Source organism: Thalassophryne amazonica, chromosome 20, assembly GCF_902500255.1.
Source record: "Thalassophryne amazonica chromosome 20, fThaAma1.1, whole genome shotgun sequence".
Taxonomy (NCBI): domain Eukaryota; kingdom Metazoa; phylum Chordata; class Actinopteri; order Batrachoidiformes; family Batrachoididae; genus Thalassophryne; species Thalassophryne amazonica.
This window is the reverse complement of record NC_047122.1, coordinates 8,281,725-8,353,813: the sequence shown is the minus strand read 5'-3', so window position 1 is coordinate 8,353,813 and position 72,089 is coordinate 8,281,725. Positions and strand designations below refer to the sequence as shown.

The 72,089-nt window shown below is 40.4% G+C and overlaps 1 protein-coding gene and 1 long non-coding RNA gene across 2 annotated transcripts; one reads left to right on the top strand and one right to left on the bottom strand.

Annotated features, from left to right (window-relative positions):
• Nucleotides 1–28,623: 28,623 nt before the first annotated feature.
• LOC117501961 lies at nt 28,624–34,961 on the bottom strand. Its single transcript, XR_004558142.1, has 2 exons — nt 34,907–34,961; nt 28,624–28,790 (listed from the first exon to the last, which is right to left on the bottom strand). It is a non-coding gene; the product is annotated as an uncharacterized LOC117501961 (long non-coding RNA).
• Nucleotides 34,962–41,842: 6,881 nt separating this feature from the next.
• Nucleotides 41,843–58,801, top strand: tac1 (tachykinin precursor 1). Its single transcript, XM_034161198.1, has 5 exons — nt 41,843–42,060; nt 48,552–48,654; nt 48,747–48,770; nt 58,207–58,263; nt 58,342–58,801. Exons 1-5 carry the CDS (start codon nt 41,944–41,946, stop codon nt 58,386–58,388), a joined length of 348 nt encoding a protein of 115 aa, XP_034017089.1. The 5' UTR covers nt 41,843–41,943; the 3' UTR covers nt 58,389–58,801.
• Nucleotides 58,802–72,089: the final 13,288 nt, after the last annotated feature.

Here is a 72,089-nt window from a genome sequence, read left to right as displayed (position 1 = left end):
GACAACTCCACTTCATATTCAGAACCAGTAACTTATAGAAACCCAAGGGGGACAGATTGGAATCTTTAACATAAGACCCTGGCATCCCTCATGGGGGAGTGGAACTGTCACAAGACTGTGTTGAGGGCCTATGAGATGGCTTGTCCGCAGAAGACCCAGAAGCCTGGTAAGAACCCATCATGTTGGACAACAGAGCTAACAAGACTCCGGCAAGAAGTCAGGGCCAAGTGGTGCAGATATAGAGCTCAAACATCAGGAAAAAATGGGAGCAATATGTTACGACTAGAAATCATTACAAAGTAGCCATTAAGACAGCCAAAAGACTTTCCTGGAGAACCTTCTGTGGAGAGGTGGAGGGACAAAGTGCCTCCTTCAGACTGTACAAAATCTTGGGAAAGGATCCAGTCAATCACCTGCAATTTATTTGTCCAACACAGGGCATTCAGAACACCCAGGTGAATGTCCTAAAGAATCTGCTCCAGGTACACTTCCCGGGGGCTAATGACGCACATCCATTGGATGAGGGTCACCCCTTTGAGTGTTGGTCTGCTTGAGGTTTCTTCCTCAAATCATCAGAGGGAGTTTTTCCTTACCACTGTCCCCTGTGTGCTTGCTCTGGGGGTTGGTAAGGTTAGATCTTACTTGTGTGAAGTGCCTTGAGGCAACTTTGTTGTGATTTAGATTAAAAAGATTAGTGAGAGAAGCCATCAAGACTCCAGACAACTCTGAAGGAGATAAAGGCTTCTTTAGCTGTGATGGAAGAGTGAAGTTTTTGCTTGGTGTAGCACCAATTGCAAAGATTCATGGTGAAGTGGAACAGAGAAGCACTTTCTTAAAAAGGAGCTGTGAAATCTCTTCAGTTTGCCAAAAGGCATATGTGTGACTTGAGCCTAGATTTGGTCTGTTTTCTCATATTAATGTCTTGCTCAGCTCCACTATACCATGAACATGTCCTGGTGCTACGTGTGGCACACTGTCCAGGTTGGCAACGACCTAAAAATACAATCTGTCCAATCCCACCTGCCAGAAACATCCATCTCTGTGTCACCATCTGGTGATACATAGGTGCCCCCTTTGTCTTTTCCAGTCTCTAGGACTCTTAGCACTGAAGGACCCTCACTTTAATCATTTAATCATTAGTGATTCATCTCTGCTCCCCTCCACAGCATGTCTTTTTCCTGGTTCTCTCCCTCAGCCCCAACCAGTCCCAGCAGAAGACTGCCCCTCCCTGAGCCTGGTTCTGCTGGAGGTTTCTTCCTGTTAAAAGGGAGTTTTTCCTTCCCACTGTCGCCAAGTGCTTGCTCACAGGGGGTCGTTTTGACCGTTGGGGTTTTTACGTAATTATTGTATGGCCTTGCCTTACAATATAAAGCGCCTTGGGGCAACTGTTTGTTGTGATTTGGCGCTATATAAATAAAATTGATTGATTGATTGACTTTCCTTCAGTAACTGTTCAGTTGACACAGTGTCAGTCCAGTGATATTCAAAGATCTTCAAAACAGACACATACACACACACACACACACACACATACTATATATATATATATATATATATATATACGAGGTCTCTTAGATAATAAACCGACCCTTTTATTTTTTTTTTTAACTATATGGATTTGAATGACATGCGATTACACCAATCATGCTTGAACCCTCGTGCGCATGCGTGAGTTTTTTCACGCGTGTCGGTGACGTAATTTCCCTGTGGGCAGGCCTTGAGTGAGATGTGGTCCCGCCCTCTCGGCTGAATTCCTTTGTTTCACACGCTGCTCGAGACGGCGTGCGTTGTTTTATCAAAATTTTTTCTGGACCTGTGAGGAATATCCGAGTGGACACTATTCGAGAAATTAAGCTGGTTTTCTGTGAAAAGTTTAACGGCTGATGAGAGATTATGGGGTGTTTCTGTCGCTGTAAGGACTTCCCACGGAGCGGGACGTCCTGCAGCGCTTCCAGGCGCTGTCGTCGGCCTGTTTCGAGCTGAAAACATCCTAATTTAAGGCTTAATTCACCCAGGACATCGTGAGAGAACAGAGAAGATTCAGAAGAGGCCGGCATGAGGAATTTATGCGGACATTCCACTGTTTAAGGACATTTTTTTAATGAAAGACGTGCGCGCAAATTCGCCGAGTCGTTTCCGTGACGACTCGGCAAATCTGTGTGCGCCGCGACAGGAAAAACACCTCCGTGTTGAAAACCATTTGTAGAATTCAGGCGGCTTTTAATGGCTTTCAACAAGTGAGTAACTGAGAAATTGTTTAACAGCTTGGGCATGTTCCAACTTGCCCGTTAAGATTTCCAACGGAGGTGTTTTTCCTGCCACGACCCCCTGCGGTCGGGTCCGGCCCGACATGCGACTCTGCCCGCACGTTCTTTCATTACAAAATGACCGTTAACAATGGAATGTCCGAATAAACTCCTCATGCCGACTTCTTCTGAAAGTTCTCTGTTCTCTGACGACTTACTGCGTCAACAGAGCCTGAAATGTGGAAGTTTTCAACTTGAAACGGCGGGACGCTGCCGCCTCGAAGCGCAGATCGCCGTCAGGCGCCGTGGACCGTCCTTAAAGCGACACTACCAGACCAAAATCTCTCATCAGCCGTTAAAATTTTTACCGAAAACCAGCTGAATTTATTGAATGGTGTCCACTCAGTTGTGCCTTACAGTTTTGAAAAAATTTTTATCAAACAAAGCAACAGTCTCTGAGCCATTCCTAAACAATGAAAAAAATCGACGAGCGGGTAGACGACTCCTCACTCAAAGACTGCCCACAGGCGAATGACGTAACCGACAGGCGTGAAAAAACTCTCGCATGCCCACGAGGGTTCAAGCATGTCTGATGTAATCACACGTGATTCAAATCCATATGGTTTTTGAAAAAATAATAAGGTCGGATACTTTTCTAATAGACCTCGTATATATATATACGAGGTCTATTTCTTTTCAGCACTGTAGCCAGGCTGACAAAGAGTCAGAGCTCTATTGAGCTGAGTATTCCATTAACTTTAACTAGTAATGACTTCATGACTTTCTTTGCTAACAAAATTTTAACTATTAGAGAAAAAATTACTCATAACCATCCCAAGACGTATCGTTATCTTTGGCTGCTTTCAGTGATGCCGGTATTTGGTTAGACTCTTTCTCTCCGATTGTTCTGTCTGAGTTATTTTCATTAGTTACTTCATCCAAACCATCAACATGTTTATTAGACCCCATTCCTACCAGGCTGCTCAAGGAAGCCCTACCATTATTTAATGCTTCGATCTTAAATATGATCAATCTATCTTTGTTAGTTGGCTATGTACCACAGGCTTTTAAGGTGGCAGTAATTAAACCATTACTTAAAAAGCCATCACTTGACCCAGCTATCTTAGCTAATTATAGGCCAATCTCCAAAATTCAAAAATTCTTGAAAGGGTAGTTGTAAAACAGCTAACTGATCATCTGCAGAGGAATGGTCTATTTGAAGAGTTTCAGTCAGGTTTTAGAATTCATCATAGTACAGAAACAGCATTAGTGAAGGTTACAAATGATCTTCTTATGGCCTCGGACAGTGGACTCATCTCTGTGCTTGTTCTGTTAGACCTCAGTGCTGCTTTTGATACTGTTGACCATAAAATTTTATTACAGAGATTAGAGCATGCCATAGGTATTAAAGGCACTGCACTGCGGTGGTTTGAATCATATTTGTCTAATAGATTACAATTTGTTCATGTAAATGGGGAATCTTCTTCACAGACTAAAGTTAATTATGGAGTTCCACAAGGTTCTGTGCTAGGACCAATTTTATTCACTTTATACATGCTTCCCTTAGGCAGTATTATTAGACGGTATCGCTTAAATTTTCATTGTTACGCAGATGATACCCAGCTTTATCTATCCATGAAGCCAGAGGACACACACCAATTAGCTAAACTGCAGGATTGTCTTACAGACATAAAGACATGGATGACCTCTAATTTCTTGCTTTTAAACTCAGATAAAACTGAAGTTATTGTACTTGGCCCCACAAATCTTAGAAACATGGTGTCTAACCAGATCCTTACTCTGGATGGCATTACCCTGACCTCTAGTAATACTGTGAGAAATCTTGGAGTCATTTTTGATCAGGATATGTCATTCAAAGCGCATATTAAACAAATATGTAGGACTGCTTTTTTGCATTTATGCAATATCTCTAAAATCAGAAAGGTCTTGTCTCAGAGTGATGCTGAAAAACTAATTCATGCATTTATTTCCTCTAGGCTGGACTATTGTAATTCATTATTATCAGGTTGTCCTAAAAGTTCCCTAAAAAGCCTTCAGTTAATTCAAAATGCTGCAGCTAGAGTACTGACGGGGACTAGAAGGAGAGAGCATATCTCACCCATATTGGCCTCTCTTCATTGGCTTCCTGTTAATTCTAGAATAGAATTTAAAATTCTTCTTCTTACTTATAAGGTTTTGAATAATCAGGTCCCATCTTATCTTAGGGACCTCGTAGTACCATATCACCCCAATAGAGCGCTTCGCTCTCAGACTGCAGGCTTACTTGTAGTTCCTAGGGTTTGTAAGAGTAGAATGGGAGGCAGAGCCTTCAGCTTTCAGGCTCCTCTCCTGTGGAACCAGCTCCCAATTCAGATCAGGGAGACAGACACCCTCTCTACTTTTAAGATTAGGCTTAAAACTTTCCTTTTTGCTAAAGCTTATAGTTAGGGCTGGATCAGGTGACCCTGAACCATCCCTTAGTTATGCTGCTATAGACGTAGACTGCTGGGGGGTTCCCATGATGCACTGTTTCTTTCTCTTTTTGCTCTGTATGCACCACTCTGCATTTAATCATTAGTGATCGATCTCTGCTCCCCTCCACAGCATGTCTTTTTCCTGGTTCTCTCCCTCAGCCCCAACCAGTCCCAGCAGAAGACTGCCCCTCCCTGAGCCTGGTTCTGCTGGAGGTTTGTTCCTGTTAAAAGGGAGTTTTTCCTTCCCACTGTAGCCAAGTGCTTGCTCACAGGGGGTCGTTTTGACCGTTGGGGTTTTACATAATTATTGTATGGCCTTGCCTTACAATATAAAGCGCCTTGGGGCAACTGTTTGTTGTGATTTGGCGCTATATAAAAAAAATTGATTGATTGATATATATATATATATATATATATATATATATATATATATATATATATATATACCATGGTCAGTGAGAATTCCATGTCTAACTGGTGTGCATTATTTTCGTGTATACGCACATGTAGTTCGGTGAGTTAAGTCACTTGTTATAATCACTCCGCTCAGGTCATCACCATAGCAACGCACAAATCAGTTGGCGCAGATCAGCTGTGTTTTGACAAGTGAACGACAGAAACGTGATAAAACATGGATTTCCAAGTGAATTTTAATATTTTTGGCCAAAATAAAACGTTTGAGGAATGGAAAGAGGAGGAGAGCAGACGAGAAGAACAGCAAAAGCAACGGCGTAATGATTTAACATCAGATCAACTGGACAAGATTGAAGACGGGAAAGAAGAACAGAACGGTTCTATCCTTGCGGGCTCCGCATCAAAACAGCGAGCGTAGTTTCTGGACCTATTGCCAAAGTTTGCCACAGCTCCACACAGCAGAGAGGGGGTCGGTGTGAGTGGCCCGCTGCGGCGCGAGCCCGCAGACTCGGTAAGCGCATCAGAGACAAAACATAAAATAGTCCCAAAAAAAAAAATCACACACTTTTATCAAGTTCTGTTAACTTAAATAAATATTTGTGTGTTAGCTCACTGTGTGAGACCATGGTATAAAGGGATTAAACAACTCAAAGCCGTGCATTATACGGTTTGAATGCACTTCGCGGACTAACACGGAGTGTTTTAGACTCCGCGTCGTGCATTCAAACTGTATAATGCACGGCTTTGAGTTGTTTAATCCTTATATATATATATATATATATATATATATATATATTACATATATATATATATATATATATATATATATATATATATATATATATATACTCAACAAAAATATAAACCGCAACACTTTTGGTTTTGCTCCCATTTTGTATGAGATGAACTCAAGATCTAAAACTTTTTCCACATACACAATATCACCATTTCCGTCAAATATTGTTCACAAACCAGTCTAAATCTGTGATAGTGAGCACTTCTCCTTTGCTGAGATAATCCATCCCACCTCACAGGTGTTCCATATCAAGATGCTGATTAGACACCATGATTAGTCCACAGGTGTGTCTTAGACTGCCCACAATAAAAGGCCACTCTGAAAGGTGCAGTTTTGTTTTATTGGGGGGGGATACCAGTCAGTATCTGGTGTGACCACCATTTGCCTCATGCAGTGCAACACATCTCCTTCGCATAGAGTTGATCAGGTTGTCAATTGTGGCCTGTGGAATGTTGGTCCAATGGCTGTGCAAAGTTGCTGGATATTGGCAGGAACTGGTACACGCTGTCGTATACGCCGGTCCAGAGCATCCCAAACATGCTCAATGGGTGACATGTCCGGTGAGTATGCCGGCCATGCAAGAACTGGGACATTTCAGCTTCCAAGCATTGTGTACAGATCCTTGCAACATGGGGCCGTGCATTATCCTGCTGCAACATGAGGTGATGTTCTTGGATGTATGGCACAACAATGGGCCTCAGGATCTCGTCACGGTATCTCTGTGCATTCAAAATGCCATCAATAAAATGCACCTGTGTTCTTCGTCCATAACAGACGCCTGCCCATACCATAACCCCACCGCCACCATGGGCCACTCGATCCACAACATTGACATCAGAAAACCGCTCACCCACACGACACCACACACGCTGTCTGCCATCTGCCCTGAACAGTGTGAACCGAGATTCATCCGTGAAGAGAACACCTCTCCAACGTGCCAAACGCCAGCAAATGTGAGCATTTGCCCACTCAAGTCAGTTACGACGACGAACTGGAGTCAGGTCGAGACCCCGATGAGGACGACGAGCATGCAGATGAGCTTCCCTGAGACGGTTTCTGACAGTTTGTGCAAAAATTCTTTGGTTATGCAAACCGATTGTTTCAGCAGCTGTCCGAGTGGCTGGTCTCAGACGATCATGGAGGTGAACATGCTGGATGTAGAGGTCCTGGGCTGGTGTGGTTACACGTGGTCTGCGGTTGTGAAGCTGGTTGGATGTACTGCCAAATTCTCTGAAACGCCTTTGGAGACGGCTTATGGTAGAGAAATGAACATTCAATACACGAGCAACAGCTCTAGTTGACATTCCTGCTGTCAGCATGCCAATTGCACGCTCCCTCAAATCTTGCGACACCTGTGGCATTGTGCTGTGTGATAAAACTGCACCTTTCAGAGTGGCCTTTTATTGTGGGCAGTCTAAGGCACACCTGTGCACTAATCATGGTGTCTAATCAGCATCTTGATATGGCACACCTGTGAGGTGGGATGGATTATCTCAGCAAAGGAGAAGTGCTCACTATCACAGATTTAGACTGGTTTGTGAACAATATTTGAGGGAAATGGTGATATTGTGTATGTGGAAAAAGTTTTAGATCTTTGAGTTCATCTCATACAAAATGGGAGCAAAACCAAAAGTGTTGCGTTTATATTTTTGTTGAGTGTATATATATATATATGTGTGTGTGTGTGTGTGTGTGTGTTTTGTTTTGTTTTGTTTTTTTTGCATATATCTCTTAAATTCTGGCTCCACACAGTTTACGGTCATACGTGCCAAATACGGAAGATATCCACACACTCCCATCAACCGCACACCAATAAAACTGAAGTGACTTATAACGAGGCTGCTGAAGCAACAGGTCATAAACCACCTCCCTGCTCTGCTTGAGTCATCATTGCGCCCCCTATGGTTCATGTAGGAGTAGAAGATGACATCATGTGGGTGAGGAAGGCAGTGTTGTGAGAGTCTTTTTTTTTTAAGTCTCCAGTGCTTTCATCATCATTAAACATTCTCTACTGAAGAACAAGACACACATGAATGTGGGCGATCAGCAATAATTGCAGATGTTTTCCACGTTAGTCACACTGTGTTCATCTGCAGAGCTCGAGAGCAAAACGCTAAATGCACTGGGTGGAATTTCGATAGTGAAATGGAGCCAGCTGGAAGAGCAGATGTTATGGTACAAAACAGTTCATTGTTTCACACGTTGTGACACTTTACCAGCTTTTTCGCATCATATGCCTGGTTATCAGATCTCTATATAAAAAGTTGATTGTGTGTGTGTGTGTGTGTGTGTGTGTGTCTTTGTGTGATGCTCAATTCAGTTACAAGCAAGATATCAAATTTAAACTGGTCCAAGAAAAATCCTTTACTTCTTGAAAATTACTACATCAAACGTTTTCACCTGCAATTTCAGGCATGTGCAGAATCGCTTTTGATGTCACACATTCACATAGTAACCAGGTAAAATAGTGATGTACATGGATGGGCATTCGAAAACATTGTGGGGAGTTATGCACCCATAGATATTCATTTAAAAATGATTGTTGTCCATTGTGGTGCCTGTGTGGATGTCATTAGAGTCAAGAGGTGGGCAAAAATCCAGTCATGATGAGTTTGCATGACCAGGCATGTAGGGGGCGCCCCATAATAGCCACAAATGTGCAGCATCTCATGTGGGTGTGATGGCATAATCTTCACAGAATTTTTGGAACACAGCAGCACTGTCAACTCCAACCAATATATGGACACTTGGCAAAACCTACCAACTTAATTGGATTGTGTCAATTGGTAATACCTGAATGAATTAAGTTCTTCGAAATGAAGTTAATAAATTAGATTAATGTGTTATTCTGGTGGATCTAAACTTCTTCCATTTAGGGATGATGGAGAACATTGTGCATCAAGACAATCCTGTCTGAGGTCTACAGACAGTTCCTTTGACTTCATGCTTGGTTTGTGCTCTGACATGCACTGTCAACTGTGGGACCTCATATGTAGACAGGTGTGTGCCTTTCCAAATTATGTCCAATCAGCTGAATTTAGCCCAGGTGGACTCCAATTAAGCTATAGAAACATCTCAAGGATGAGCAGTGGAAACAGGATGCGCCTGAGCTCAATTTTGAGCTTCATCGCAAAGGCTGTGAATACTTATGTAAGGGTGATTTCTTAGATTTAATTTTTAATACATTTACAAAAATCAAAAAAAAAGAAAAGTTTTTCACATTGTCATTATAGGGTATTGTGTGTAGAATTTTGAGTGGAAAAAAATTTATTTTATCCATTTTGGAATAAAGCTGTAACATAACAAAATAGGAAAAAAGTAAAGTGCTGTGAATACTTTCTGGATAACCAATAATTATCAAAAATAATGTTTTCTTTATCGGATTATCTTTTTAATCTTTTTATCTTTTTTTCGGACTAATTATCTTGCGATAAATTTTTGTTGGATAATTTTTAGACCAATAATGTGGTAAACAAAGCTGAACAGCTACAAATATTTATAAAACTTAAAATCAGCTGAGTACCTACCTGTTAAATGTAGTTTTGTAGATGATGTGTAGTTCTACCCTCTGCAAAACAGAAAAGAGCTGCTTTAAGAAGAAACCACTCTATCCTCTGTAGACAAAGAACTGCCCCCCCACCAAAAAAATAAAAACTCATTTCTCTTAAACCCATACTGATACATGGGCAATATCACCCAAGTCATCCAGAGGCATACATTTTTAATTTATGGTTTAACTTTTAACCAAACTAATGTCAGACAAGTTATTTAAATTAATGTCATGTCTGAAGTTTTATAAAGTGAAAATATCAGATATATGTTTTAGTTTTAAAGTAATGTGCTAATTTTTAAGGTTTTAGTGTGGATATATGCTGTGCCCAGCAGTGCATTATGGATATGATAGGGTAATCTCAGTATGTTCACGACATGAGAAATGCATTTGAAACACTCTGATCAGGCTCTACAGACAACAGCATTAAACTCTAGTGCCTAAACTCTCGTGAATATATTCTCTGGGTTTATAGACATTGTTATTGTGTCTGCGTTTATTAAATTTCACACATCTTAAATATAGCAGACACGGATTACCTGGAATTTTGTTTTGGCAAGTTTTAAGGTCTCTACTGCCATCTACTGGCCAGTAGTGTTCATTTGCTCTATTGACGTATCCCATAATCCCTTGCTTGCCAGAGAGTCGCTGCAGTCAACAACATATAAAGAATCAACACGATGACAGTTGTAAATTAATATTATACTACAAAAATGTATTTTTTATGCTTTTCGTCACGTTATAAGAGACTGCAGGCATGATACCCTGAAAACTTGCTAAAACAATTATAACAAATAATCTGTGTCTGTTACGTTTAATCTGCGTGGAATTTAATAAACGCAAACCGAATTTCAGACATATTATATATATTAGTCTCGAACAAAGAGGACAAACAGTGTTGAACAATAATCAAGACATTAAAGAGCAAACTTCACTTCCCCCAAAATGACATGATCAGGAAGCGAATGTAGCTCACAGCAGCTCCCACTGAAAATAATGGAGAGACAGCCTGTGATTCTCACATTTTTACATAAAATAAACACAATAACAACATCTATAAATCCAGAGAATATATTCACGAGAGTTTTAGGCACAATATAAAAATAGTTTTATGTTGCGATGTTAATGGTGTTATCTGTGTGCAGCAGATGGTTAAAGTGCAGCGTGATCAGAGTGTCTCAATGCAGTTCTTAATATTACTGAGATCTTGCAGCACGGCGACCTGTCCGAGGTTTTGTGGGATTTGAAACATCAATAGGGCGAATAGCCAACACTTATGTGTCAAGACAATATTGAGTGCACGTTTTACAATATAATAAAATGTGTGCACAACATCATAAAACATGCGCACAACATCATAAAACGTGAGCACAACATCATAAAATGTGCACAGATTCTCTCCACATGCAAAACATTTTGCGATGACACTTCCAGGGCTCCGTAAAAATGCCTGTTTTTACAAATAAAAAATGGAATATTTTACAAAAGCACATTTATCTGTAAACACCAACACACGACACACGACACACGTCACATTAACGTGTTGGTTTACATAATGAACGACTGAACCAATCAGTGTTTAGCAGAGGCACATTTTACCCAGAATCCTTTGCGATCTGTCTGTCTTTGTTACAAAACCTCAGAATTAGTGCATTATTCAACATTAAAAGATATATGTTATATTTTAACTTTGTACAAATGACAGAATTGACATTAATGGAGTTATTCTATCGGTATTAATGTTATTTATAAATCAAAACCATAAGTCACACTGCTTTATTTTCCAAGACCTCCGCCTGACCGGAGTGCTGTGATTTGATAGAGAGCTAGGCTTTATGGCTGCTTTCAGCTTGCTTCTGTGCTGGAAGCCATGTAGTAAACAAGAGCTTCCAGCAGGGGGCAAAATGTTCAAAGACAGAAGTGTGGGCTCATTGTTTGTGTTTGTTGTCACTTTTGATGCTGCCAGAAGCGATCGTGGTGTTAAAACTCAAATTCAGTTTATTAGTAGTTGCAAATGTACCAGAGACAATACTGGAATTTATCGGTTATCTGTAACTTCCGATACATTTTTGAGTGGTTTATTGTTTCATCATTATCAAAGATAACTTTTCAGTTACTTGATCATCTGTTATCACAGTTAATTTTTTGGGTATCTCTGCCCACCACTGACTGTACCTATATAAAGATAAAAGATAAAGATAAACTTTACTGATCTCACAGAGGAGAAATTCACATGTTACGTCAGTTCTTAAAAAACACATGATGGGTGCAAGTAGAGGAAAATGTTCATACACACATACATATGCATATATAAATGTGATTGGGATTGAAAAAGAGATAGGAGCATCTTCTTTACAATATGTGAAATGGGGTTTAGGTATGATAAGTTGACATTAGTGCAGAGATTTGTAAACGAGTTGTTATTGCACATGATTTGTGGACATATTATTGCATGTGGTTATTTTACAGTGTTATTGTACAGCCTGACAGCAGCAGGGAGGAACGACCTGCGGTATCGTTCCTCCTTGCACTGAGGAAGCCTCAGTCTGTCACTGAAGGAGCTGGTCAGCTCCACTACAGTCCGGTGCAGAGGGTGAGAGGAGTTGATATATATACGAGGTCTATTAGAAAACTAACCGGCAGTTTTATAAAAAAAAAAAAAAACTATATGGATTTGAATCACGTGCGATTATCAATCAATCAATCAACTTTTTTCTTGTATAGCGCCAAATCACAACAAACAGTTGCCCCAAGGCGCTCCACATTGCAAGGCAAGGCCATACAATAATTATGAAACACAGTCTACGTCTAAAGCAACATAACCAAGGGATGGTCCAGGGTCACCCGATCCAGCCCTAACTATAAGCCTTAGCGAAAAGGAAAGTTTTAAGCCTAATCTTAAAAGTAGAGAGGGTATCTGTCTCCCTGATCTGAATTGGGAGCTGGTTCCACAGGAGAGGAGCCTGAAAGCTGAAGGCTCTGCCTTCCATTCTACTCTTACAAACCCTAGGAACTACAAGTAAGCCCGCAGTCTGAGAGCGAAGCGCTCTAATGGGGTAATATGGTACTACGAGGTCCCTAAGATAAGATGGGACCTGATTATTCAAAACCTTATAAGTAAGAAGAAGAATTTTAAATTCTATTCTAGCATTAACAGGAAGCCAATGAAGGGAGGCCAACACGGGTGAGATATGCTCTCTCCTGCTAGTCCCCGTCAGTACTCTAGCTGCAGCATTCTGAACCAACTGAAGGCTTTTTAGGGAACTTTTAGGACAACCTGATAATAATGAATTACAATAGTCCAGCCTAGAGGAAACAAATGCATGAATTAGTTTTTCAGCATCACTCTGAGACAAGACCTTTCTGATTTTAGAGATATTGCGTAAATGCAAAAAGGCAGTCCTACATATTTGTTTAATATGCGCTTTGAATGACATATCCTGATCAAAAATAACTCCAAGATTTCTCACAGTATTACTAGAGATCAGGGAAATGCCATCCAGAGATTGGCCCCCCAAGATTTGTGGGGCCAAGTACAATAACTTCAGTTTTATCTGAGTTTAAAAGCAGGAAATTAGAGGTCATCCATGTCTTTATGTCTGTAAGACAATCCTGCAGTTTAGCTAATTGGTGCGTATCCTCTGGCTTCATGGATAGATAAAGCTGGGTATCATCTGCGTAACAATGAAAATTTAAGCAATACTGTCTAATAATACTGCCCAAGGGAAGCATGTATAAAGTGAATAAAATTGGTCCTAGCACAGAACCTTGTGGAACTCCATAATTAACTTTAGTCTGTGAAGAAGATTCCCCATTTACATGAACAAACTGTAATCTATTAGACAAATATGATTCAAACCACCGCAGCGCAATGCCTTTAATACCTATGACATGCTCTAATCTCTGTAATAAAATTTTATGGTCAACAGTATCAAAAGCAGCACTGAGGTCCAACAGAACAAGCACAGAGATAAGTCCACTGTCCGAAGCCATAAGAAGATCATTTGTAACCTTCACTAATGCTGTTTCTGTACTATGATGAATTCTAAAACCTGACTGAAACTCTTCAAATAGACCATTCCTCTGCAGGTGATCAGTTAGCTGTTTTACAACTACCCTCTCAAGAATCTTTGAGAGAAAAGGAAGGTTGGAGATTGGCCTATAATTAGCTAAGATAGCTGGGTCAAGTGATGGCTTTTTAAGTAATGGTTTAATTACTGCCACCTTAAAGGCCTGTGGTACATAACCAACTAACAAAGATAGATTGATCATATTTAAGATTGAAGCATTAAATAATGGTAGGACTTCCTTGAGCAGCCTGGCAGGAATGGGGTCTAATAAGCATGTTGATGGTTTGGATGAAGTAACTAATGAAAATAACTCAGACAGAACAATCGGAGAGAAAGAGTCTAACCAAATACCGGCATCACTGAAAGCAGCCAAAGATAACGATACATCTTTGGGATGGTTATGAGTAATTTTTTCTCTAATAGTCAAAATTTTGTTAGCAAAGAAAGTCATGAAGTCATTACTAGTTAAAGTTAATGGAATACTCAGCTCAATAGAGCTCTGACTCTTTGTCAGCCTGGCTACAGTGCTGAAAAGAAACATGGGGTTGTTCTTATTTTCTTCAATTAGTGATGAGTAGAAAGATGTCCTAGCTTCACGAAGGGCTTTCTTATAGAGCAACAAACTCTTTTTCCAGGCTAAGTGAAGATCTTCTAAATTAGTGAGACGCCATTTCCTCTCCAACTTACGGGTTATCTGCTTTAAGCTACGAGTTACACCAGACATGCTTGAACCCTCGTGCACATGCGTGAGTTTATTCACGCGTATCGGTGACGTCATTCGCCTGTGGGCAGGCTTTGAGTGAGCACTGGTCCAGCCCTCTCGGCTGAAATCCTTTGTCTGAGACGCTGCTGGAGACGGCGCGCGTTGCTTTATCACAATTTTTTCAGGTGGACACTATTCGAGAAATTCAGCTTGTTTTTGGTGAAAAGTTTAACGGTTGATGAGAGATTGTGGAGTTTCTTTCACTTTAAGGACAGCTCACAAAGCAGATCGGTGCGGCGCGGTCGGAGGTGGCGTCCATCTGGCTGTTTTGAGCTGAAAACATCCTAATTTAAGGCTCTGTTCACCCAGGTCATCATCAGAGAACAGAGAAGTTTCAGAAGTCGCCGAGTCGGTTCTGTGACAACGCCGCCAATCCGTCTGCGCCACGACAGGAAAAACACCTCCGTGTTGAAAACCATTTGTAAAATTCAGGCGGCTTTTGATGGCTTTCAACAAGTGAGTATCTGAGAAATTGTTTAACAGCTGGGCATGTTCCAACTTGTCCGTTAAGGTTTCCAATGGTGGTGTTTTTCCTGTTGCGACCCCCCGCGGTCGGGTCCGGCCCGACATGCGAATCTGCCCGCATGTTCTTTCATTACAAAATCTCCTTTAACAGTGGAATGTCCGCATAAACTCCTCATGCCGGCCTCTTCTGAAACTTCTCTGTTCTCTGACGACGACCTGGGTGAACAGAGCCTGAAATGTGGAAGTTTTCAGCTTGAAACAGCGAGATGCCGCCGCCTCGGAGCACAGATCGCCGTCAGGTGCCGTGGGCCATCCTTAAAGTGACACTAACAGACCAAAATCTCTCATCAGCCGTTAAAACTTTCACCGAAAACCAGCTGAATTTATCGAATGGTGTCCACTCAGTTGTGCCTTACAGATTTTGAAAAAATTTTATCAAACAAAGCAGCAGTCTCTGAGCCATTCCTAAACAATGAAAAAAACGACGAGAGGGTGGGTGACTCCTCACTCAAAGACTGCCCACAGGCGAATGACGTAACCGACAGGCGTGAAAAAACTCTCGCATGCCCACGAGGGTTCAAGCATGTCTGATGTAATGACACGTGATTCAAATCCATATGGTTTTTGAAAAAAAATAATAAGGTCGGATACTTTTCTAACAGACCTCGTATATATATATATATATATATATATATATATATATATATATATATATATATATATATATATATATATATATATTACAATAACATACTGAGCGAACTGTAAGACAACGCCGTCGACAAACTCTGATCTGCTTGGAGTTGGTTCTCCTCTTTTGCTGTGGGTTTTACCGGTACACTGAAGAACTCAGCACTGCAACACTAAAGCTCAACGCTCCTCCACTGTCCCCGTCACTGGTAAACCCCTTGCACAAGAAACTGCTATAATCGTTCCCGTTTCCACAGGCAAACCTGTCTGTAATTCGCCGCCGTGATCCTATGTTTATATGCAATGACCTTTGAACTTACCCAGCATCCACTGCGGTGCTGGCAACTCAAAACTGGCTTATTAAATGGAGGTCCCCGTAAGTGGTCAAATCCCGCGATATCACAGAGGGTTCAAATGAGACTACTGTCTCCCATTAGGAAAATAACTGATGCAACTATTGAAAATCTTAGAACAAATTTCATGCATCAAAACTGGTATGACATTTATATTGAGGACATAGATTAATCATATGAATCAATTATCTTGATTATTTCCAGTTTATATGGCAAACACTGCCTATTTGTGCCTACAGTTGGTAACAAATGACATGTAGATAATTGATGGATCACAAGGGGCTATAGAATGCATGTAAAAAGAAAAATTATTGTATAAGCAATTTAAAAAATTTATAACTAAGGATGCTGAAAGTAAATATATACAAAAACAAATCAACTATTATGAGATCTTGTAAGACGCAGTATTACAGTGATTTATTAGAAAAAAATAAAACCAATATTAAAGGCACTTGTAACCTTTTAAATGAAATCAAAAAGAATAAAGTTGTTAAAGATTATCCAGCTTATTTTTTTCACAACTACAGAAACAATCATTAATGAAAATAAACCTATAGTTGACCACTTCAATTATTATTTTGTTAATGTGGGTAAAAATTTAGCTAATTCAGTTGTATCCCCTAAAATGTGTTCGTTGGATAACAACAAAAGAATCAATACAATTTTGGATTCAATGTTTATTAAAGAAACAGGTGATGTTTTGATGAAGAAGATTATTGACTGTATCATTAAACCATTAACTTATATTAGTAATTTCTAATTAATGACTGGGAAATTTCCTTCTAAAATGAAAATAGCTAAAGTGATTCCACTGTTCAAATCTGGTGACAAACATGTCTTTTCAAACTACAGGCCTCTCACATCTCACTGTTACCACAATTTTCAAAAATTTTGGAAAAGGTATTTGCAAAGAGGCTAAATGATTTTATAGCTAAACATCATATACTCAGTGAACACCAGCATGGATTCAGAAAGAATCAAACTACCTCGTTGGCTTGAACTGACTTTGTTGAACAAATAACAAATGCAACCGAGAGTGATTTACAGAAAGCTTTTGATACCATGGTATGGTATCAGGGGACTGGCTCAAGACTGGATAGGCAGCTACCTACAAAACAGGTATCAGTGTGTCCATATTGCTGGGATAAACTCAGAATTTTTGAAGATTACATGTGGTGTGCCTCAAGGTTCAGTCCTTGATCCATTCCTGATTATTTTATATATTAATGACATATGTTTGATTTCTAAATCCCTGAGTTGTATTTTATTTACTGATGATACGACTGCGCTTTGTAGTGGGGATCATTTGGTACAGCTTTTGGACATGGTGGAGAAGGAAACAAAGTGTATTATATTTGGAAATTAGCCCAGAAATTTAAGTAGAAATTTATTATTACATGATGCTGAAATTGAAATTGTAACTGAAACAAAATTTCCTGGACTAATCATTGATCATAAATTAAGCTGGAAAACACATACATTACACTATGTTAAATCCAAAATGTCAAAGGCCATTGCAATTCTGTATAAAGCCCAAGATTTCCTCCCTCAGTATTCTCTAATCACTTTATATTATTCATTATTACCTCCATATACTGTATGACAGATCGTTTTGAGGTTTGGGGAAACACTTATAAAACAAACACTAATTCAATATTTTTATTGCAAAAGAAAGCCATAAGAATTATTAGTATTAAACCTTACTGAGAGCCAACAAACCCACTATTTATTTCTTTAAATATTCTGAAATTCAAGGACTTAGTTGACTATATTACAATACAAACCATGTATAAAGCAAAAAACAAACTTCTACCTCAACATGTCCAAAATCTGTTTAAAATGAAGGATTCCAGTTATAATTTGAGAGGAACATTATTATTTGATAAATTAAAGACTCGAACTACTGTAAAAAGTCACTGTGTTTCTGTAAAAGGTGTAAACATTTGGAACATCTGGCCTGAACATATTATGCAGTACTCTAGTCAGCTTCAAAAGACTTTATAAAAATAATATAATTTTTCGTTACAGTATGAACAATTAAGTTTATTGATTTGGTATTATTTCTTTTGGATTGTGCATTATTATTTATTTTGTTGTGATGAGAAAATTCCGTTCATTGATTAACCTCAAATGTCTGTGCTTTGTTCCTTTGTATTTGTTGTTATGAGTATGTATTAGGCATGTGTGTGTATGTATATATATTTATGGTAAAAGGCGTGGGTGTACATAAGCTTTTGCTTCTGCCTACACCCTTTCAGTCACATGTGCTACTGTAAAAAATTTTCTTTTTTTGATAGAGTATTGTGCTGAATTTGTGTGCTGAATAAATCATTCATTCATTCATTACGCACTGTCCCAGACCTCCAAACAATGTTGAAGACACATCTCATCAAAGACAGTTCCTCCACACCCAGAGCCTTCAACATTGCTAGATGGATCTTATCAACTCCCGGGACTTCATCACTGCGGCATTGTTTGACTATCTCAGTGACTTCCACCAGGGAAATTGATGATGATGCCCCATCAGCTTCCAGCTCTTCCTTTACTACAGAAGGTACTCCAGTCTGATGCAGGAGTTCCTCAAAGTGTTCCTTCCTGTGCCTGATTACCTTCTCAGTTGAGGTCAACAGAGTCCAATCCTTACTGTAGACAGCTTGGATGGTTCCCCAGTTTCATATCCTGAGGTGCCTCACGGTCCACCAGAAGCACCTTGGTGCTGATAGAAAGTCCTTCTGCATTGTTACTCCGAACTCCTCACACAACCGGTGTTTTGCCTCCCACACAGCAGAGGCTGCTGCCCTTCGGGCCTGTTGGTACTTTACAACTGCCTCCAAAGTCATCCGAGATAACATATCCCAGAAGGACTCCTTCTTCAGTCGGACGGCTTCCCTGACCACCAGTGTCCACCAGAGTGTTTGAGGGTTGCCGCCCCGTGAGGCACCTAAGACCTTTAGGCCACAGCTCGCTGCTGAAACTACAACAATGGAAGCTTTGAACATTGCCCATTCTGGTTGAATGCCCCAACATCCATCTGAATGCCAGAAAAGTTCAGCTAGAGATGGAGTTGAAAGATCTTTCAGACAGTGGCGGCTCCAGATGTTCCCAGTTCACCCACACTATCCATTGGGATTACCAGGTCTGTCCTAAGTCCTCCCCCACCCTCTGATCCAACTCACCACCAGATGGTGATCAGTTGACAACTCTGTTCCTCTCTTCACCCAAGTGTCCAGAACATATATACCTTCCATATATAAAAACCGCACATCTGCTCCCAGTTATTCCTTCAGCCCTTGTACTTCTCTATTTTCTCATGGTCATTCTTTCTGATGTTGCTGTCAGCTGGGATTTCCACATCAATCACAACTGCAGTTTATTTCCCTTGTCACACACCACTATGTCTGGTTGTTGGCCAGCAGCTGCTTGCCTGTCTGGAATTTGAAGTCCCACAGGAACTTTGGCCTGTCATTCTCACCACCTTTGTGACGTCTCCCATCAGGACTTCAAATCTGTATGCGCACAGATGTTCCTGTGCATGATTCCCAAACACTTGGTTGTACCTCTCAATGTGCACTGTCCCAGCTAGCAATCTTCCAATCCTGCTACTATGTGCTTGACTGTCTCTGAGGCACATTTGCCACAGCCGCAAATTGTGTCCTGTTGGCTGTGGTCAACCTCCTGCCTCTATGGATCTGGTGCTTAGCCATAAGCACTGTTCTTGTCGCTGCCATGATCAGAGCCTCTGTGCTGTCCCCTTGAGGTTGGCCATTTCTAGCCACTGTAAGTCGTTATGATGTTAAACCACTTTCTCTATCTGCTGATGATACATCCCATGGAGCGGCTTGGTCTTCCATGATATCTCCTCCTCCTATTCCTTATCACCATCTGTCTTCGCTTCCTGGGCATTCATGTGGCAGCTGATCTCAGGGGGCCATCTTTCTGATGTATTCATGGATGCTCCTCATCTCATCCTGTATTGTGGCTCTGACACTCACTAATCCCTGCCCTCCCTCCTTGTGTTGTTCATAGAGCCTCAAGGTACTGGACTTTGTGCATTGTGAGGAGTTTTCATGTCTTGACATCAATGTCATCGATCTCCTCCTGTAGCCAAGTTATAATCCCAGCTTGGTATCTGATGACTGGTAGGGGTGAAATGTATTTGATGGGTCAGATCTTATCTACCATTGAGCTGGCTCAGCACCTGTCATTGAGCTGGCTCAGCACCTGTCTTACCTTCTGGAGGTATTTGGTTGTGGCTGACCTTCTTGCATCTTCATCATGGTTCCCATTGGCTTGTGGAATTCCGAGGTCACTGTGTCAATGTCTTGCTCACTCTTGACATACAGCTTGATGTAATCCATGTACAGGAGGTAGCTGATGGTTACTCCATTCCTGAATCTATATCCCATAGCCGCTCTTTGTGATGAGGTTTGGCTGAAGGGGTTGAGGCCTATGCAGAACAGTATTTGTAAAGTTGCTTTGTTATGAGTTTTTATTTTTAAATTGTGTGCCGAATAAACTCATTCATTCATTCATTCATACATATTCCACGCTTTGACGGTGAACTTGTGTGGTCGCCTGGAGTTGGCCTCCAGTGATGTCTTCCACAGTCCCACTGAGTTCCTGATGAAGGTTATCAGTGCACTGTTTGCCTTGTATCGTGCCAAGCACTCCAGTATCCATGTGTGAGGCACTGAGTAATAAACCTTCCTATAGTCAAGTCCGGCTGTGCTCAGGTTGGTTTGCCTGGTCTTCGAGGCCTGATTACTGCTCGGTCACCTGGAGCAGATATGGAAGGTAAAGTCCAAAGTGGTCCCAGTGGTAATAGGTGCACTCGGAGCTGTATAACCCCAAATTGGAAGAGGGCTCCAATAGATTCCAGGCACAACATCAGAGGTCTCTGTCCAGAAGAGTGCAATACTAGGAACAGCTAAGATACTGTTACTAAACCCTCAAACTCCTAGGCCTCTGGTAGAGGACCTTTTGCTTGGGTATTACCAAGCTCTTGGGAAACTTTGATGCAGTACCTTTGCTCAACTCATTCTGTCTTGTTGCAGCAACTGAAAATCCGTTCACTTGAAGGACTGACTGCTAGCAATTGATGTACTATGTGGGTGGGAGCAAATTCACCTATGCACAGAAGGTTTAACACCTCCCCACCAACACCCAACCTTAGATATGCAATTTTCCAACTTTAGGGAGTCACTTGGAGCACAGGTAAACACTGCCATGCATATGTGAAGTTGAACAGGTTTTAAATGAGGAAAAAGCATAAGCATAAGCTCCACCCAGTGGAGGCAGGTACCAGAAGTTTCACTGGAAAAGAGACTTGTCCCTATTTGGGGAGCAACAAAATAATGGTTGAGAGCAAGAAACTTAATGAAATCAATGGAAAGGTGAGTGTTTAATTGTCAGTGGATGTGGATGTCCACTGCCAATCAAACAGTGCATCAGACCTTTGTTCTCTTTTGTCCTTGGTGGTCCACATGGAGGTGACCATATGTTTCTTTGGGCTGAGCCCGGCCGAGCTCCATAGCTTGGTAGGCCAAGCACCAGGCACATACCTAAAAGCTCCCCCCAAAGCGTGCCTCCAGGAGGAGGCATCAGTTTCCCTGTTCCAGGCAAGGCGATTGCATATTTAGGGGGACTTCCAATATATAGGTGCTAAAGAGAAGATTTAGACTAATAGTCAGACCTCAGATTCATAGGAGTAATATCGTTTCTTTCCTGGTCATAGAACAGTGGAGCAGCATTTTACCTCTGCGTGTATAGTTTCGAGGGTACTGGGAAGTCTGACCATCTAATCTACAAGTGTGTTGTGGACTTGGAAAAAGGCCTGCGTCCAGGTCCCCTGAGGTGTCCTGTGGATGGTGCTTTGTGAGTATGTGCTACCAGGTTGACTGAAACGCACGATCAGTCTCTATACAAGCAAAGTGAGAGCTGTATCCACAATTCACGTGATTGCATCAGACCTGTTTCTGGAGGGTGTTGGACTCCACCAGGGCTGCCCTCTCACAAATCCTGTGCTAATTCATGGCCAGAATTTCAAGCCACAGTCAGGGATTGGAGAGTATCCGTTTGGTGACCTCAGATGTACATCTCTAGCTTTTTGCATATGATGTGGTTCTGTTGACTTCATCAGACAGAATGTGCACTGGTCAGATTTAAGGCCATGTGTAAAGTGATATGAGGATCAGTATAGCCAAATCTGAGACCATGGTCCGCTGTCGGAAAAGGGTACATAGTCCCTTTTTGGTAAGGGGAGAGTTATTGTCTCAAGGGAAGAGTTCAAGTACTCAGGGGTCTTGTTCATGAGTAGGGTAAGATGGAGCATGAGCTTGAGAGACTGATCAGTGCTGTGTTTGAGGTCTTGCTGACACTGTACCAGACTCCTGTGGTGAAGGGACAGCTAAGTCAGAAGATGAAGATCTAGATTTACCAGTTGATTACTTGCATTCCTATCCTATGGTTATGAGATTTGGAAAGTGACTGAAGGAACAGTCAAGAAGCAACAGAAATGAGGTTTCTCTGTGGGTATTTTTGTTTACACTCTGGGACAGAGTGAGAAGCTGGAATATCTGGATAGACTGGCACCCTGAGTGTACCCAGAGTGTACCCTACCTCACACCCTATGACTGCAAGGACAGGCGCCCTCCCCCTGTGACCCTTAAATGGAGTAGTCATGCCGAGAGAAATGCTCTGCATGTCCAACATATTGTTGCTGATGCTCCCTTACAATGTAAGTGATATGTCTGATCTGGTCATAGGTGAGACAAAGTCACCATCAAGTCACTCTCAAGTCATGAATCAGCAAGTCCCAAATCAATCTCAAATCATAATGACCACAAATTGTTTGCAAGCTGACTTGAGTCTTGACTAGCGACTTGTAGATTGATGACTTGAGAGTGACGTGATGGTGACTTTGTCCCATCTCTGGATCTGGTACTCCCTAAAAAACATTTATATGACACTCATGTGTGTATGGCAGATCCTGACATCAGGAGCTGCCACATTATAATGGCATTAGAACCATTCTGTTAAAAAAAGATGCTGTATAGTACAGTAATTGTTTTGCATTAAAGTGTGATTTCAGTGAAAGAGTGTGTTATTTTAATAAAGCAGCTCCCGCACATTGACATAAAAAGGATCTGTATCTGTCACTGCCATCAGTTCTCATGCTGGCAAATTAAGTGCATGACTTCCTGTTGTGTAATATCTGGTGATATGCCCTCAGAGAGCAAAACATGTGGGAGCTCAATTTAAATTATCATGAAATCTTTAATTTGCAACAAATTAAAACTTTGAACTTCTACTTTCTGTGTGTATTTCTGTTGAGTCACAGTTCAACAAGTTGGTTGACAGCAAATTATTATGTTACATTTTGCTGTGCAATCATTGTAAAATTATATATATACAGTGCACCCATAAAGTATTCACAGCACTTCACTTTTTCAACATTTTGTTTACTTTACTTTGATCAGGATATGTCCTTCAATGCGCATATTAAGCAAATATGTAGGACTGCTTTTTTGCATTTGCGCAATATCTCTAAAATTAGAAAGGTCTTGTCTCAGAGTGATGATGAAAAGCTAATTCATGCATTTATTTCAAATCAAATCAAATCAATTTTATTTATATAGCGCCAAATCACAACAACAGTTGCCCCAAGGCTCTTTATATTGTAAGGCAAAAGCCATACAATAATTACAGAAAAACCCCAACGGTCAAAACGACCCCCTATGAGCAATCACTTGGTGACAGTGGGAAGGAAAAACTCCCTTTTAACAGGAAGAAACCTCCAGCAGAACCAGGCTCAGGGAGGGGCAGTCTTCTGCTGCGACTTGTTGGGGCTGAGGGAGAGAACCAGGAAAAAGACATGCTGTGGAAGAGAGCAGAGATCAATCACTAATGATTAAAAGCAGAGTGGTGCATACAGAGCAAAAAGAGAAAGAAACAGTGCATCATGGGAACCCCCCAGCAGTCTAAGTCTATAGCAGCATAACTAAGGGATGGTTCAGGGTCACCTGATCCAGCCCTAACTATAAGCTTTAGCAAAAAGGAAAGTTTTAAGCCTAATCTTAAAAGTAGAGAGGGTGTCTGTCTCCCTGATCCGAATTGGGAGCTGGTTCCACAGGAGAGGAGCCTGAAAGCTGAAGGCTCTGCCTCCCATTCTACTCTTACAAACCCTAGGAACTACAAGTAAGCCTGCAGTCTGAGAGCGAAGCGCTCTATTGGGGTGATATGGTACTATGAGGTCCCTAAGATAAGATGGGACCTGATTATTCAAAACCTTATAAGTAAGAAGAAGAAATTTAAATTCTATTCTAGAATTAACAGGAAGCCAATGAAGAGAGGCCAATATGGGTGAGATATGCTCTCTCCTTCTAGTCCCTGTTAGCACTCTAGCTGCAGCATTTTGAATTAAATGAAGGCTTTTCAGGGAACTTTTAGGACAACCTGATAATAATGAATTACAATAGTCCAGCCGAGAGGAAATAAATGCATGAATTAGTTTTTCAGCATCACTCTGAGACAAGACCTTTCTAATTTTAGAGATATTGCGCAAATGCAAAAAAGCAGTCTTACATATTTGTTTAATATGCACATTGAATGACATATCCTGATCAAAAATGACTCCAAGATTTCTCACAGTATTACTAGAGGTCAGGGTAATGCCATCCAGAGTAAGGATCTGGTTATACACCATGTTTCTTAGATTTGTGGGGTCAAGTACAATAACTTCAGTTTTATCTGAGTTTAAAAGCAGGAAATTAGAGGTCATCCATGTCTTTATGTCTGTAAGACAATCCTGCAGTTTAGCTAATTGGTGTGTGTCCTCTGGCTTCATGGATAGATAAAGCTGGGTATCATCTGCGTAACAATGAAAATTTAAGCAATGCCGTCTAATAATACTGCCTAAGGAACCTTGTGGAACTCCATAATTAACCTTAGTCTGGGAAGAAGATTCCCCATTTACATGAACAAATTGTAATCTATTAGATAAATATGATTCAAACCACCGCAGCGCAGTGCCTTTAATACCTATGGCATGCTCTAATCTCTGTAATAAAATTTTATGGTCAACAGTATCAAAAGCAGCACTGAGGTCTAACAGAACAAGCACAGAGATGAGTCCACTGTCTGAGGCCGTAAGAAGATCATTTGTAACCTTCACTAATGCTGTTTCTGTACTATGATGAATTCTAAACCTGACTGAAACTCTTCAAATAGACCATTCCTCTGCAGATGATCAGTTAGCTGTTTTACAACTACCCTTTCAAGAATTTTTGAGAGAAAAGGAAGGTTGGAGATTGGCCTATAATTAGCTAAGATAGCTGGGTCAAGTGATGGCTTTTTAAGTAATGGTTTAATTACTGCCACCTTAAAAGCCTGTGGTACATAGCCAACTAATAACATTATCATATTATCATTATTATCACTATCATATTTAAGATCAAAGCATTAATTAATGGTAGGGCTTCCTTGAGCAGCCTGGTAGGAATGGGGTCTAATAGACATGTTGATGGTTTGGAGGAAGTAACTAATGAAAATAACTCAGACAGAACAATCGGAGAGAAAGAGTCTAACCAAATACCGGCATCACTGAAAGCAGCCAAAGATAACGATACGTCTTTGGGATGGTTATGAATAATTTTTTCTCTAATAGTTAAAATTGTATTAGCAAAGAAAGTCATGAAGTCATTACTAGTTAAAGGAATACTCAGCTCAATAGAGCTCTGACTCTTTGTCAGCCTGGCTACAGTGCTGAAAAGAAACCTGGGGTTGATCTTATTTTCTTCAATTAGTGATGAGTAGAAAGATGTCCTAGCTTTACGGAGGGCTTTTTTATAGAGCAACAGACTCTTTTTCCAGGCTAAGTGAAGATCTTCTAAATTAGTGAGACGCCATTTCCTCTCCAACTTACGGGTTATCTCCTTTAAGCTGCGAGTTTGTGAGTTATACCACAAAGTTATACTATCATAGAGGTAGGTCTATAGCACAATATGAATAAAATACATATTGCTAATAGAACATACAAAATTGATAACAGTATGAGGAACAGAAAATATATTTACCAAATTTCAATGTATGAAAGGATTTAATTTTAAACTACTAATGAATTTGAGATAACACTTAAGTGGAAAATGGTAACAGACCATCTAAAAGCAGGTAAATCCACAACAGAACTTATGCTATTTGCAGTAGATGAAAGTAACTAAATACCATTACATCACAATAGTGAATAGATTTTTTTGTGTAATTGTACTTTTGAGAAAACATTTCAGTCTGTACTTGTAATTGAGTAAAAGTTTAGCCTTGTAACTGTACTCTTACTGCAGTTTTAATTGTTCTCTTTCCAATAACAAAAAATAAATAAATTTGTAATTTTACCACTGTGATCCATGGTTCTTATTTAGAGCAAAGAAGGCATTTTCTACATCAGCAAAAGAACCAGCAGTAAATTTGTGTTTTACTTAAAGAATATGACTATTATGAGGACACAACTTTTTCCACATACCACAATATCACCATTTTCCCTCAATATTGTTCACAACCATCTAAATCTGTGTAGTGAGCACTTCTCCTTGCTGAGAGAATCCATCCCACCTCACAGTGTGCCATATCAAGATGCTTATTAGACACCATGATAGTGCACAGGTGTGCCTTAGACTGCCCACATAAAAGGCCACTCTGAAAGTGCAGTTTTGTTTTTATTGGGGGGGGATACCAGTCAGTATCTGGTGTGACCACCATTTGCCTCATGCAGTGCAACATGTTGGTCCACTCCTCTTCAATGGCTGTGCGAAGTTGCTGGATATTGGCAGGAACTGGTACACGCTGTCGTATACGCCGGTCCAGAGCATCCCAAACATGCTCAATGGGTGACATGTCCGGTGAGTATGCCGGCCATGCAAGAACTGGGACATTTTCAGCTTCCAAGAATTGTGTACAGATCCTTGCAACATGGGGCCGTGCATTATCCTGCTGCAACATGAGGTGATGTTCTTGGATGTATGGCACTACAATGGGCCTCAGGATCTCGTCACGATATCTCTGTGCATTCAAAATGCCATCAATAAAATGCACCTGTGTTCTTCATCCATAACAGACGCCTGCCCATACCATAACCCCACCGCCACCATGGGCCACTCGATCCACAACATTGACATCAGAAAACCACTCACCCACACGACGCCACACACGCTGTCTGCCATCTGCCCTGAACAGTGTGAACCGGGATTCATCCGTGAAGAGAACACCTCTCCAACGTGCCAAACTCCAGCGAATGTGAGCATTTGCCCACTCAAGTCGGTTACGACGACGAACTGGAGTCAGGTCGAGACCCCGATGAGGATGACGAGCATGCAGATGAGCTTCCCTGAGACGGTTTCTGACAGTTTGTGCAGAAATTTTTTGTTATGCAAACTGATTGTTTCAGCAGCTGTCCGAGTGGCCTGGTCTCAGACGATCTTGGAGGTGAACATGCTGGATGTGGAGGTCCTGGGCTGGTGTGGTTACACGTGGTCTGCGGTTGTGAGGCTGGTTGGATGTACTGCCAAATTCTCTGAAACGCCTTGGGAGACGGCTTATGGTAGAGAAATGAACATTCATACACGAGCAACAGCTCTGGTTGACATTCCCTGCTGTCACATGCCAACTGCACACTCCCTCAAATCTTTCACATCTGTGGCATTGTGCTGTGTGATAAACTGCACCTTTCAGAGTGGCCTTTTATTGTGGGCAGTCTAAGGCACACCTGTGCACTAATCATGGTGTCTAATCAGCATCTTGATATGGCACACCTGTGAGGTGGGATGGATTATCTCAGCAAAGGAGAAGTGCTCACTATCACAGATTTAGACTGGTTTGTGAACAATATTTAAGGGAAATGGGATATTGTGTATGTGAAAAAGTTTTAGATCTTTGAGTTCATTTCATAACAAAATGGGAGCAAAACCAAAAGTGTTGCGTTTATATTTTTGTTGAGTGGATGTTGTTGTTGCATTTGGCACAGCTGATCATGTTGCCAAAATCTGGCCTTTCACAAACCTTGCAGGCTCTCAGAGATGCCAAATCAGGGTCATATTGTCTTGTCAAAAGTTCAGGCAACACGTTTGAGATAAAAAAAAGTTTTTGCCTTTAGCGTCGTCTCCTGCAGAAACTCTTGGTTTCTGAGGATGCGTTGCACAATCATTCCTCCTGTGACCATAACACAAAGTCACAATACTCAACATCACCACAAACATGTGGAGCTGTGTCTGATAGTAGTATGGTGTGATTGTTTTAAAACGTCAGATTTGTCCAAACAAAAATTTTGTCTTCTGCACATCCATGGAATTGTGACAGTATTGTATAGACACTTTATTCCACCACACCTTTGCCACAGCAGGTGCAGCTTGAACGTAGGGCCATCACGTGATGAGCCTAGGTGCGGCTCAGAAGGCAGCAGTACTAAGCCACTGGACCTTAAACAGAAATCTGCATGACATGGCCATAAAATCTGTGTAACACTGTTGTGCCACTTCCTCCATATTTTGTCCCCACATCACAGCTGGAACATTTAACGTTTTTTTGTTGTAATGCATTATATTCCATGAGATACGTTTGCTAAGCTTGTCAGATGTGGCTGGATGATGAAATTTGGTGCTTGTGATCCGACCTGCCCTATGGATGTGCCACTCCCTGGACTTTGACTGTTGCCGGGTAACAGATTCCAGTCTTTTACACTGATGAGGCGTTAGTTTACTTTTTAGTCTGTGAAATGTTCCTTGCTTTTGTCCTGTATTCCTGAGGTGAGAGGTCCCCTGTATGATGCATTAAATAAAGCAGTCAAGGGCTCAGGTAAACCTGGATGCTCCTCTTCATCATTGCCGGATGAGGCAGTGTCTGTGTCACTGTTCTCCAGACTTGTCAACACTGCAGCATCTGGAGCCACAACCTGCAGTTCCTGTATGTCCTCATCTGTCAGCACTGATAGAAGAGCAACAAATAGACTGTTATTATATGCTGCATAATATCCACATTTGAAAGTGTGAGAAGAAAATGTAAAAGTAGGTTTCCAGACAGCCCCGTATGTCTGATAGGATAGGTTTCTGTCCCTAATTTTGTGACTGCGCATGAAAAATTATGAAACATGGAGGGGGTGTCTGAAAAAATCTGCAATCTGCCCTTAGAGATAGTTGGTCAATGTATGTGGGGATCATAAAAACATAAATGAACTTTGCTCCTGGTAAAAGCTAGTCTGGAGCCCCAGAATGTTACATACGAGGTCTGTGAGAAAAGTATCGTACCTTTTTATTTCAAAAAACTATATGGATTTAATCACAATGCGATTACATCAGCCAACCTTGAACCCTCGTGCGCATGCGTGAGTTTTTTCACGCCTGTCGGTTGCATCATTCGCCTGTGGGCAGGCTTTGAGTGAGCACTGGTCCACCCCTCCCATCGGAATTCCTTTGTCTGAGAACTTGCTGAGAGACTGGTGCTTTGCTTGATCAAATTTTTTCAGAAACTGTGAGACACTCCAAGTGGACACCATTCGAAGAAGTTCATATGGTTTTTGGTGAAAATTTTAACGGCTGATGAGAGATTAAGGAGTGTTACTATCGCTTTAAGGACAGCCCACGGCGCCGGACGGCGCACCGCGCTCCGAGCTGCCGTTGTCAGCCTGTTTCAAGTTGAAAACTTCCAAATTTAAGGCTCTGTTGACCCAGGACGTCGTAAGAGAGCAGAGAAGTTTCAGAAGAGGTCGGGATCAGCAGTTTATCCGGACATTCCACACTGTTAAAGGAGATTTTGGTAATGAAAGACGTGCAGACGGATTCGCGCGTCGGCAACCAGCCGCTCATGACGCAGCGCCACAGAAAACACCTCCGTTGGAAGTCTCACAGGACATGTTCGAACATGCCCAGCTGTTAAACAATTTCTCGGATATTCACTCGACTGAAAGCCATCAGAAAGCCGCCCTGAATCTTTCGAATGGTTTCCAATACGAGGTGTTTCTCTGTGCCGCCGGCATAATGAGCGGGCTGTGTGCAGATGCACGAATCCATCCGCACGTCTTTCATTACAAAATCTCTTTTAACAGTGGAATGTCCAGATAAACTGCTGATCCCGACCTCTTCTGAAACTTCTCTGCTCTCTCACGACGTCCTGGATCAACAGAGCCTTAAATTTGGAAGTTTTCAGCTTGAAACAGGCTGACGACGGCAGCTCGGGTCGCGGCACGCCCTCTGGCGCCATGGGCAATCCTTAAAGCGATAGTAACACTCCTTAATCTTTCATCAGCCCAAAAAATTTTCACCGAAAACCATCTGAATTTCTCGAATGGTGTCCTCTTGGATGTGTCTCACAGTTTCTGAAAAAATTTTGATCAAGCAAAGCGCCAGTCTCTCAGCAAATTCTCAGACAAAGGAATTCCGACGGGAGGGGTGGACCAGTGCTCACTCAAAGCCTGCCCACAGGCGAATGATGCAACCGACAGGCGTGAAAAACTCACGCATGCACATGAGGGTTCAAGGTTGGCTGATGTAATCGCACGTGATTCAAATCCATATAGTTTTTGAAAAAAATAAAAAGGCACGATACTTTTCTCACAGACCTCATACACTGTAGCATTCGTATGTGACACGTATCTAGCCTCTGTAATACATGCCTCTGGGTGTGATAATCTGAGCAAATTTTGAAGCTGCTGGAAACTTCCTGGCTAACGTCTTTGGTTTGTAGAAGCTTATCTCCCTCAGTGGAGCTGGTGTGACTTCTTTCCTACTCTGTTTCCACAAGCACACACCAGAAGTAACTTTTATTAAACCCTCCAAACCTTGACTATCCAGGGTTGGGACCAGGAAGCAGAGTTGTAGTCTTACACACCTCTCTGCAGCTTCTCTCCCCCTGCCATCCCCCCAATACCCCATCCCCGTAGAGACGGTGCCTGCTCCCGACCACCAACAACCAGTAAAAATCTATTTAAGCATAAAAATTCAAAAAGAAAAAATAATATAGCACCTTCAACAGCACCACAGACTAAAACAGTTAAATGTGGTCTATTAAACATTAGGTCTCTCTCTTCTAAGTCCATGTATGTTAGTTTAAATGAGTCAACACCACTGAGTCACACTAATTGTCAAAATGCTCGAAGCACGGGTCGAGGAGGAGGATTAGCAGCAATCTTCCACTGCAGCTTATTAATTAATCAAAGACCCAAACAGAGCTTTAATTCATTTGAAAGCTTGACTCTTAGTCTTGTCCATCCAAATTGGAAGTCTCAAAAACCAGTTTTATTTGTTATTATCTATCGTCCACCGGGTCGTTACTGTGAGTTTTTTTGTGATTTTTCAGACCTTTTGTCTGACTTAGTGCTTAGCTCAGATAAGATAATTATAGTGGGTGATTTTAACATCCACATAGAATCTCAGAATGACAGCCTCAACACCGCATTTAATCTATTATTAGACTCAGTTGGCTTCGCTCAAAATGTAAATGAGCCCACCCACCACTTTAGCCACACTTTAGATCTTGTTCTGACATATGGTATAGAAATTGAAGACTTAACAGTATTCCCTGAAAACCCCTTTTTGTCTGATCTTTTCTTAATAACATTTACTTTTACTTTAATGGACTACCCAGCAGTGGGGAATAAGTTTTATTACAGTAGAAGTCTTTCAGAAAGCGCTGTAACTAGGTTTATGGATATGATTCCTTCTTTATGTTCTTCAATGCCATATACCAACACAGTGCAGAATAGCTACCTAAACTCTGTGAGTGAGATAGAGTATCTCGTCAATAGCTTTACATCCTCATTGAGCACAACTTTGGATGCTGTAGCTACTCTGAAAAAGAGAGCCTTAAATCAGAAGTGCCTGACGCCGTGGTTTAACCCACAAACTTGCAGCTTAAAGCAGATAACCCATAAGATGGAGAGGAAATGGCGTCTCACTAATTAGAAGATCTTCATTTTAGCCTGGAAAAAGAGTCTGTTGCTCTATAAAAAAGCCCTCTGTAAAGCTAGGACATCTTACTATTCATCACTAATTGAAGAAAATAAGAACAACCCCAGGTTTCTTTTCAGCACTGTAGCCGGGCTAGCAAAGAGTCAGAGCTCTATTGAGCTGAGTATTCCTTTAACTTTAACTAGTAATGACTTCATGACTTTCTTTGCAAATACAATTTTAACTATTAGAGAAAAAATTATTCATAACCATCCCAAAGACATATCTTTATGTTCGACTGCTTTCAGTAATGCTGGTATTTGGTTAGACTCTTTCTCTCCGATTGTTCTGTCTGAGTTACCTTCATAGTCACTTCCTCCAAACCATCAACATGTCTATTAGACCCCATTCTACCAGGCTGCTCCAGGAAGCCCTACCGTTAATTAATGCTTCGATCTTAAATATGATCAATCTATCTTTATTAGTTGCTATGTACCACAGGCTTTTAAGGTGGCAGTAATTAAACCATTACTTAAAAAGCCATCACTTGACCCAGCTATCTTAGCTAATTATAGGCCAATCTCCAACCTTCCTTTTCTCTCAAACATTCTTGAAAGGGTAGTTGTAAAACCAGCTAACTGATCATCTGCAGAGGAATGGTCTATTTGAAGAGTTTCAGTCAGGTTTCAGAATTCATCATAGTACAGAAACAGCCATTAGTGAAGGTTACAAATGATCTTCTTATGGCCTCAGACAGTGGACTCATCTCTGTGTGTCCAGTTAGACCTCAGTGCTGCTTTTGATACTGTTGACCATAAAATTTTATTACAGAGATCAGAGCATGCCATAGGTATTAAAGGCACTGTGCTGCAGTGGTTTGAATCATATTTATCTAGTAGATTACAATTTGTTCATGTAAATGGGGAGTCTTCTTCACAGACTAACGTTAATTATGGAGTTCCACAAGGTTCTGTGCTAGGACCAATTTTATTCACTTTATACATGTTTCCCTTAGGCAGTATTATTAGACGGCATGCTTAAATTTTCATTGTTACGCAGATGATACCCAGCTTTATCTATCCATGAAGCCCAGAGGACACAACACCAATTAGCTAAACTGCAGGATTGTCCTACAGACATAAGACATGGATGACCTCTAATTTCACTGCTTTTAAACTCAGATAAAACTGAAGTTATTGTACTTGGCCCCACAAATCTTAGAAACATGGTGTCTAACCAGATCCTTACTCTGGATGGCATTACCCTGACCTCTAGAAATATTGTGAGAAATCTTGGAGTCATTTTCTGATCAGGATATGTCATTCAATGCGCATATTACACAATTATGTAGGACTGCTTTTTTGTATTTACGCAATATCTCTAAAATTAGAAAGGTCTTGTCTCAGAGTGATGCTGAAAAACTAATTCATGCATTTATTTCCTCTAGGCTGGACTATTGTAATTCATTATTATCAGGTTGTCCTAAAAGTTCCCTGAAAAGCCTTCAGTTAATTCAAAATGCTGCAGCTAGAGTACTAACGGGGAGTAGAAGGAGAGAGCATATCTCACCCATATTGGCCTCTCTTCACTGGCTTCCTGTTAATTCTAGAATAGAATTTAAAATTCTTCTTCTTACTTATAAGGTTTGAATAATCAGGTCCCATCTTATCTTAGGGACCTCATAGTACCATATCACCCCAATAGAGCGCTTCGCTCTCAGACTGCAGGCTTTACTTGTAGTTCCTAGGGTTTGTAAGAGTAGAATGGGAGGCAGAGCCTTCAGCTTTCAGGCTCCTCTCCTGTGGAACCAGCTCCCAATTCAGATCAGGGAAACAGACACCCTCTCTACTTTTAAGATTAGGCTTAAAACTTTCCTTTTGCTAAAGCTTATAGTTAGGGCTGGATCGGGGTGACCCCTGAACCATCCCTTAGTTATGCTGCTATAGACTTAGACTGCTGGGGGGTTCCCATGATGCACTGAGTGTTTCTTCTCTTTTTGTTCTGTATGCACCACTCTGCATTTAATCATTAGTGATTGATCTCTGCTCCCCTCACAGCAGTCTTTTTCCTGGTTCTCCTCCCTCAGCCCCAACCAGTCCCAGCAGAAGACTGCCCCTCCCTGAGCCTGGTTCTGCTGGAGGTTTCTTCCTTTTAAGAGGGAGTTTTTCCTTCCCACTGTCGCCAAGTGCTTGCTCACAGGGGGTCGTTTTGACCGTTGGGGTTTTTCCGTAATTATTGTATGGCCTTGCCTTACAATATAAAGCGCCTTAGGGCAACTGTTTGTTGTGATTTGGCGCTATATAAATAAAATTGATTTGATTTGATTTGATTTAGTTATGCTGCTATAGACCTAGACTGCTGGGGGTTTCCCATGATGCACCCATTGTTTCTGTTCCTTTTTATTCACCTCTTTTTGCTCTGTATGCACCACTCTGCTTTTAATCATTAGTGATTGATCTCTGCTCTCTTCCACAGCATGTCTTTTTCCTGATTCCCCTCAGCCCCAACCAGTCCCAGCAGAAGATTGCCCCTCCCTGAGCCTGGTTCTGCTGGAGGTTTTCTTCTGTTAAAAGGGAGTTTCCTTCCCACTGTCGCCAAGTGCTTGCTCATAGGAGGTCGTTTTGACCATTGGGGTTTTAGTGTAATTATGGCTTTTGCCTTACAATATAAGCATCTGGGGCGACTGTTTGTTGTGATTTGGCGCTATATAAATAAATTGAATTGATTTGATTTGAAGTAACTGCTGCTTTCTCCGTCTTTCCCATTCTAACACAAAGCTCTATTTTGAATAGTATTGCAGCTGCATGGCTGCAGCAAGATGCAAGACTGTAATGTAAAAAGACATAAACAACATAGTATTCTCCATTATATATAATTTAATAATATAACCAGGGCTTGAAATTAACACTGGTTCTCAGCTATTTATTTATATTTTAATTAATAATTAATAGAAGTTCTTGAATGTATCCTAACCACGTTCAATCAGGTTCACATTGGAATTTATACACACTTGTTTTTCGTATGCCTTCTGCTGTTGGCTGGTATAAAGTGTATGAAAATAGTTTCAAACCCTGATTATCACCAAGTTATCTGAACAATGATACATGCTAATTTTTGTTACAGCAAAGAAAGTGAAATCAGCACAAAAATAATACTTACCCAGCCATACAGGTGCAGTTTGCTGTGTGTATGGTCGTTCTCCACTTTGTTGATTTTACCCATGCCTTATACATCTTAGTCTTCCGCCCTTGCCTTTGACTGGGAAGGATTTCAGACTTTAAGACACAGAACTCTTCGTCGATGTCATGGTATCTCACCACCTGTACATGTCCGCAAATTACGTAGTCATACGCATCAAGAGATTTGTACACTCGCATCTTATCTCTTGTGTACATGCTAGGTTCTCAATCAAATATAGGTAAATATCAGGCCACTGAGCTTTTTAAAGTAAGCTTCGCGATCTTTCGCCGATAATGCACCGGCGTAGCTTGACAAGCCTCCGCTCGCCGCCATGCTTCCACTGCCAGGATGCGCGCGCAGCCGTCAGTGTTTGTACTCAGTAAATGGGTCTATAGGCCTGTATTTACAAATTTATGAATGAGATGTGTGTTTTTTGAAAGAAAGTCAAGGTGTAACTGACTTTTAGCCCATTCACTCCATCCCCTCTCCTCTCCCGTTGTCCGTTCCATTGGAGAAACCCAAAGGCAGTGGTGGGCACAGATAACCAAAAAATTAACTTCGATAACAGATAATCAGATAACTGAAAAGTTATCTTCGATAAAGATAAAACAATAAACCACCCAAAAATTTATCGGACGTTACAGATAACCAATAACAGATAAATTCTAATATCTCTGGCACATTTACAACTACTACTAAAAGAAATTTAGTAGCTTCTAATAATATTAAAAATAACAGACCCAAACAATAAGACCATACTTTTTTCTTTCCACAGTCTGCTGCTGCTGGAAGCTGTACAGCGCTCCGAGCACAGACAGAGACACCCCAAGACCCAAACAATAAGACCACACTTTTTTCTTTCAATATTCGGCCCTTGCTGGAAGCTCTTGTTTATTACAGCCCTCCTAGCACAGCGGCACTCTTGAGAGCAGCTGTAAAGCCAGCCTTGGATGAATTATGAAGGTCCAGTCATGGTCTTGAAAAATAAAGTCATATTGTTAAGTGTTGTGTGTTGGGGGGTGTGGCTGGATATTTTGGTTTTCTTTTCTTTGCTCTCCAGGTGGCATGAGAACTGATTTGTCTGTGGAGAAGGTGCTGGCTGAAGAATCCTTCACCCTCATCAACATCATGTGTAGCACCTGTGAATGGTGCTCACATGCAACCTTAAAGACTTTCAGCTGAAGCAGATAATTGGATGGCGTTCTGCATTTAAGTCATGTGTGATTCAAGCAGAACTGCCGGGAACTCGACCTTGTGATGTTCGTTTGTGAGACGCTGAGGACCGCGCCTGGGTTTGACACAACGAGCCCGTGAAGCAGGAAGGGTGAGGACACATGCTGTCAGCACACATCAAAGGTGATTAAGTGTTTGATTAATTGTTGATAGTAACTTGGTGTTTTCTTAGATGTTTCATGTACAAGTTCCACTGTTACAATTTCTATGACATCATTCATAATTGTCATTTCTTCAACAATTGTACACATCAGATCTGTTTTTGTATACAGAGCAACACCACCGCCTTTTTTATATCTTCTGTTTACAAAATACAGCTCATATCCCTCCATTTGAACTTCATCCATGAGATCATCTTTAAGCCAAGATTCAGTGATTGCAACAATACTAAATCTATTTTTAAACTGATTTAAATAATCTTTTATTTGTGACATTTTACAATACAAGCTTCGACTGTTTATATGTATGAGTGACAGGGTATCTTCTGCAATTTTTTCACTATTCAGCTGTTCTACTGTATAATACTCACAACCAATCGTTTTTAAGTCAAATATACTTTCATCAATATTAGTGTCTATGTCATATATTTTATCCTCTGTTTCCATGTTTGATCTGATTTTTTGTTGGTCCAATTACCAACAGATGTTATATTTGATTGTCTATTCAGGTCTGTATTTCGTAAGGTTCTCCATGTTTTTGATTTGTATACCGTTTGTTCCTTCTTTCACTCTAATCCACACCCTACAATTCCAGACCCATGTAGCAACAATATGTTTCTGTTTTCTTAGTAGTCTTGCTTCCCTAGCAATATCTGCATTTTTTTTTGTTAGATGCTCATTTATATAGACACTCGTTCCTTTCAAATTCTTTGCCTGTCTTAATAACTCATATTTATATTTTCTGCTTGTAAATCGTATAACAATGTTAGATAGTTTATTTTTTCTATCTTTAGTTGGAATAGTATAACAGTCTGATATTGTGTCTTGATGGATGACAACACCTTTTTGATATAAAAAGTTTGTAACTTGTTGTTCCAATGATTGTCTTTCTTCAGGTGGTGCATCCTCCCCACTGGTTCCACCAGAATCCACCACCCTTGCATATGTCCGATGCCTTGTTTCTAGTCCAGATATTATAACGTCATCTTTTCTAGTAAATTGTTCAAGTTCATCTACACGTTGCTCAAGTTTCTTAATGATCTTGTCCTTCTCTTTAACCAGATTTTGGAGTTCTTTAATTTCCACCATCAGTTTGTCTAGATTAGACATGTCTTTTGATATATGGTTTAATGAGGTCTTTATCTCCTCTATATCTTCCTCGAGTTTATCTGTTTTCCTGGGTGGTGCCATGCCGACTGTCGTGGCTCAGTATGGCCACTATTGATTACAAAAACAATTCTCACCAGTAGCCTCCACCACCACAGGTCCGGTAGCCGCACCCCAACCCTCCCCGTTGCTAACCTCGTTCACAGCCGCCCCAGCCACGGTCGTAGCCGCCGCCAGCCCTGGATGTAGCCGCTGCTAGCCGCGGATGTAGCCAACGCCTCGGGCCTGGATGTATCGCCGCCACCGATGCCTCGGGCCTGAATGAACCGCCTCCACCGATGCCTCCGCTGCTAGCCTCGGACGTAGCCGCTGTTAACCTCGGATGTAGCCGACGCCTCGGGCCTGGATGTATCGCCGCCACCGATGCCTCGGCCTGGATGAACCGCCTCCACCGATGCCTCCGCCGCCAGCCACGGATGTAGCCGCTGCTAGCCTCGGATGTAGCCGCTGCTAGCCTCGAACGTAGCCGCTGCTAGCCTCGAACGTAGCCGCTGTTAGCCTCAGATCTAGCTGACACCTCGGGCCTGGATGAACCGCCTCCACCGATGCCTCCGCCTGGATGAACCACCTCCACCGATGCCATCGATCTGTTAAATGTTTCGTAGCTGATGTGTAGTTCTACCCTCAAGGGCAGGTCAGGACACTTCCTGAGAACCACCACTTTCGGGGTGCCGGGGAGGGTAACAGGGTTTACGGTCGTTTTATATCCCCCCGGGGTTGTTTTTGGTAGTCCTCCGGGGGTTGATTTTTGATTTTGTTCTGTTTCCTTCCGGGTTCCACCTCCAGGGTTGATGGGACGGTCGTCTGGGGGGGAATTGGCTTGGGGCCAACTAGCCAAGTGTGACCGGGTCTGGGGTTCCGGGGTTGTGGGGAGGGTACCTCCTGGGGTTGATGGTACGGTCCTCTGGGGGGCGCCGTTTGCTCCATGTACACCTGGGGACCTTTGTGGGATTATGGTTCTGGCTGTTCCTCCTGGAACTGGCGATGAAGGCCTTCTGGGGGGGGTTGGGCTCTGCAGATCATTCTGGGGGGTTGTTTGTTATTTTTCTTTTATGCAATTATGTTTGTATTGTGTTTGTGGGGCTGTGTTGGGTTTTTGCGTTTGGGAGTTTTTCTTTTCTTCCCGGGGTTTGATGGGAAGGTCCCCTGGGGAGGTTTTGGGTGGGTTTTGTGTTTTTTCCTGTGTGCTGGATTGTACTGGGGAATGTTTTGGGGCTTTTGTTGATGCCAGCCGGCCTGCCAGCTGCGGTGCCCTGTCCTGCTGTCTGTGGTGGACCTTGGGTGCGTGGTGCTGTCTGCTCCCTGACGAGGACCCCGGAGGGAGGTGCTGTTCTCGGGCCTAGTTTGTTCGGTCGCCGGGAGGCTTCTCGTTAAAGGGGGGGTACTGTTGTGTGTTGGGGGGTGTGGCTGGATATTTTGGTTTTCTTTTCTTTGCTCTCCAGGTGGCATGAGAACTGATTTGTCTGTGGAGAAGGTGCTGGTTGAAGAATCCTTCACCCTCATCAACATCATGTGTAGCACCTGTGAATGGTGCTCACATGCAACCTTAAAGACTTTCAGCTGAAGCAGATAATTGGATGGCGTTCTGCATTTAAGTCATGTGTGATTCAAGCAGAACTGCCGGGAACTCGACCTTGTGATGTTCGTTTGTGAGACGCTGAGGACCGCGCCTGGGTTTGACACAACGAGCCCGTGAAGCAGGAAGGGTGAGGACACATGCTGTCAGCACACATCAAAGGTGATTAAGTGTTTGATTAATTGTTGATAGTAACTTGGTGTTTTGTTACACAGTATACTTGAATTGTGATGAGAATTGTGCAGCTTGCTTCTCACTGCGATGGCGTGCGGATAAGTGATCCTCCACCTGTTGTGAGAAGCTGCTCATTTGCATAAAGTTAAAAAAAGATACAGACCTGAATGTGTTGCTGATAGCGTGTGTCTTTTGAAAGATATTGTTGTAACTGCTGACTTACCTCACCTCTTCTTTGCTTCACAGAGAGTCAGTTTGTCGTGTCCACCTGGGGGGTGTTTGGCGGTGGTAGTGGGTCCAGGAGCGCCGGGCTTTGATCCTTGCGGGCGCTGGAGAGCGTGCCAACAGTCACTCCACCAGAAGGACGCTATTTTTGTTTTTACACTTTTTATGCACAGCGGGTGGAATAAATATATTGTTTTTGGAACCGCTTTTCTGGTTATTTTTAGCGCTGGGTTCCGTCTGACGCAGGTCCGCTCCTCAACCCGCATCGACACAACAGTTAAGATTAAGTTAAAGATGTATGCCTCTGGATGACTTGGGTCATATTGCCAGCATATCAGTATGGTGTTAAAGGAAATGTTTTTTTTTTCTTTTGGGGCTGTTTTTTTCATTGTCTGCAGAGGATTTCAATGCTTTCTATACAAGCAGTTTTCTTTTGTTTGCAAAGGTTATAACTGTGTGTCTGGTACAAAACTTTTAGCAGGTGGGTTTCAGCTTTGTTTATTTTGTTAATCGGTTTAAAAGTTATCAGACAAAAATTCAACAGAAGATAATTAGTCCGATGATGGTCTTTAAAGTTATTTTGAGATAATCTGATAATGAAAACGTTATCTTCGATAATTATCTGTTATCGGATTATCAGATCTGTGCCCACCACTGCCCAAAGGTGAACTGTGCCTCCCCCCCCTCCCCCCCAATTTCTCCTTCTCAATGCTTCTGTGCACCTTCTCAGCAACCAGGAGCACCTGCAGGGGCTGCCAATTTGCCAATTCCCCCACAGTGATATGATATAGATCCCCCCCCCCAGGTGTCATGAAAAATGCTGCCCCAGGCAGCTGCACGGGTCACAGGGAAAGGAGGATTTGTAATTTTCTGAAGTATTTATGACTTTTTATTATTTATTACTATTTATTACTAATTATATTTATTATTTTATTCCTATTTATTAGAACAGGTTCTACGTATACAATAAAAAAAGTCATAACTACATATCATAGAACTAATAACAAGTATAAAATGAAATTTATTAAAAAATCAGATATGAAAATATGTGGGAAGGACCCTCAAAGTATGAAAGGGACTGATGTGACTGTGTGGTAGAGGTGGGCGGATCGATCTTAATATCGATAATATCGATACCAACGCTGGTATTGATATTGAACGATCCTCATGTAAAAAGATTGATACTCAAACTTTTTTCTCTCCCGCACGCACTGAGTGCATCTACTCTCTGTCTGTAAGAGCAGCACTGCGCTGTGTCATACAACACAGAGCAGCGCACCCTTTGTATTGTGGTTTGTTAGCCCTCTACCTCAGGAGATTTTGTTTTAAGTTGTGTTGAGTGATATTTTTTAAACAAAAATGTTGATTGTGATAAAGTATTTTGTTGTCACGTACAATGTTTCGATAAATTCTATCCTAGGTCTTTTGGATCATTTGGATCTATGAAGCTTAAATATGAAAAAGTATCGGTATTGGTATTGATATCGGCGATACTGGGCCTGTATTTACTTGGTATCGGATCAATACCAAAATTCCTGGCATCGCCCACCTCTACTGTGTGGATTACTCAGTGGGTGTGTCTCATGACAATGTGACATATGTCACATATGTAAGTCAAAAAGTTGCTCTTAGGCTTAAAATGACATATTGCTGCATTGTTTCTACATACATGCACAGACACAATTATGGGACTTTGAAAATGCCACATTTCTCGATGTAATGTGGAATTTTGTCAGGTAGCGCATAAAACTTGTGCCAAATCAAAATGCAGATCCACCTCAGATCTGCTGTGGTGACCCTGAGTGAAAACAAGGGAGCAGCCAAAGGTTCTTGCGTCATTTAACTTAAATGGTAAATTTTAAAAGGCTTGATTGTCCTCTTTAAACTATAGGGGCCCAAATTGATTAATAAACTGAAAAAAATATATTTTAATTGGAGTCTTCTGCAAGTACAGTAATAACATCGGTTCCTTATCTGTCTACTTCATGTAATTTACCCAAAATAAATGATTTGATTGATGAAATTATCTGTCAGAAAGCTGGTTTGTTATAAAAAAAAATAAAGATTAGAGCGTAACATGACGTAATCAGAGCTCTTTATGTTTGAAGTGTAACTAAATTTAAGATTTAATTTGAGACGCTCGTGACGAGCGCAAAATAAATAAATAAAAGAAGGAAGGAAAAAAAAAGATCCATTTCTGTAATGACGTTACTAAGCAACACTGACTGCTATATAGGCGCGCGCGCGGAGGGCTTTTTGGGCAGTCGGACGCAGGAGACCCGAGCCGCGCGCACATTAATCCCTCGGGTACATCTGTGACGCACGCGCTGGTATGGACTGAGATCAAAGGAAGCAGCGCGCGTTCAGCTTTAATCTAAGTTATTTCTTTTTTTAAAAGCTGATTATCCGTCGTTCCGTTTTGTGTTTTCTTCTGCACACAAGTTTGAAATATTGTACTTTTGTCGGAAGGCAGGTTTGACGTCATGAAGTTGCTGCTTTTACCCCTTTTAATGTCTTTTTTCGCCCTCGCTCAAGTTTTTTGCGAGCAGAACGACCCAAAAGAAGAAGGTGAATATTGGACGAGCAGCAGCCACATTCAGGTACTACTTCATTAAATTTTAACAGACGGCTCATGATTTAACACAAATCACTGACAGTCATTCAAGTCTTTCGTCATAATCCTCATTAAAAATTTTAAGTTTTTTTTTTCTTTTTTGATGTCATGTCATTTAAATTTTGTACACATTTTGTCCAAATTAATTACCGCACATTTTTTATTGATTGAATTAATTTATTTTCTAAAAGCCTCTTGTGGGCTGACTTTTTTTTTCAAGAATTTTCTAGAACTGTTCATCTCCATAATGTTCATGTTCACGGGGTGAAAATTGAAACTGTCAGATATATCTGAAAAGGTTTGCTAAAGATTTTAACAGATACAATGTAATTTAGTGTGGCATGGTATGGATTTATTTAGTAAAATTCATAGCTGTTCAAATAACAGGATAACACATTAACCACATTAAAGTATAAAAACACTTATTTCAAATGACAGGAGGTAGCAACATGAAAGCATATGAAAAAAAAAAAAAAAAAAAAAAAAAAAATATATATATATATATATATATATATATATATATATATATAGTAAAATAATTGCTGCATTGTGGAATAAGACTGTAACATTACACAATGTGCAGAAAGTGAAGTGCTGTGAATACTTTCCGTTTGCACACGACGGAAAGTATTCACAGCACTTCACTTTCTGCACATTGTGTTATGTTACAGTCTTATTCCACAATGCAGTAATTATTTTTTCCACTCCAAATTCAGCTTAACACACCCCATTATGACGACATGAAAAAGTATTATTGAAATTTTTGCAAATGTATCATAAATAAAAAACTATGAAATCACATGTTCATACATCTTTGGCATCAGTTACAGCCTCGTGTTTTCTTGAATATGATGCCACAAGTTTGGTCCACCTGTCTTTGGGCAGTTTGTCCATTCCTCTTTGCAGCACCTCTCAAGCTCCATCTGGTTGGATGGGGAGCATCGGTGCACAGACATTTTCAGATCTCTCCAGAGATGTTCAGTCGGATTCAGGTCTGGGGTCTGGTTGGACCACTCAAGGACATTCACAGAGCTGTCCTGAAGCCACTCCTTTGATATCTTCAATTCAAATTAATTCAAATCAATTTTATTTATATAGCCCCAAGGCGCTTTATATTGTAAGGCAAAGCCATACAATAATTACAGAAAAACCCCAACGGTCAAAACGACCCCCTGTGAGCAAGCACTTGGCGACAGTGGGAAGGAAAAACTCCCTTTTAACAGGAAGAAACCTCCAGCAGAACCAGGCTCAGGGAGGGGCAGTCTTCTGCTGGGACTGGTTGGGGCTGAGGGGAGAGAATCAGGAAAAAGACATGCTGTGGAGGGGAGCAGAGATCAATCACTAATGATTAAATGCAGAGTGGTGCATACAGAGCAAAAAGAGAAAGAAACACTCAGTGCATCGTGGGAAACCCCCAGCAGACTAAGTCTATAGCAGCATAACTAAGGGATGGTTTAGGGTCACCTGATCCAGCCCTAACTATAAGCTTTAGCAAAAAGGAAGGTTTTAAGCCTAATCTTAAAAGTAGAGAGGGTGTCTGTCTCCCTGATCCGAATTGGGAGCTGGTTCCACAGGAGAAGAGCCTGAAAGCTGAAGGCTCTGCCTCCCATTCTACTCTTAAAAACCCTAGGAACCACAAGTAAGCCTGCAGTCTGAGAGCGAAGCGCTCTATTGGGGTGATATGGTACTATGAGGTCCCTAAGATAAGATGGGACCTGATTATTCAAAACCTTATAAGTAAGAAGAAGAATTTTAAATTCTATTGTAGAATTAACAGGAATCTTAGCTGTGTGCTTAGGGTCATTGTCCTGCTGAAAGATGACCCATTGCCTCAGTCTGAGGTCCAGAGCGCTCTGGAACAGGTTTTCATCCATGTTGTCTCTGTACATTGCTTCATTCATCTTCCTCTCAATCCTGACTAGTCTCCCAGTTCCTGCCACTGAAAAACATCTGCACAGCATGATGCTGCGACCACCATGCTTCACTGTAGGGATGGTGCCTAGTTTCCTCCAAACATGATGCCTGGCATTCACACCGAAGAGTTCAGTCTTTGTCTCATCAGACCAAATAATTTTGTTTCTCATGGTCTGAGAGTCCTTCAGGTGCCTTTTGCCAATCTCCAGGTGGGCTACCATATGCCTTTTACTAAGGAGTGGCTTCCATCTGGCCACTCAACCATACAGGCCTGATTGGTGGATTTCTGCAGAGGTGGATGTCCTTCTGGAAGGTTCTTCTCTCTCCACAGAGCAATGCTAAAACTCTGACAGAGTGTGTGCCTTTCTAAACCCTGTGCAGTCAACTGTATTTACCCCAGGTGTTCTCCAATTAAGCTGTAGAAACATCTCAAGGATGATCAGTGGAAACAGGATGCACCTGAGCTCAGTTTTAAGCTTCTTGGCAAAGACTGTGAATAATTATGTGAATAAGTCCCTGCATGTAATATGGCATTGTGTCAGGAAGGGCATCCGGCGTAAAACGTCTTCCAGTTCAACATGCAGATCTACTTTGGGTCTGCTGTGGTGACCCTTCAGCTCTGAAAATCCAGGCAACAGAGCAGGTTGCCTAAGGGACAGTTGCCAGTTTGATTCCTGGTTACTGCGATGAATAGAAAATACTAAATTATGAACACCTCCAGTCTTAGACTTTACACAATACTGAAGTACTTAAGAGTAAAGTGTGCTGACATAAATTTAAATATATGATACTAAACATTTCTGTCTAAAACCTGTAAAAATGATTCATGCTTGGTTCTGTAAAATTCTGGCATAATTTGTTTTTGCAAGCGGTCATACAATCTCAAACCCACTTTAAGAAAGTCAGATTTTAGGACTCAGTGTGGAGAACTGTGATTTCAGACGTCCGTTCTGAGTTTGACACTGAGCTGGAGCCGTGCCGAGTCACTCTCACAGGGCTGCCCACTAAATCACCGCCGCGAGCTTGTGCATACAGTGCAAATATGCCCTTCCGTGAAAATAGAAGCACTTAATGCAAATTCAATGTGCAGTATGATATTGCTCCCCCTGAGAGTGGGCAGGTTTTGAAAACATGGTTTTTATGTCTTTGTGCAGATTCCGCTGCCTTGACAATGTAGCTTTTTAAATTTTAGTTTTTATCTCAAGCAGGTCTGGTGGCCGAGTGGTTAGTGGCTTGTTTTCAGTGCAGAAGGTTCCCACTTCTCCACCCCTAACCTTTCCTCAATGTACTGTGGACTATAAGCAGAAAAAGCTTATAGTTAGGGCTGGATCGGGTGACCCTGAACCATCCCTTAGTTATGCTGCTATAGACTTAGACTGCTGGGGGGGGTTCCCATGATGCACTGTGTTTTTTATTCACCTCTTTTTGCTCTGTATGCACCACTCTGCTTTTAATCATTGGTGACTGATCTCTGCTCTCTTCCACAGCATGTCTTTTTCCTGATTCTCTCCCCTCAGCCCCAGACAATCCCAGCAGAAGACTGCCCCTCCCTGAGCCTGGTTCTGCTGGAGGTTTCTTCCTGTTAAAAGGGAGTTTTTCCTTCCCACTGTCGCCAAGTGCTTGCTCATAGGGGGTCGTTTTGACCGTTGGGGTTTTTCTGTAATTATTGTATGGCTTTTGCCTTACAATATAAAGCACCTTGGGGCAACTGTTTGTTGAAGCTGAAGGGGCTAACTTTAACATTGTCATAGAAATATTATGTCCTCAAAACAAGAACAACAAATTGATGCATAAAAGTTGCAGTATTGTATTTATTTTGGTGATCCAGGAGTATTTTTTTTTTTTTTTTTTAGTCTGTAAAATGCCAGTCACTGGTACTGGATCCCAAACCAAAAGATTTACACATTTTATGTTCATCATTTTTAGAGTTTTTGTTCTGAACAGAATAATAAGATCTTCAAGAATAAGAATAGAATAAGAATAAAATAATATCAACTTTAATCAACTTTATTTATTCCGAAAGAAATTATTTGCCAGAGTACCGACGTATGCAATTTTTTTTTTCTTTGACATTTGCACAAGATGTTCAACAATATTGCACATAACTTTGAGTAGCTGAATAACTGAATATCTGAATATGAATCAAGTCAGTTACTGTATACACTGACACACACACATATATATATATATATATATATATAAGTATTTGGACAGTGACATCTCTTTTTAACCCCTTAACGCCCGAATTTATATAGCTGTATATAAAAAAATGTTTTGTGTGTGTTTTTGCCTTTAAGTAGATGGTAAATAATGTTGAGATTATTAATTTCACTTTTGCACAAAAACTAGATAATAATATTGGGTATTCTGGTAATGACTTTATGTTATAATGTTATAATAATAATGATGGTATGTTGCAGATTTGCGACAACGGGCATACAGGTCAATTTGGTAAGTTGCATATTTGAGTCAGAGATTGTAGTATATATGCGACGATGGGCGTTAAGGGGTTAATTTGCCTCGTTATACTTCCACAATCACTAAAAAAGAAGTTCAGTTGCGGCTTTAAAATATGAGTACTCAGACTCACAATCTTAAATTTGTATGATGACAACTCATGAAATTCAGTCAAAATTTTATAATTCTTTATGTTATGTGGAAGTAAATTACAGAAACAATCTACTATGAAACATTGACCATCTTTTTTTTTTTCTTTTTTTTAACAGGATTGGATTTGAAATTAAGTATCAACATGTGCTTGTAGAGCACATTTCATCTTGAATTCAGTGAGTTGAACAAAAATATTGCATTAACCGTCTAGGGATTATAGCCATTTTTATACACAACCCCTCGATTTTGAGGTCAGAAGTAAGTGAACAAACTGAGTAACAATTACTGTAAATATAAACAAACACTTTTACTGCCAGTATTATTTGTACATGAACATTTCCAAGTCAGTGAATATGTCCTGGATTTCGGTCATTAAGAAATGCAAATAGTAACGGTACTGCATGTTAAATCTGTCTGGAGTAGGTAGTTGTCAAAAAAATGGGTGACTGTGCAAGAAAAAAGTGAAGAAAGTCACCAAGACAGCCATGCCAACTATGCACCGTCCACCGTAATGGTGGAGTTAAGCAGAAAAGGGTTTTGATACATGAATGTCCATCAAATATGCATGTGTCCATCTTCTGACTTGTGTCAACTGGCTGTAAAAGTGATGATTTGTAAAAACAATAATCAATATATTTATTTTTTCCAATTACTTATGACCTCTGAAAGTGGAGGGACTATGAATAATTAAAAAAATTACTGTAATTCCTCAAACACTCATGCGGTATTTTTGTAAAACCACTTGAATTAAAGCTGAAAGTCTACACTGTAAGTGCTTCTTGTTGTTTTATTTCAGCTCTATTGAGTTTGTATTGAGGCAAAATTACAGAAGGTGTCTAAATACTTATAGACCAGACTGTGTGGGGCATATCAGCCCCGTGTCAGCCAAAACCACCACAGGTTTCCATGAATTTAAAGGTGCACTGACACTTGCACAATTTTGATGCACGCACTTGCACGACCTGTGTCGTGCAGGAGAGTAAACTCGTCTTTAACGGGTGCAGACTGAACGTGAGAGGGGTACTGGGGCGTGCAATTGCGCAAAGAGAATTTTGAAATGTTCAAAAAATGTTTTACGCATAAATGTCGTGCAGCGTGGTGCAATCTGCTCGCCAACACGACATGCAGCTCGTCAAGTGGAGTAAAGAAGTGAACAGAGTGAGGGGTTGTGTCAGTGCACCGTACCAGAGTGCAGCTCGTCTGAAGGATTATAACGAGATGATAAATCTATCATAAACATACTTTTACAGCTGCACACAAGAAGGAACGAACATGCAACTGTTGTACCAAACCACATGGTGTTTTTAGACGGCTCCAAATGCTTTCCCCAGCTCATTCAGTGTGCGCGCCTGCGAACGGCTGCTGCTGGAGCAGTCCTCTGTGATTCAGGAAGCAATTAGAGCCATTTTCAGCAGCCAACTTGCAGGGAAAATGATTAATCTGCTACGAAATAATAATTTTAATTATTATAGTTATTATTATTTTAATATTTATTTTATATATGCAGCACCCAGCCCAGAGCGCGTGGCAGCCGGTGAAACAAAGCACGATGTCCAGCTGGGAACACAGCGGATGGGATTGTCACAATGACGTGCATGGTGCAAGTGCGTGCATCAAAGCTGTGAAACTGTCAGGGCACCTTAAGTGTTGTTAGGTTCAGTCGCCAATGAAAGCCTGAGTGTCTTTGGGCAAGATGTTGAACTCCCCAACTGCTCAGCCTTGAGTCACACGAGCCACATATGAACATTGGAAAAGGGTGCAGATAAAGAGGAATATTAGCTACAAAATATTGCTTTAAGTTGTAGTTTGGTTATGAATCATTTCACTGAAAAAATGTGTTTGAGCATTTGGCAGAGGGACACCACTACCACCACCACCATCTCAGCAACACAGTTTATCGACCTTTATAAGATCTGGTGTGCAGTAACATTCTCTGACTTCCTTCCACACCAGGACGGCTGGTACTCTAATGACCCCATAAGAGAGATCTTACTGAGGATGACAAGAAAGCCACGGCCGCATCAGTTCATTGGTTTAATGGGGAAGCGTTCCATGGGTAACCACCGTCCCACATGCCACATCACTGTTACTTCAAGTCATGAGTTTTCTTCTCACAGTGTTCTCTCTTCTCACATTTTGTTCCTGCAGCAAATGCACAGATCACTCGAAAAAGTAAGTATTGAATAAATGCATCAAAGCAAGGGGGCATGGCTCCTCAGTGGGTGCTGCCCACAAAGACATGGATAATATCTCCAATGGGGGTTCCCAAATTCTTTCCTTTGATGTGCCAAAAATGAATCTGGGTGGACGGCCACAGGCCAAAAATAAATTTTTACTAGTGCGTTGCCCAATCCACAGGCCCTAGATTAGGTAGTGTTTATAAATTAAGTAATTGACAATTTTCAAGGGTGGTAATAAATTATGCAAAGTTTCTGCAATGAGTTGGAATGGCAAGTGAATCCAGAATGTTTTTAGAACCTTAGACCTCAACAGTTTTGAGAAGAATGCAAACCTTTTATTTCCTGTTAATTATGTAATTTTCTAATGTTAATTTACTGTAATTTAATGTATTAAGACAGTATTTAGCACGCACGCACATAAGTGTTTTCACTGTCTTGTGTCATCCATGTATTTTTAACATATTTACAATTATATTTTGTACTTACATTGATTATCAATGTTCATTGCTCAGTGTTGTGACCTAATATCTGTAGTTTCTCCAAAAATATTAGTCCTATCAGTGTTCCTTTTTGGCGGCATTCATCCATGACCCAAAATATATAAGCATACTAACCGGAAAATAGAAGGTCACAACAGTGTTTCCGTGATTGCATGTGCATGCGTACATTTCTGCATTCTGCCACAAGAAGGTGCTTTTATTTTTACACATCCACAAACAGAGATGGTGGCAGAAGACATCAGTCACAGTACACTTTCACTCATGGTAACAGCAACATGGCACTTAACTAAACTGACTCTAAACCTTGATCTATCGCCTCTACTGGTGGTTGGCTCTCACTGCGGTATTGTATCACTTCCTGTTCCGGAGCACAGCGGTGTTTTGCTGTATCTGTTAGCTGTTTAATCTGCGCAGTTAGATTGATCTAGTTACCTAGATAACGATTTGTTTCACAGTGTAATCTTCACGTGCCTTAACTAAAGCACTCCCTCTGCTGAATCACCTCTAAATTATTTACACATTATTCACTTTGTGTGTTTTTAGGAATCCGCTAGCTTAGTGCAGCTACTAGCTCTTAGCCGGTTTAGCATGGCGGCTTCTTGTGTCTCTCCCGCACTTTTCTGCTCTGGGTGTGAAATGTTTAGTTATTTCTCGGCCTCCTTTACCAGTAATGGTACTTGTAATAAGTGTAGCTTATTCGTAGCTTTGGAGGCCACCGTGGAAAATTCTACAGCTAGCCAGGCCCCTGTAGTCGGTGCGGACCAAGGTAGCTTAGCCGCCGTTAGTTTCCCTCTGGCAGATCCCGAGCAGCCGGGAAAGCAGGCCGACTGGGTGACTGTGATGAGGAAGCGTAGCCCTAAACAGAAGCCCCGTGTACACCGCCAACCCGTTCACATTTCTAACCGTTTTTCCCCACTCGGCGACACACCCGCCGAGGATCAAACTCTGGTTATTGGCGACTCTGTTTTGAGAAATGTGAAGTTAGCGACACCAGCAACCATAGTCAATTGTCTTCCGGGGGCCAGAGCAGGCGACATTGAAGGAAATTTGAAACTGCTGGCTAAGGCTAAGCGTAAATTTGGTAAGATTGTAATTCACGTCGGCAGTAATGACACCCGGTTACGCCAATCGGAGGTCACTAAAATTAACATTGAATCGGTGTGTAACTTTGCAAAAACAATGTCGGACTCTGTAGTTTTCTCTGGGCCCCTCCCCAATCGGACCGGGAGTGACATGTTTAGCCGCATGTTCTCCTTGAATTGCTGGCTGTCTGAGTGGTGTCCAAAAAATGAGGTGGGCTTCATAAATAATTGGCAAAGCTTCTGGGGAAAACCTGGTCTTGTTAGGAGAGACGGCATCCATCCCACTTTGGATGGAGCAGCTCTCATTTCTAGAAATCTGGCCAATTTTCTTAAATCCTCCAAACCGTGACTATCCAGGGTTGGGACCAGGAAGCAGAGTTGTAGTCTTACACACCTCTCTGCAGCTTCTCTCCCCCTGCCATCCCCTCATTACCCCATCCCTGTAGAGACGGTGCCTGCTCCCAGACCACCAATAACCAGCAAAAATCTATTTAAGCATAAAAATTCAAAAAGAAAAAATAATATAGCACCTTCAACTGCACCATAGACTAAAACAGTTAAATGTGGTCTATTAAACATTAGGTCTCTCTCTTCTAAGTCCCTGTTAGTAAATGATATAATAATTGATCAACATATTGATTTATTCTGCCTTACAGAAACCTGGTTACAACAGGATGAATATGTTAGTTTAAATGAGTCAACACCCCCGAGTCACACTAACTGCCAGAACGCTCGTAGCACGGGCCGAGGCGGAGGATTAGCAGCAATCTTCCATTCCAGCTTATTAATTAATCAAAAACCCAGACAAAGCTTTAATTCATTTGAAAGCTTGACTCTTAGTCTTGTCCATCAAAATTGGAAGTCCCAAAAACCAGTTTTATTTGTTATTATCTATCGTCCTCCTGGTCGTTACTGTGAGTTTCTCCGTGAATTTTCAGAACTTTTGTCTGACTTAGTGCTTAGCTCAGATAAGATAATTATAGTGGGCGATTTTAACATCCACACAGATGCTGAGAATGACAGCCTCAACACTGCATTTAATCTATTATTAGACTCAATTGGCTTTGCTCAAAATGTAAATGAGTCCACCCACCACTTTAATCATATCTTAGATCTTGTTCTGACTTATGGTATGGAAATTGAAGACTTAACAGTATTCCCTGAAAACTCCCTTCTGTCAGCAGTGGGGAATAAGTTTCATTACACTAGAAGTCTTTCAGAAAGCGCTGTAACTAGGTTTAAGGATATGATTCCTTCTTTATGTTCTCTAATGCCATATACCAACACAGTGCAGAGTAGCTACCTAAACTCTGTAAGTGAGATAGAGTATCTCGTCAATAGTTTTACATCCGCATTGAAGACAACTTTAGATGCTGTAGCTCCTCTGAAAAAGAGAGCTTTAAATCAGAAGTGCCTGACTCCGTGGTATAACTCACAAACTCGCAGTTTAAAGCAGATAACCCGTAAGTTGGAGAGGAAATGGCGTCTCACTAATTTAGAAGATCTTCACTTAGCCTGGAAAAAGAGTCTGTTGCTCTATAAAAAAAGCCCTCCGTAAAGCTAGGACATCTTACTACTCATCACTAATTGAAGAAAATAAGAACAACCCCAGGTTTCTTTTCAGCACTGTAGCCAGGCTGACAAAGAGTCAGAGCTCTATTGAGCCGTGTATTCCTTTAACTTTAACTAGTAATGACTTCATGACTTTCTTTGCTAATAAAATTTTAACTATTAGAGAAAAAATTATTCATAACCATCCCAAAGACGTATCGTTATCTTTGGCTGCTTTCAGTGATGCCGGTATTTGGTTAGACTCTTTCTCTCAGATTGTTCTGTCTGAGTTATTTTCATTAGTTACTTCATCCAAACCATCAACATGTCTATTAGACCCCATTCCTACCAGGCTGCTCAAGGAAGCCCTACCATTATTTAATGCTTCGATCTTAAATATGATCAATCTATCTTTATTAGTTGGCTATGTACCACAGGCTTTTAAGGTGGCAGTAATTAAACCATTACTTAAAAAGCCATCACTTGACCCAGCTATCTTAGCTAATTATAGGCCAATCTCCAACCTTCCTTTTCTCTCAAAAATTCTTGAAAGGGTAGTTGTAAAACAGCTAACTGATCATCTGCAGAGGAATGGTCTAATTGAAGAGTTTCAGTCAGGTTTTAGAATTCATCATAGTACAGAAACAGCATAAGTGAAAGTTACAAATGATCTTCTTATGGCCTCAGACAGTGGACTCATCCCTGTGCTTGTTCTGTTAGACCTCAGTGCAGCTTTTGATACTGTTGACCATAAAACTTTATTACAGAGATTAGAGCATGCCATAGGTATTAAAGGCACTGCGCTGCGGTGGTTTGAATCATATTTATCTAATAGATTACAATTTGTTCATGTAAATGGGGAATCTTCTTCACAGACTAAGGTTAATTATGGAGTTCCACGAGGTTCTGTGCTAGAACCAATTTTATTCACTTTATACATGCTTCCCTTAGGCAGTATTATTAGACGGCATTGCTTAAATTTTCATTGTTACGCAGATGATACCCAGCTTTATCTATCCATGAAGCCAGAGGACACACACCAATTAGCTAAACTGCAGGATTGTCTTACAGACATAAAGACATGGATGACCTCTAATTTCCTGCTTTTAAACTCAGATAAAACTGAAGTTATTGTACTTGGCCCCACAAATCTTAGAAACATGGTGTCTAACCAGATCCTTACTCTGGATGGCATTACCCTGACCTCTAGTAATACTGTGAGAAATCTTGGAGTCATTTTTGATCAGGATATGTCATTCAAAGCTCATATTAAACAAATATGTAGGACTGCTTTTTTGCATTTACGCAATATCTCTAAAATTAGAAAGGTCTTGTCTCAGAGTGATGCTGAAAAACTAATTCATGCATTTATTTCCTCTAGGCTGGACTATTGTAATTCATTATTATCAGGTTGTCTTAAAAGTTCCCTGAAAAGCCTTCAGTTAATTCAAAATGCTGCAGCTAGAGTACTGACGGGGACTAGAAGGAGAGAGCATATCTCACCCATATTGGCCTCTCTTCATTGGCTTCCTGTTAATTCTAGAATAGAATTTAAAATTCTTCTTCTTGCTTATAAGGTTTTGAATAATCAGGTCCCATCTTATCTTAGAGACCTCATAGTACCATATCACCCCAATAGAGCGCTTCGCTCTCAGACTGCAGGCTTACTTGTAGTTCCTAGGGTTTGTAAGAGTAGAATGGGAGGCAGAGCCTTCAGCTTTCAGGCTCCTCTCCTGTGGAACCAGCTCCCAATTCGGATCAGGGAGACAGACACCCTCTCTACTTTTAAGATTAGGCTTAAAGCTTTCCTTTTTGCTAAAGCTTTGTTTATTTCTCTTTTTGTTCTGTATGCAATTCAATTCAATTCAATTTTATTTATATAGCGCCAAATCACAACAAACAGTTGCCCCAAGGCGCTTTATATTGTAAGGCAAGGCCATACAATAATTACGTAAAAACCCCAATGGTCAAAACGACCCCCTGTGAGCAAGCACTTGGCGACAGTGGGAAGGAAAAACTCCCTTTTAACAGGAAGAAACCTCCAGCAGAACCAGGCTCAGCGACGGGCAGTGGTGCATACAATCTGCATTTAATCATTAGTGATTGATCTCTGCTCCCCTCCACAGCATGTCTTTTTCCTGATTCTCTCCCTCAGCCCCAACCAGTCCCAGCAGAAGACTACCCCTCCCTGAGCCTGGTTCTGCTGGAGGTTTCTTCCTGTTAAAAGGGAGTTTTTCCTTCCCACTGTCGCCAAGTGCTTGCTCACAGGGGGTCGTTTTGACCATTGGGGTTTTTACGTAATTATTGTATGGCCTTGCCTTACAATATAAAGCGCCTTGGGGCAACTGTTTGTTGTGATTTGGCGCTATATAAATAAAATTGATTGATTGATTGATTAAACCAATTGAATTACAAAAACACAATTAATCAATAACACTAACAATGTTAAACTAACAGGAACCCAAAATCCCGAACTCCCATGGCACACTGCAGCACAGAATCCATTAGCTAATATCGCTAATTTCTCCAAAAATATTAGCCCTATCAACTTTCCATTTTCGCAGCATTCATGCTTGACCCAAAATACATAAGCATAGCAAACTGCAAATGTAGGCTTTCATCAGTTTCTCCATGATTGAAGCCATACACTCACACACAGAGGCCACTTGGCTATTATAAATTTTTATGTCACATAAAAGTACATTTACATTTTTTTATTGCATTGTTTTACAAAAATACACATTTTTAATATAAAAAATGTTGATACAATAAAAATATTTCTCTGTAATACTCATGCAGTATTTTTTTTATTGTACAGACTGCAGTGATAATAAAACATTCACATATCAAAGGAAAGGCAGCTTTGTAAAATTAAGGTGAAAATAGCTGTACTGTCCACCTTTGTAATGAAAAATGAAAATCTCAGTCTTGACAAAGTGACAAAAATGACAACACTCAAGTGTTTACAGTGTTTAAGTTACATATCAGAGGATAGCCCCAGACAGACCTTGCATGACATTCTTCAATGTCAAAACAAGGCCTCATGAAGAATTTTTTTTTTTTTTTTTTTCTGGGCCCATTAGATGGCAGTGTTCATAGGAAGTTGGGGGCCATTGACCATCACCGAAACTCTGCAGCTCCTCAGATTTCAACATGTGAAATTGTGGTCAGATGTGGAACCTGGAGCAAGGCCTTAAAAGATGCCATAAGAAATAAAAATACCTCTTTTGCTGTAAACATTATGGCAGGCCAACTAAAAAAAACTGGGCAGCCCTGTGAGAACAGAGTTCACAATATATGTGGTTTACATTTCAGTCTTTTCTGCATGGAGCAGGTGCAGAACACGGTTTGTGCCTCCTTAGACAATGTCATTTTGCACACTGGATAATTAATATTGTTGGTTTAATTGAGGCGCACACTGAGCATTCCTCTGTCTTCAGTCTGACTGACAGCGAGCACTTTTTGCTCATCTTTGAAGCCTGGCCCACTGCCATCTGTCACAGAAGGTGGTCCAGAGAACATGTCTGTGTGAGGAGCAGAAAAGAGATAAAGAGAAAAAAGGAGTGAGGAGGAGGGGATTTTCCCTCCCTCTGTCAGGGGTTTTGTCTAAATTAGACTCCCACTCAGTCATGTAACAGCGTGGCTAAAGTAAGTGTACATCTAATTTATTCCTTTTATGCAGCCATGACGATAAGTCAGTCATAATTGGAGTGAAGTAGAGAGCTGGGATCAATGCTCCAAGGACTTCTGGGAGTTAAATTGGATTGCTTGCGCTTGTGATAGTCAGCGGGAGCATAGCATTCCATCCATCGCTAAGAACAGGAATGTCTTTTATGTAACGATTTACTCAACTAATTTGATACGATTTACGATTCTGAGTTCACAATATGATTTTTGCAAAAACAATTATGCCTGAAAAATGTTACTTTTTCTATTAATTGTGCAAAATAACATCCCCTTCTTAGAAGTGAAAATTATGTTTTGTCTAAAATAACAAAAATAAAAATTGGATTTATAAAAAAAATACGGTAAATGCTATTTTTATTTTTCTCATTGCCCAATGGTTCAAAAATGTCAAATCAAATCAATTTAATTTATATAGCGCCAAATCACAACCAACAGTTGCCCCAAGGTGCTTCATATTGCAAGGCAAAAGCCATACAATAATCACAGAAAAACCCCAACGGTCAAAACGACCCCCTATGAGCAAGCACTTGGCGACAGTGGGAAGGAAAAACCCCCTTTTAACAGGAAGAAACCTCCAGCAGAACCAGGCTCAGGGAGGGGCAGTCTTCTGCTGGGACTGGTTGGGGCTGAGGGAGAGAACCAGGAAAAAGACATGCTGTGGAGGGGAGCAGAGATCAATAACTAATGATTAAATGCAGAGTGGTGCATACAGAGCAAAAAGAGGTGAATAAAAAGAAACAGTGCATCATGGGAACCCCCCAGCAGTCTAAGTCTATAGCAGCATAACTAAGGGATGGTTCAGGGTCACCTGATCCAACCCTAACTATAAGCTTTAGCAAAAAGGAAAGTTTTAAGCCTAATCTTAAAAGTAGAGAGGGTGTCTGTCTCCCTGATCTGAATTGGGAGCTGGTTCCACAGGAGAGGAGCCTGAAAGCTGAAGGCTCTGCCTCCCATTCTACTCTTACAAACCCTAGGAACTACAAGTAAGCCTGCAGTCTGAGAGCGAAGCGCTCTATTGGGGTGATATGGTACTACGAGGTCCCTAAGATAAGATGGGACCTGATTATTCAAAACCTTATAAGTAAGAAGAAGAATTTTAAATTCTATTCTAGAATTAACAGGAAGCCAATAAAGAGAGGCCAATATGGGTGAGATATGCTCTCTCCTTCTAGTCCCCGTTAGTACTCTAGCTGCAGCATTTTGAATTAACTGAAGGCTTTTTAGGGAACTTTTAGGACAACCTGATAATAATGAATTACAATAGTCCAGCCTAGAGGAAATAAATGCATGAATTAGTTTTTCAGCATCACTCTGAGACAAGACCTTTCTAATTTTAAAGATATTGCGTAAATGCAAAAAAGCAGTCCTACATATTTGTTTAATATGCACTTTGAATGACATATCCTGATCAAAAATGACTCCAAGATTTCTTACAGTATTACTAGAGGTCAGGGTAATGCCATCCAGAGTAAGGATCTGATTAGACACCATGTTTCTAAGATTTGTGGGGCCAAGTACAATAACTTCAGTTTTATCTGAGTTTAATAGCAGGAAATTAGAGGTCATCCATGTCTTTATGTCTGTAAGACAATCCTGCAGTTTAGCTAATTGGTGTGTGTCCTCTGGCTTCATGGATAGATAAAGCTGGGTATCATCTGCGTAACAATGAAAATTTAAGCAATACCGTCTAATAATACTGCCTAAGGGAAGCATGTATAAAGTGAATAAAATTGGTCCTAGCACAGAACCTTGTGGAACTCCATAATTAACTTTAGTCTGTGAAGAAGATTCCCCATTCTGTCACATGATTAAAAAGGCACACTCTCCAGCTCAGCAGGAGAAAATAAAGCATGTATGTAAAATGATGAATTTCGCACTTAAAAATAGACAAAACCACAAATATTGTTTTGTTTTGTTTTTTTTATCCCGTAAAGTAGGCACTATGAAAATAAATGGATGGATGTTGTGAAATATGTTGTTTTAATTTATAGTTTAATTTACAGTTTATCAAAAAAATATATTCTGTATTATACAGAATATATATTGTCTTTACTACTTTGGGAGGTCCTGTGACTTATACTCCATCAATACTAAAAAAATTGCATATTCATTAATAATAAAAATAATAATAATAATAATAATGATTATTTATACAACACTTTCCAAGCAATCAAAGCGTTAAACAAAAGGTAAACTCTAATAATAAAAGAATAAATGACAATAATGACAAAGACACAACAATGCAGAAAAATCCCTGATTAATACAGAAAAAAATGGTGCATCTTTTTCTCCACAAAATATGATATTTCCATAATTTCCGAAAATTGTTTTTGTTGTAACTGAAATTTAGATTGTATTACATTAAGTATTCAGTAACTCATAACATTTCAAAGTAATCCTACCCAACTTTGACAGTGCCGTGTCGCAAACAGAGATGAATGTGGTGCAAAACCACTGGAACAGATGTAAACATGCTGAAAAAGAAGATAATACATGAGAGATAACTTACAGTCAGCGGGAAATTATTTATTTATTCATTGATTCTCATGTTTTACTGTTGAAGACCATTTTTAATTAAAAACAAAAATATCACCTTTTCTCATTAAAGGACATAAAATCAACGCTTTTGTTGGACTGATGGGCAAACGGAGCCAAGAGGAGCCAGGTACTGAGGATTATCTTTCACAATCAACCATGAAGGGGGAAGATGAACGTCACAGTTCTGTGTTTTCTCTGTCTGCAGATTCCGACGAGTGGAGCACAATACAGACATACGACAGACGTCGCTAAACGCCATCTTCTCATCCAGCTGCTCCTCATCCCGCTCATTCAGTTGTTTTGTTTTCTCCAAACTGTGTGTAGCTGTTAGTCCAATGGAAAAAAAATCACATTCCATATTTTTGTGGTGTAGCCGTGCTGTTAGCTGTGCCATATGATCTGTCCCAGCAGAGGGCAAAAGTGATGTCATGATCCGTGTTTACTGTTTACAAGATGTTTCCCACGATCACCACAAAGACAAAACACTGCCGTTGACTGTGAAGCTGAAACACGTGCAACGCTAATGTGCCTGATGTACGTGTTTCAATCCAGCCTGAGAGACCCATGCGCGGGCGCGCCCTCATGTCAACTGTGATCTCACTGTACACTCCTGTAACCTGACACAAGTTTAACAAACATTAAAATTATTTTCTTTACTGTACAAACTCCAGCGTGGAAACTGGAATTTATTTTTGACAGACAACAGTGCACTCTAGTGGATAGGGCAGGTAATACAGGAAGCAGCCTGGTGAATTAAAGAGATGACTGGCAGATAAGGTGAATTTATTTCAGAGGTTACGAAAGAGATGATTGACAGACAACAGGGAGAATTGATTTCAAGTGATTAAGATGATTACTGACAGATACCAGAACCGTGACAAATGCAGTTAATAATAACTATTATTATCCCTGGGCATTAATTAATTTTGATAGTGATTAAAGTAATGATTGACAGATAACAGTGTAACTTAATTTCAACAGTGAGTAAAGTGGTGATTAACAGATAACAGTGTAACTTAATTTCAACAGTAAAGTGATGATTGACAGATAACAGGGTAACTTAATTTCAACAGTGAGTAAAGTGCCATAGGTATTAAAGGCACTGCGCTGCGGTGGTTTGAATCATATTCATCTAAAAGATTTGGCGCTATATAAATAAAACTGATTTGATTTGATTTAAAGTGGTGATTGACAGATAACAGGGTGACTTAATTTCAACAGTAAAGTGGTGATTGACAGATAACAGGGTGACTTAATTTCAACAGTGAGTAAAGTGGTGATTGACAGATAACAGCTAACTGATCATCTGCAGAGGAATGGTCTATTTGAAGAGTTTCAGTCAGGTTTTAGAATTCATCATAGTACAGAAACAGCATTAGTGAAGGTTACAAATGATCTTCTTACGGCCTCAGACAGTGGACTCATCTCTGTGCTTGTTCTGTTAGACCTCAGTGCTGCTTTTGATACTGTTGACCATAAATTTTTATTACAGACATTAGAGCATGCCATAGGTATTAAAGGCACTGCGCTGCGGTGGTTTGAATCATATTTATCTAATAGATTACAATTTGCTCATGTAAATGGGGAATCTTCTTCACAGACTAAGGTCAATTATGGAGTTCCACAAGGTTCTGTGCTAGGACCAATTTATTCACTTTATACATGTTTCCTTTAGGCAGTATTATTAGAAAGAATTGCTTAAATGTTCATTGTTACCCAGATGATACCCAGCTTTATCTATACATGAAGCCAGAAGACACACACTAATTAGTTAAACTGCAGGAATGTCTTACAGACATAAAGACATGGATGACCTCTAATTTCCTGCTTTTAAATTCAGATAAAACTGAAGTTATTGTACTTGGCCCCACAAATCTTAGAAACATGGTGTCTAACCAGATCCTTACTCTGGATGGCATTACCCTGACCTCTAGTAATACTGTGAGAAATCTTGGAGTCATTTTTGATCAGGATATGTCCTTCAATGCGCATATTAAGCAAATATGTAGGACTGCTTTTTTGCATTTGTGCAATATCTCTAAAATTAGAAAGGTCTTGTCTCAGAGTGATGCTGAAAAACTAATTCATGCATTTATTTCCTCTCGGCTGGACTATTGTAATTCATTATTATCAGGTTGTCCTAAAAGTTCCCTGAAAAGCCTTCAGTTAATTCAAAATGCTGCAGCTAGAGTACTGACGGGGACTAGAAGGAGAGAGCATATTTCACCCATATTGGCCTCTCTTCATTGGCTTCCTGTTAATTCTAGAATAGAATTTAAAATTCTTCTTCTTACTTATAAGGTTTTGAATAATCAGGTCCCATTTTATTTTAGGGACCTCATAGTACCATATCACCCCAAAAGAGTGCTTCGCTCTCAGACTGCAGGCTTACTTGTAGTTCCTAGGGTTTTTAAGAGTAGAATGGGAGGCAGAGCCTTCAGTTTTCAGGTTCCTCTCCTGTGGAACCAGCTCCCAATTCGGATCAGGGAGACAGACACCCTCTCTACTTTTAAGATTAGGCTTAAAACTTTCCTTTTTGAAAAAGCTTATAGTTAGGGCTGGATCAGGTGACCCTGAACCATCCCTTAGTTATGCTGCTATAGACTTAGACTGCTGGGGGTTTCCCATGATGCACTGAGTGTTTCTTTCTCTTTTTGCTCTGTATGCACCACTCTGCATTTAATCATTAGTGATTGATCTCTGCTCCCTTCCACAGCATGTCTTTTTCCCGGTTCTCTCCCTCAGCCCCAACCAGTCCCAGCAGAAGACTGCCCCTCCCTGAGCCTGGTTCTGCTGGAGGTTTCTTCCTGTTAAAAGGGAGTTTTCCTGCCCACTGTCACCAAGTGCTTGCACACAGGGGGTCGTTTTGACCGTTGGGGTTTTTCTGTAATTATTGTATGGCTTTTGCCTTGCAATATAAAGCGCCTTGGGGCAACTGTTTGTTGTGATTTGGCGCTATATAAATAAAATTGATTTGATTTGATTTTGATAACAGTATAACTTAATTTCAACAGTGAGTAAAATGATGATTGACAGATAACAGTGTAACTTCATTTTAACAGAGTAAAGTGATGATTGACAGATAACAGGGTAACTTAATTTTAACAGAGTAAAGTGATGATTGACAGATAACAGGGTAACTTCATTTTAACAGAGTAAAGTGATGATTGACAGATAGTGTAACTTAATTTCAACAGTGAGTAAAGTGATGATTGACAGATAACAGGGTAACTTAATTTTAACAGAGTAAAGTGATGATTGACAGATAACAGGGTAACTTAATTTTAACAGAGTAAAGTGATGATTGACAGATAACAGGGTAACTTAATTTTAACAGAGTAAAGTGATGATTGACAGATAACAGGGTAACTTCATTTTAACAGAGTAAAGTGATGATTGACAGATAACAGTGTAACTTAATTTCAACAGTGAGTAAAGTGATGATTGACAGATAACAGGGTAACTTAATTTTAACAGAGTAAAGTGATGATTGACAGATAACAGGGTAACTTCATTTTAACAGAGTAAAGTGATGATTGACAGATAACAGGGTAACTTAATTTCAACAGTGAGTAAAGTGATGATTGACAGATAACAGGGTAACTTCATTTTAACAGAGTAAAGTGATGATTGACAGATAACAGGGTAACTTCATTTTAACAGAGTAAAGTGATGATTGACAGATAACAGTGTAACTTAATTTCAACAGTGAGTAAAGTGATGATTGACAGATAACAGGGTAACTTAATTTTAACAGAGTAAAGTGATGATTGACAGATAACAGGGTAACTTCATTTTAACAGAGTAAAGTGATGATTGACAGATAACAGGGTAACTTAATTTCAACAGTGAGTAAAGTGATGATTGACAGATAACAGTGTAACTTAATTTCAACAGTGAGTAAAGTGATGATTGACAGATAACGGTAACTTAATTTTAACAGAGTAAAGTGATGATTGACAGATAACAGGGTAACTTCATTTTAACAGAGTAAAGTGATGATTGACAGATAACAGTGTAACTTAATTTCAACAGTGAGTAAAGTGATGATTGACAGATAACAGTGTAACTTAATTTCAACAGTGAGTAAAGTGATGATTGACAGATAACAGGGTAACTTAATTTTAACAGAGTAAAGTGATGATTGACAGATAACAGGGTAACTTCATTTTAACAGAGTAAAGTGATGATTGACAGATAACAGTGTAACTTAATTTCAACAGTGAGTAAAGTGATGATTGACAGATAACAGTGTAACTTAATTTCAACAGTGAGTAAAGTGATGATTGACAGATAACAGGGTAACTTAATTTTAACAGTGAGTAAAGTGGTTTTTGACAAATAACAGTGTAACTTTATTTTAACAGAGTAAAGTGATGATTGACAGATAACAGGGTAACTTCATTTTAACAGAGTAAAGTGATGATTGACAGATAACAGGGTAACTTCATTTTAACAGAGTAAAGTGATGATTGACAGATAACAGTGTAACTTAATTTCAACAGTGAGTAAAGTGATGATTGACAGATAACAGGGTAACTTAATTTTAACAGTGAGTAAAGTGGTTTTTGACAAATAACAGTGTAACTTAATTTCAACAGTGAGTAAAGTGATGATTGACAGATAACAGGGTAACTTAATTTTAACAGAGTAAAGGGATGATTGACAGATAACAGGGTAACTTCATTTTAACAGAGTAAAGTGATGATTGACAGATAACAGTGTAACTTAATTTAAACAGTGAGTAAAGTGATGATTGACAGATAACAGGGTAACTTAATTTTAACAGTGAGTAAAGTGGTTTTTGACAAATAACAGTGTAACTTTATTTTAACAGAGTAAAGTGATGATTGACAGATAACAGGGTAACTTCATTTTAACAGAGTAAAGTGATGATTGACAGATAACAGGGTAACTTCATTTTAACAGAGTAAAGTGATGATTGACAGATAACAGTGTAACTTAATTTCAACAGTGAGTAAAGTGATGATTGACAGATAACAGGGTAACTTAATTTTAACAGTGAGTAAAGTGGTTTTTGACCAATAACAGTGTAACTTTATTTTAACAGAGTAAAGTGATGATTGACAGATAACAGGGTAACTTCATTTTAACAGAGTAAAGTGATGATTGACAGATAACAGGGTAACTTAATTTTAACAGAGTAAAGTGATGATTGACAGATAACAGTGTAAATTTCAACAGTGAGTAAAGTGATGATTGACAGATAACAGGGTAACTTAATTTTAACAGTGAGTAAAGTGGTTTTTGACAAATAACAGTGTAACTTTATTTTAACAGAGTAAAGTGATGATTGACAGATAACAGGGTAACTTCATTTTAACAGAGTAAAGTGATGATTGACAGATAACAGGGTAACTTAATTTCAACAGTGAGTAAAGTGTTTGACAGACCACAGCAGTGGCGGTGCCAAGGGGTGCTTGGGGGGGTAAGCCCACCCAATAATAAGCCAAGCCCCCCTCAGCCCCCCAATAATTCTGCCAATAATATAAATAGCGACTGACATATTTGTGGATCTCAACTGCAGTTTTGCGCTGAGAATGTCTCAATATTGCGTAACTGAGCAAAGTGATGAATGTGTGTGTTTGGTGATCCACCAATGCTGAATCACCCTTCACAAACAGAATTTGCAGTTTTGCAAATAAACATTTATTTGTAAAAACCCACACACAAGTTACAAATCAGAAATTTGTGTTTGTGGATCACAAAGCATGTGTACAAATCAAAGGATATTTGTAAATCACCCTCTGTGCATTTGCAAGTATTAATGAGACAAAAATTTAGGTTTCCTAAATATTTATTACGGCCACTCTTAAAACTTCACTTATCTTTATTTATACCTATGTGCAAGTTTACTGAATTTGCAATCATTCTAAATGATGTGTGTGCATTGATACCACATTTTAGAGGAACACAGGTGACTAAAACATATACCTTGGTATTTATAAAGCAATTTACTGTATATTGTTCATTTCAACAACATTTTGTGGAGCCCCTCCAACTTTTACCTCAGCTCCCCCCCAAAAAAAAACTTTCCTGGCACTGCCACTGGACCACAATGTGACTTAATTTCAACAATGAGTAAAGTGGTGATTGACAGATTAACAGGGTGACTTAATTTCAACAGTGATTCAAGTGATGATTTACAGATAACATGGTACTTCATTTCAACACCGAATAAAGTTATGATTGAAAGATAGCACAGTGACTTAATTTCAACAGTGATTAAAGTGATGTTTGAGAGATATCAGGGTGAATTAATTTCAACGGTGACTGAAGAGATGTTTGACTGAAAAACAAACATGTAAGATTTACTTGATTAAATCCTCATAACAATTTGCACTAACAGTTTTTAAGTAAATTTGACTTCTGTAATATCAAGTTGAACCTACTTGCCACTGTCAAGTAAAATGTACTTACTACAGAACTTAAAGTTCATGAAGATATTAAGTAAATGTTATTTTGTTATACATAATTTAGATGTATTTACTCAAGCATCCATCCATCCATCCATCCATCCATCCATCCATCCATCCATTTTCTTCCGCTTTATCCAGAGTTGGGTCGTGGGGGCAGCAGCTCAAGCAAGCAAATTAAGTAAAATTAAATAACTTTTTCCATAGGCAGGAAAATCACCAACATGAAAATATTAAGTAAATCTAATATATTTATATTTACTGTTATGAAAAATGTAAGTAGATCTTAATCTTTTTGACACTTAAAATTAAATCAATTGTATCAAGTTTTATTACTGATTAAAATTATGTAAATTATGCTTATTTTATTTTGATAAATGTGACCAGATAATATACTTTCATCACAAATCACACAACTACTGTAGAATATAGAAAAATAAACATTTATTTACCAAAGTTCACATCTGAACAGGTACCTTTTTAAAACATGTTTTGAACAAACAGTGAGATGTACTCTACGTACTGTACATACATACAGAACAAATTGCATCTACTTTTCTTTTGGCATGCAATACCATTATGAACACTATTGCTCCACTCAAAGCTATGCGCCCTAAACCCAGGCAGGAGCCCTGGTTAAATGAAACTGTGCGACAGGCCAGACATGAATGTAGGAGGGCGGAGTGCAAATGGAAGAAAGATGGACTGACCGTCTCCTATCAAATTCTTTAAAAAAGTTGGAGAAAATTCCAACATATGGTCAGGTGTTAAAAGGCAAAATACTTTTCCAATCTAATTTCTGATAACTGGGACGAACCTCGTGTTCTTTTTAAAACTATTGGATCTTTGTTAAACCCTGGCCAATCCACCACTTTGGAAGCAACTCAAGTTGTTTGTAATTGCTTTTTAAATTTCTTTTGTGATAATTTCCTGCTTTTAAACTCAGATAAAACTGAAGTTATTGTACTTGGCCCCACAAATCTTAGAAACACGGTGTCTAACCAGATCCTTACTGTGGATGGCATTACCCTGACCTCTAGTAATACTGTGAGAAATCTTGGAGTCATTTTTGATCAGATATGTCATTCAGTGCGCATATTAAACAAATATGTAGGACTGCTTTTTTGCATTTGCGCAATATCTCTAAAATTAGAAAGGTCTTGTCTCAGAGTGATGCTGAAAAACTAATTCATGCATTTATTTCCTCTCGGCTGGACTATTGTAATTCATTATTATCAGGTTGTCCGAAGGCTTTTCAGGGAACTCTCTCAAAACAGAGTCGCCAATAACCAGAGTTTGATCCTCGGTGGGTGTGTCGTCGAGTGGGGAAAAACGGTTAGAGATGTGAACGGGTTGGCGGTGTACACGGGGCTTCTGTTTAGGGCTACGCTTCTTCCTCACAGTCACCCAGTCGGCCTGCTTTTCCAGCTGCTCGGGATCTGCCAGAGGGAAACTAACGGCGGCTAAGCTACCTTGGTCCGCACCGACTACAGGGGCCTGGCTAGCTGTAGAATTTTACACGGTGCGGAGCCGAGTCTCCAATTTGCCCAGCCTGGCCTCCAAAGCTACGAATAAGCTACACTTATTACAAGTACCATTACTGCTAAAGGAGGCCGAGGAATAACTAAACATTTCACACCCAGAGCAGAAAAGTGCGGGAGAGACAGGAGAAGCCGCCATGCTAAACCGGCTAAGAGCTAGTAGTTGCGCTAAGCTAGCGGATTCCTAAAAACACACAAAGTGAATAATGTGTAAATAATTTAGAGGTGATTCAGCAGAGGGAGTGCTTTAGTTAAGGCACGTGAAGATTACACTGTGAAACAAATCGTTATCTAGGTAACTAGATCAATCTAACTGCGCAGATTAACAGCTAACAGATACAGCAAAACACCGCTGTGCTCCAGAACAGGAAGTGATACAATACCGCAGTGAGAGCCAACCACCCTCGCTCTCAGACTGCAGGCTTACTTGTAGTTCCTAGGGTTTGTAAGAGTAGAATGGGAGGCAGAGCCTTCAGCTTTCAGGCTCCTCTCCTGTGGAACCAGCTCCCAATTCGGATTAGGGAGACAGACACCCTCTCTACTTTTAAGATTAGGCTTAAAACTGTTGTGTGGGCCGCTGAAGAGGAGGTACTGCTGGCCCACCACCACCAGAGGGCGCCCTGCCTGGAGTGCGGGCTCCAGGCACCAGAGGGCGTCGCCACCTGAGATGAGCAGCCAGGGTGACAGCTGTCACCCATTATTGGACACAGCTGTTTCTACTCGGCACCAAGGTATATCAGGAGGACGGCGTCTCCACCTCAGTGCCGAGATATCGCCTAAGACTGAGGTAGTATCTCTGCATTCTTATTCTGATTAACCAGCTAATCATTTGTTAAACCTTTTCAGGATTGTTGACTGCTAGAAGCTATATTGCTTGGAGAAGTACTCACCTTCCTGTTGTGCATTGACAAGAGGTGGAGGCGGCTTCTCCCCTCTCCGTTACTGGGTGCTGTCGCATCACACCTGTGTGTTGTTGCTCTCTCCTGCCAGCAGTACCGGATCCGACGAGCGGAGGCAGTGGCCACCTGGGAATTCGGGACTTGGCGGTTCCAGTATTTCCAGGGTTCGGTGGCAGAGGAGATCGGGGTGGTTCCGGTTCGACTGAGACGGGTGTCTCCTACCTTCGAGCCTGCCCACACGACACCAGCAAATTCGACCCCAAATTGTGATTGTTGTACTTATTGTGCTTGTTTCACAATAGTAAACCTTGTTATTTATCTTCCTCCATTGTCCGTTCATTGCGCCCCCTGTTGTGGGTCCGTGTTCCTACACTTTCACAACAAAAACTTTCCTTTTTGCTAAAGCTTATAGTTAGGGCTGGATCAGGTGACCCTGAACCATCCCTTAGTTATGCTGCTATAGACTTAGACTGCTGGGGGGTTCCCATGATGCACTGAGTGTTTCTTTCTCTTTTTGCTCTGTATGCACCACTCTGCATTTAATCATTAGTGATTGATCTCTGCTCCCCTCCACAGCATGTCTTTTTCCTGGTTCTCTCCCTCAGCCCCAACCAGTCCCAGCAGAAGACTGCCCCTCCCTGAGCCTGGTTCTGCTGGAGGTTTCTTCCTGTTAAAAGGGAGTTTTTCCTTCCCACTGTCGCCAAGTGCTTGCTCACAGGGGGTCGTTTTGACCGTTGGGGTTTTTACGTAATTCTTGTATGGCCTTGCCTTACAATATAAAGCGCCTTGGGGCAACTGTTTGTTGTGATTTGGCGCTATATAAATAAAATTGATTGATTGATTGATTAAACTTACTTATAAGGTTTTGAATAATCAGGTCCCATCTTATCTTAGGGACCTCATAGTACCATATCACCCCAATAGAGCGCTTCGCTCTCAGACTGCAGGTGTAGTTCCTAGGGTTTGTAAGAGTAGAATCGGAGGCAGAGCCTTCAGCTTTCACACTCCTCTCCTGTGGAACCAGCTCCCAATTCGGATTAGGGAGACAGACACCCTCTCTACTTTTAAGATTAGGCTTAAAACTTTCCTTTTTGCTAAAGCTTATAGTAAGGGCTGGATCAGGTGACCCTGAACCATCCCTTAGTTATGCTGCTATAGACTTAGACTGCTGGGGGGTTCCCATGATGCACTGAGTGTTTCTTTCTCTTTTTGCTCTGTATGCACCACTCTGCATTTAATCATCAGTGATTGATCTCTGCTCTCTTCCACAGCATGTCTTTTTCCTGGTTCTCTCCCTCAGCCCCAACCAGTCCCAGCAGAAGACTGCCCCTCCCTGAGCCTGGTTCTGCTGGAGGTTTCTTCCTGTTAAAAGGGAGTTTTTCCTTCCCACTGTCGCCAAGTGCTTGCTCACAGGGGGTCGTTTTGACCATTGGGGTTTTTCCGTAATTATTGTATGGCTTTGCCTTACAATATAAAGTGCCTTGGGGCAACTGCTTGTTGTGATTTGGCGCTATATAAATAAAATTGATTTGATTTGATTTGATAAGGTTGCCAGTATTAGGGCTGGGATGACTGTCACTTCGGCCAGATCAATCATGGCTCACACCTGTTCTGCTGTGTTAGACCGGTTTGAACCTGTGTTATTTTCAGATTTATCAAATATTGTTAAAAATCTCAAACCTTCATTTTGTCCCTCAGACTGTATCCCCCCACGACTCTTTAAAGAGGTCTGGGGAACTATTGGCCCTGATGTTGTTGTTTTGGTCAACAGCAGCCTTATGTCAGGAAAAGTTCCTGCGTTTTGTAAGCAGGTTGTAGTTGAGCCTCTTTTAAAGAAAGCGAGTCTTGATAACTCTGTTATCTCTAATTATAGGCCCATATCTAAGCTTCCTTTTATTTCAAAGATTTTGGAAAAAAGCTGTTCTTGTACAACTACAAGAGTTTTTAGAAACGACATTTTAGACAGTTTTCAGTCAGGTTATAAATTATTTCACGACACGGAGTCTGCACTTTTAAAGGTTTTTAATGACCTGTTTTTAATCACTGATTCTGGTGATTCTGCCGTTTTGGTGCTTTTAGACTTGACTACTGCCTTCGACACAGTTGACCATGCAACTCTTTTATCTCTTCTTGAGAACTGTGTGGGTGTCAGGGGGACAGCCTTGGACTGGTTCCACTCTTACCTTACAGGCCGTTCATTTACTGCCAGGCTGGGGGAGTCCACCTCATCTTCTGTTCCTCTGAACTGTGGAGTCCCCCAGGGTTCTATTCTTGGGCCTATTCTCTTCACCCTATACCTTCTCCCATTAGGTCAGGTGTTTAGAAAACATGGCATATCTTTAATCTTTATGCAGATGATACTCAAATTTACTTGCCTATTAAGAAGAACTCTAGCAGCCCCCTGACACCCTTGCTTGTGTGCCTGGAAGACGTCAAGGCTTGGTTGGCTCAAAATTTTCTTAGCTTAAATGAGAACAAAACCGAGGTGATTGTGTTTGGGCCCAGTGTTGGTTCCACAGCTCGATCAGACCTGGGCCCTCTCAGTCAACACATGAAGCCAACCAACCAACCTTGGCATCATTATGGACTTTGATCTTAAACTGGACAGGCAGATCAAGGCGGTTGTTAAATCCAGCTTTTATCAGCTTCGTCTTTTAACCAAAATTAAATCAATTTTATCCTTTTCTGACTTGGAGCGCATCATGCATGCTTTTATTTCTTCACGCCTGGACTACTGCAATTCACTTTTTTTTGGAATTAATCAAAATACACTTCACAGATTGCAGTTAGTCCAGAACGTTGCTACACGCCTCTTAACTGGGAGTAAAAAACATGAACATATTACACCCATTCTTGCGTCTTTGCAATGGCTCCCTGTTAATTTTAGAATTGATTTTAAAATTTTATTATTTGTTTTTAAAGCTTTAAATGGACTGGCCCCACAATATATTGTAGACCTCCTCCAAATTTACTCCCCAGCGCGTGCTCTGAGGTCTGAGGGCCAGCTCCAGCTTGTGGTGCCTAGGACGAGACTTAAGACCAGGGGGAACAGGGCCTTCTCTGTGGCTGGGCCCAGACTCTGGAACGCTCTGCCTCTCCATGTTCGAACAGCCCCCACAGTGGAGTGTTTTAAGTCTCGTCTGAAGACCCACTTTTATTCTCTGGCTTTTAGCTCTGCATGAGTTGTATGGTCCTCTGTTGTCTTTGGCCCAGTGTTTTATTTATTTATTGTTTTATTGTTTTTATGTTTATTTATTTATTAGTATCTGAGTGGGTTTATTGTTTTGTATAGTTGTATAATCATTTTTATGTGCAGCACTTTGGAAACTGTTCTGTTGTTTAAATGTGCTATATAAATAATTTGGATTTGATACATGTATGTAATGGAAAATATAGGCTTTTCAAATATAACAGTGATTTTCTTAAAATATTATAATGGCACTTTTCTTCAAATATTGTAACAGTGCTTTTTTCAAACATAACAGTGCTTTTCTTCAAATCATATAACAGCACTTTTCAAATACTATAACAGTGCTTTTCAAATATTCTAACAATGCTTTTCTTAAAATATAACCGCACTTTTCTTCAAATATTGTAACAGTGCTTTTTTCAAATATTGTAACAGCACTTTTCTTCAAATATTATAGCAATTTAACAATTTAAACACCCCAGACCAGTGAGACTATCTATGCAGTTTAACGCATTGAAATTTCTGATCAATTTTTCCATCAACACAGTGTACATGATCTTGATATTGGCACTATGGTGGGTGTATATTTAGTGAGTAAGACTGAGCAAAAAAAGAACAGGGGGAAAACTATCTTGGCTGTATGCTCAGGACTGACATGGGGTTATGTGCTGGCAAGTACATATACAGTTGTGGTTACAATTTGAATAAACACTGCAGAAAAACATTCAAAACATGTTCTCATGTCTCGCGTTGTAGCTACTAATTACAGGTAATATAGATTTTAGACAATTTTTTTACACTGTGTAACAAAAATAGTTACTTTGTTAACATTGAGGAACAAACGTTTCTTCAAAAACACTATAAATATGTCATATGGTAATATAATTTTCCATTTCCTTCCATAATTATATGAATTATATCAAAAAAATAATGCCCCAAAGAATCACTTTGCATCCAGTATATTGAAAATATTAGTGTGTGTATGTTTTATATATATATATATATATATATATATATATATATAAGAATTTGTGATGATGTCACAGACACTGGCATTTAAAGGGTTAAAATTCTGAAATTAATTGAATATTTAATATTGATGATTAGGGCTAAAGTTGATTAAAATAATTTGTTTACAAAGTGAAAAACATTAACATATGACATATTCATAGTGTTTTTGAAGAGGACACCTGTCCCTTAATAGTAACAATGCAACTATTTCAAAACAGGATATGAGGGTTAAATGTTTGTGGTGTTTTAAGAAACCATGCTTTACCAGGCAATCTTCAAATAGTTCCTCTTCATTCTCTCTGAGGTAGAGTGTGAGGCTGTGGAGCAGTTTCACGTCTCATTAATTTTTGAGTAATTGCACAATGCCTTTTAACTCCTCAGCTCTGTGTGTTACTAAACAGTGCTGCTTCAATGTCAAACTGGTATTGCTGTTTTGTTCTACCAGAGAATGCTCCTGTCCTGACCTCAAGCTCCTGAAACTGGAACTGCTCTCCAGTACAAAATCTGCAATCATACTGTATGACCTACTGAAACTTTCAACAAACCCTGCAAATGAGTGGGCACCAAGATTATCAGCAATCAACGAAAATACAGTGCCTTTAATCATTTTTCCTAAACAGGGCACATAAAGACCATCATCTTCAAATCTTTTCAAATCATTTAATAAAGGGTCTAGCACTTGAGGATAGTGAAATCTCTTAATATCATCTGCCTTGCACAAACAGCTAAGTAAACTGATGATAATGGAGACCTTAAAACTAATGGAATATCATCCAATACCCAGTAGACACCTGTTACCTTGTGCTTCTTTCGCAAAGTTCCTAAAGGATCACAGATTTCAAAATCATCACAGCAGAGCCGAAGTGAAAGTCTTA

What these genes read in the sequence shown, in the direction of transcription:
- tac1 (XM_034161198.1), top strand. Translation starts at nt 41,944, where the DNA reads ATGAAGTTGCTGCTTTTACCCCTTTTAATGTCTTTTTTCGCCCTCGCT. An exon ending in TGCACAGATCACTCGAAAAA is followed by an intron (nt 48,771 to 58,206) that starts GTAAGTATTGAA and finishes TTCTCATTAAAG; the next exon opens with GACATAAAATCAACGCTTTT. An exon ending in ACGGAGCCAAGAGGAGCCAG is followed by an intron (nt 58,264 to 58,341) that starts GTACTGAGGATT and finishes CTCTGTCTGCAG; the next exon opens with ATTCCGACGAGTGGAGCACA.